General features: G+C 40.7%; 1 protein-coding gene across 1 annotated transcript; it reads left to right on the top strand.

The window, feature by feature from the left end:
• Nucleotides 1–16,961: 16,961 nt before the first annotated feature.
• LOC126412567 (uncharacterized) lies at nt 16,962–68,490 on the top strand. Its single transcript, XM_050082212.1, has 3 exons — nt 16,962–17,437; nt 45,180–45,350; nt 66,090–68,490. The coding sequence occupies exons 1-3, from the start codon at nt 17,278–17,280 to the stop codon at nt 68,183–68,185; spliced, it is 2,427 nt and encodes an 808-aa protein (XP_049938169.1). The 5' UTR covers nt 16,962–17,277; the 3' UTR covers nt 68,186–68,490.
• Nucleotides 68,491–72,089: the final 3,599 nt, after the last annotated feature.

The following is a 72,089-nucleotide window of genomic DNA, read 5'->3' as shown; positions in this document are numbered from 1 at the left end:
TAGAAAATGTAGTCCATCAACAAAGGAGGTGGCTTACAAAACACTCGTTCGACCTATACTTGAGTATTGCTCATCAGTGTGGGAACCGTACCAGATCGATCTGACGGAGGAGATAGAGAAGATCCAAAGAAGAGCGGCGCGTTTCGTCACAGGGTTATTTGGTAACCGTGATAGCGTTACGGAGATGTTTAATAAACTCAAGTGGCAGACTCTGCAAGAGAGGCGCTCTGCATCGCGGTGTAGCTTGCTCGCCAGGTTTCGAGAGGGTGCGTTTCTGGATGAGGTATCGAATATATTGCTTCCCCCTACTTATACCTCCCGAGGAGATCACGAATGTAAAATTAGAGAGATTAGAGCGCGCACGGAGGCTTTCAGACAGTCGTTCTTCCCGCGAACCATACGCGACTGGAACAGGAAAGGGAGGTAATGACAGTGGCACGTAAAGTGCCCTCCGCCACACACCGTCGGGTGGCTTGCGGAGTATAAATGTAGATGTAGATGTACAGCAGACTTTGCTAGCGATGGTTCACTGCCTACTTACGTTCTCATTAGCCGAGACGATAGTTTAGCATAGCCTTCAGCTACGTCATTTGCTACGACCTAGCAAGGCGCCATTATCAGTTGCTATTGATATTGTGAATCATGTACCGTCAAGACCGACGTTCATCATTAATGGATTAAAGTTAAGTATTCCACCAGCTACGTCCGTTTTTCTAAATTCTAATTTCCTTGTCCTGTTCCAGACCTCACGCCAGCCTGCGTGAGCTAAAACGCGTGCATTTCGGCCTTCTCTAGTAACACGGTGTTGGCTCTCCTGCCAACCAAAACAGACCTTAACCCTGACAATGCCTACAAAGACGTGGTAAGGGTGCATGAACGCATGTACTTCGATTACACCTAGAGCGGGCCGAAGTTCTTTGTTTTTGCTATATTTCCATAATGAAAGTCTTGCAGCTAAACTGTATGGGTAGCACCATGGTGGCCGCGGTACTTGGTAGGCTGGTGAACGTGGTATGCGCGTACGTATTGTGTCTGCAAGAACCGCACACACGAGACGGAAGAATTCCAGACCTTTCGAGGCAGTACATGCAAATCACAGGCACCAACAAGACCAAGGCTGCAATCATTGCAGTAAACAGCAACATTACAGTAACACAAATTACGCAGTTATGCACACAACATACGGTTAGAGTCGAAATAATTTTTGGCAGGGAAACGTGAATCATCTCGTCGATCTACGCTCAAGACATTGCTCGATTTGCAAATGCTAGACGACTACTTATCTTAACAGACATAAATGTTAGGTCAATCGCCTGGCACTATGACAGAACAGACCCCAGAATACAAAAATAGTCGACGTCATAAACGAATGTACCTTCTCGTTTTTAAACAAACCAGGCCAGCCACCAGTTTACCATGGAAATAGTGGACTAGACAGCAACACAGACTTTTCTCTGGCAAACAGCGCATCATTAATACAGACAGCGAACTGGCACGTGCTCGATAAGAGAATACTCAGTGATCGTAACGCAATAATTATATACACAAAAAAACACAGCCACAAACACAGACACTTTATAGCACCCAAGATTGCTACTACATAAAGCAAACTGGCAAAAACTAAGGCAAGTGATTGAAGATTATCCTCTATGCGGCACCCAAGAAAGCATAGATTACAGAGCACACGTTCTTACAGACGTTTCACAGAGAGCACAAGCTACAGCAGTACCTGCAGCACGCAACGCGCCCAAGCACGGAGCACTATGGTCAGCACTATTACTAGGACTGAGAAAAGACATTCGTGATAAAGGACGATATTATCAAAAATCAAAGACGGCACAGGAAAGAGAAATTACGCTTCAACACTACCGCGACGCTGAAACACGATACAAAAACGAACAACATAAGGTCAGGAAAGACCATTGGGGCAGGTATGTTAGGACAAACTGACAGAGCAACATCTGGGGCGAGCCGTTTGTACTGCAGACTGAACGTATAAAGAGCCCTACAGTATTATCAACACTGAAGAAACCGGATGGTACCACCGCCAGAGGCTGGAGATGCACAGCACAGTATCTCCTCGACAAACTGCTTCCTGACAATGACCACACTCAGGACAAACAACTTCGCACCATCCTTCGCAGACTACTTTATGACAAATACGAAAACCGAGGTATCATCATCGCCTTTTCTTACGAGGAAATTGTACTGGCAAAAAAAATTAAGAACAAAAAGGCTCTGGGCCCTGATGGAATCCGCCCTGAAACCGTCAAACAAACTGCTCCACTTATCGTACCATACCTGACAGACTTGCTGAACCATGCTCTACTAGAAGGACGAATACCGAATATAAGGGAGATGGAAAATGCAATTATAATCAAGAAAGCGGAGGACAAAGACCAGACTGACCCTGAGACATACAGACCAATGTGACTCATTAACATTCTGGCAAAGGTACAGGAGAGATTGCTGTGCAACAGACTTCAGTCGTACTGGCAGCTATTTGGCCGTGGACCACATCAGTTTGGTTTTCGACCACATAAATCCATCGACGACGCAGTAAATAGGACCATAGAAATGACACAAACAATACATGACAAACACATAGTAGCAATTCCAATTGACATGGCTGGTGCTTTCGACAATCTTTGGTGGCTGGCGCTATTTGCAAGAATGTTCCACTGGCTCTATACAACAGCCTTAGAGATTATTGTAGCAACAGGATAGTGGAATGGAAGAATGGTCGCCAGAAGGATATAAAGAGGGTAACAAAGGGTTGTGCGGACCAATTTTATGGGACATAACCATAGAATGAATTGAATGCACTAGAAGTCAACGACCTGGCTGACAGGGTGTTTGCGTACGCCAGTGACCCTATGGTCATGGTGTCTGCAAACTCCAGGTCCAAATTAGAGAGTAAAGCCATGCAGCTCCTCGCGTTCATCGGTGAATGGTGCACGAACAACAAACTCACAGCAGCAACAAACAAAACTGTTTCCTTACTTCTAAGAGGCAGACTGAAAAGAAATCCAATTATACAGTTAAACAACACATCTATAAAAAGCAAAACTGTGACCTGATACCTTGGCATTTGCGTTGATGTACGTTTACACTTTAACAAGTAACAAAGTGACAAAACTGGTGCATAAACTTGCAACACTGAACACTATAAGATACAGACTACCGCTTCAGACAGTGAGGACATACTACACAGCACTCTTTTAGTCAATGACTTGTTTTGCAGCTAGTGCTTCGGGGCATCGATTATGCTTAGGTACCCACAAAACCATTGTGAGGTGCGGCCAGAGGAGTGGGGACTTTCGGCACGACCTCGCTGAGGCACACTGCGTGGTACTGGGAGTTTTCCCCACAGACGTTACAATTCGACACAGATCAGCGGCATACTGGCTGAAGAAGGGAAGACGCGACAAAATAAGAGAAATAACTGGACAAGACATAACTGACAGACGGAAATTAAAGAGGTGGAGAATTGATACATGGCAGATAGAATGGGACACAACTAATAAGAGAAGACGAGTCCACCCTTTCCTTTCCAGTACACGAGAGCAGATGAATTTGAAGAATGTAAATCCAACACGCGGGATAGTGCACTTTCTCATGGACCCGTATCTTGCGCATCTCCACAGGTTTGGCCTAAAACAGTCTCACACTTGTGCCTGTGGTGAGAATGGAACACCTGAACGGTGCTCATCTGCGGTGCCCTAGGACACATAAGACCGAGTTTAGGAAACCACGACATGGGACACTTAATACGTAGACAAGATGACTGGAACTCTATAAACAACATCGTAGATGAAGTATCGCGAGCACTATATGCGACATACAAACAGGGAAGTCCATACGCTAGAATAAGACAGGTTCCACATCAGACAGATCAGCAGTACACAGTAAACGACACAGACACCAGCACAGATACGGAATCGGATGCTACATCACACACAGGAAGTGAAGACGAGACAAACTAACAACCATAGCAAAACTAAGCGAAGATTCTACAACACTACGGCGAATTAGTCTGAAAAAAAGCTCTCTGTGCTGCTCTTTGTTATAATACTTCATAGCATGTAACACTATCTGAAGATGTGACATTTCTTCTTCTTTCGTTGCATCAGGTGTGACAGACTGGAAGTTTTACCGAGCCCTCGCACCTGATGCAGCTAACTATGACGTTTAAATCAACTCCCAGTCTCCACTGTTACCTTAAGTTCGGAAACACATTATAAATTAATTAATCAATACATTAAATTAAGTATTACCATCGTCAAGACAACACATTTTTAACAGAAGTAGTCATACACGCAGAAGGTATAAAGAGAAGAACTGTCACATCATAGGTAAGTCGAATTTCCATCACTTGTTTCTTCCATTAAATACACTTTTACATTAAAATTAAAATACATCCACAATCTATTATATATCTCATTACTATCATTATCTATTTTAGCAACAAGTTTAAACAAAATTGCTTATATGTGCCTGTGTGTGTGTGTGTGTGTGTGTGTGTGTGTTTTATTTATCTTTATGTTAAGTTTTCAACAAAAAAAGAAATGTACTAGTAATAAAACTGAATTTGTGAGACAACATGTGAAATCACACAATATACGACCTGTTATATAATAACAAGCAGCAGGTGTTTACTTAAGAAATAAATAAATAAACTAGCAGAGTGTGTCAGACTGCTGCTGTACCGATCAGGAATCAAAAGGAAGTTTGCACCAAGTATGGGTTCATCAACACCAGCATCTATGAATGTCCAGGCGACAACGTCACCAAATCCGAAATCTAGTGTGCAGGTCTGAGATGTGCAGACTCGGATTATCATGTTGTTTGCTGTATAAAGCTGAATAGCTGATCTGGAAGGTGTTGCAGATGCAGAATAGAAGAGGCGGCAAAGTGCTGGCTTCGGAGCTGGAGTCTGCAAAGAAGCATTGGCTGCTGATACAATCGAGAACAAAGAGACTGTTACCATGAAGAGCGTGAGGTGGGAGAAAGCCAACACCATCATTCCGAGTGTCTAGGTGGCTTACATATCCTGCATGGTTCAGTATGCTTCCACCAAACTGTCTGTCGAGTTTGGAAAGTGACATGGTGGATGACAGTTGTTAGCAGAGTCACCGAATTATGCATGATACAAGTAGAAGTAGCTTGTGCAGCGCCGTTGCTGGATGCACATGGGGTTGTTCTGGCAGGTATAGGTCATCATCCAGCTGGCAGTTATGATGTTAGGGTCGGATGCGGTTTGCTGAGATCACCATGTCTCATGGTAGGCATAAGGGTTTGGGTTTGTTGTAGTAGTGTGTAGGTCGAAGCTTTGCCAGCCAGCGGTGATGTCAGGGTCGGCAGATATCAGGTAAGATCAGCGCTGTTCGTGGTAGATGAGAAGTCGGTTGTGCTTCCACTGCAGTTGTAAGCCACATCTGAAACCACTGTTGTTAGCGTTATTTGTATATTGCCGATGTTGAATGATGGAAAACGTTCTGTCGAAAAATTTGAGGCACATGTATAGTGGCTGTTGCTCAAGGAAAGCCACAGCCAGTTGAACTTACAGGAGGCAGCTGGATGACCCACAGTGTTCGTAGTGTATGACAGTGCATGAGGTGGAAATCAGTTTGAGTGTGTAGCCGACGCCATAGACGCGATAGAATCCTGATCTTCAAATCTTCTTTGTAGATTACGTAGTGTAATTGTTTTCCTGGGGAGTGGGTGAGGAAGTGGAGGAGTGGCGTTTTAGCAAACTTGTCTTGTTGTCTGAGGACAGGGCAACGATGATATTGCTGATTGTATCCGTGTGTTCAGCCAGGTGACAAGTAGTATGATGAATTTCGTGCTGTCACTGATGACATCACTTGAAGTGAAAGTGCTGTCCATAATGGCGAACCGAAGACTTGGTTGATGTGGTCAAAAAGGTGGCAGCTTAAGATGTGTCCCCAGTCTGGAAGATTGCCACGGCTACGTCTGTAGGGGATGAACGGCAGTGCAAATAGGCTTCATGTGTGGGACGACTTGTGCAGTAGGCGAATTGGAAGATAATGCAGCCTGGAGTGATTGAAATTGCTTGCGGTATGGGTGATATCTCAGTAAAAGCGAGTGCACGCGAATCTGACTCGCCAGATTGATGTCGCTCGGAAGCACCCTGGTTTGTGAGTAAAGCAGAGTCCATTCCGAAGTCATGGAGTACGCTGTGTAGTGCTCACCACCATTTTTTTCATCATCAGAGCACTGTTGTAAAGAATATCACTGTCACTTTTGATAATTTGACGTGTGTGGAGGGTGTTGTCAATAACTCCGGGTACTGTAGAAGAAGAACTGTTCTCTGAATGCATGAAATGCACAGGGGGGGAGGGGGGGGGGGCATTATCGCAGCACAAGGTGGCACACAAAAAACTGGCCCTGAGTACAGGCTGCTTGCCAGTTACGCACTAACTGTTATCTGCCATGAACAGATGCAATAACAAACACAGTGTGATGCAAAAAAACTTTTACAATCTGATAAGGCACATCGGGCATACAACAAGGATCAGTAATCACATAGGACGCAGGGGCTACAAACGCCACAAGAGGGCTCTACAGTCACGAGAGGGCATTGTTTTACAAATACGGATGGAAACACAGAGACCTTGGCTGTTCACACTGTGGAAGCATTGGGAGTAACTTGGATAGCTATATGTACCGCTGAATGACTGAGATGCATTTGATTCATGACGCAGCCAACTGTAATGGACGAGAAGCCATGCGACTGTATCGTGCAAAATATCCTGATAGAGAGGTGCCCTGCCACAGATTATTCACCACCCTGCATCGCTGATTGTGCAAAACTGTCTCATTGCCTGTGCACGAAACAGATGCTGGTCGCCAATGAACAACACAAACAGTTGCAGCGGAAGAAAGTGTTGTGTGCCATCAACAACAACACGAGGTGTATCCCACCCCATTGATATACCCAAACCCTCCATCTGGCGCATTTTACATGACGAAGGACACCATCCATTTCATTTCCAACAAATCCAGGCATTGCAATGGGAGGACTACAACAAATGCATGGGATTTGCAAAAGGAGGTTTCTGCAGGAATCTGCCGCAGACTGAGGCCTTACAGTAAGTGTTCTCTTTACTGATGAGGCTGCGTTCTCGCTCAAGGGTGTAATGAACGTTCACAACCCGCATATGTGACTGGATGTGAACCCACATGCTACATGAATGCATGCCACACAATGCAAGTTTACCCGTAACGTGTGGGCTGGACTCCTCGGAGACTGTTTAATTGGGCAGAACAGACTGACCTGATAGGTTCTTGTATCTCGTATTCCTGAGAGAGATTCTGCCACACAAGCTGAATGATGTTTCCATGCCTATTCATCGCCTCATTCGATTTCAGCATGATGGACACCCCACGCATTTCAGCAGACAATTGAGGGCACATCTGAAGTCAACCCCTCCTGGGCACTGGATCAGTCACAGTGGGCCAGTCACATTGCCACCACAATCAGCCTATCAATCCCCAACCGATTTTTTCCTGTGTGGGTGTTTGAAGGGCCTTGTGTATGAAACACCTGTTACATCGTCGGAGGACCTAGTTGGCAGGATTGTTGCAGCGGTAGTATGTATTCGAGATACACCAAGTACCTTTGAGAGGGTGCGCCATTCAATGCAGTGTCAAAGTTAGATGTGGCTCAATGCATCTGGACAAAACTTTGCCTGGTATTGGGCTCCGTAGAAGTTGAATGCCCGCTGGATCAAATGGAATCGATAGATGATAGAGGGCAGTGTGGCCACAGCATTATTCTCATCCAGTTAGTGCGCTATCGTCTCTCCAGGTGAATACACTGACCAATGGTGTCCTTCGTGGCTGGCATAAGTAACATCACACCTCGACAGTTCAGTCAGTCATGTATTTCGTATAATAGCATTCATTACTATCTCGACTGTCCCACTGTCTACTCGTCAACGACTTCACTTTGGTATTGGTCTTACTTTTAGTCTCAATGTGGACTGTGATTCGTACTTGACCTTTTGGCAGTGCTATGTCGAAAGTTTGTTGCACTACATTGTTGCACACGCCGCTATTGACTTGCTGTGCCGTATCGGATCCACAGTTCAGTCAGCCCTGTTGCTCGACTCTGGCGTGAGTTTGAGTCCCGTCCACAGATGGTCGTCCCATCTTGCGTCGTCATCATTTCTCTCCAGATTTTCTGACATGTGCACTCGTATCTGGCTACTCGCGTATGTAGGAATTTGCAACGAAGAAAAAGGAGTTGTTCCACAGTATGGAAGCTACACTGGTTAGCCTCATCGAGTAACAGCAACAGCTGATCAACAAGCGACAGACACAGATGGACTTGTTATTGTGGTGTCACCGCCAGACACCACACTTGCTAGGTGGTAGCCTTTAAATCGGCCGCGGTCCGTTAGTATACGTCGGACTCGCGTGTCGCCACTATCAGTGATTGCAGACCGAGCGCCGCCACACAGCAGGTCTAGAGACACTTCCTAGCACTCGCCCAGTTGTACAACCGACTTTGCTAGTGATGGTTCACTGACAAAATACGCTCTCATTTCCCGAGACCATAGTTAGCATAGCCTTCAGCTACGTTATTTGCTACGACCTAGCAAGGCGCCATTACCAGTTACTATTGATACTGTAATAATACCTCACGCCAGCCTGCGTAAGCTAAAACGCGTGCCTTTCGGCTTCCTCTTGTAACCCGGTGTTGGCTCTCCTGCCAACCCACAACACTTATAAAAGTAGCTTCAGCTCTTAGCGGACAAACTTCATGTGCAGGAGGCTCAGCGCTCGCTGCACTCGACACAACATTCTGTCCTCCATCATTTCCTCCCTTCACTGACGCTATGGAGGACTGGGACACATATTTGCATCGACTGAAGCTACATTTCACAGAATTTCAAGTCATAAACGATTCATTGCAGCCATCGATCATTCTGTCTTGGGCGTTGCCGGACACCTTTATTCTCCTCTGAAAATTGGCGCCTCTGTCTGAACCCGTTGCCCTCTCCTTTCAGAAGAAATGCGTTGTGCTGACTAATTTTATTCCCAGAGGTACCGTCTGGTTGCCTCTAGTCTAGTGCTTTCTCAATGCCATAAACATCAGGGACAATCATACCGCTCATGGATCACTGGACTACAAGGACTCGGGAGCAAATGTGATTTTATTTCGCCAATCAAGGCTGTAAGGTTTCCTACGCTTACTTCTTGATTCGTGATGTGATGTGATGGTTCAGCTGTAGCCTCACCCAGAGATTCGCATGGCGATGTTGAAACTGGGTAACCTGTCGTTAAAGGACATCTTCCACATCGCTCATTCGTTCGAAATTGCACAGGCAGCTAATGAATGACCCACAGCAAGGCTGCAAGTGGCGACAATTCACACACCAACACGTGGGCCACCTCAGTGTAGTAAGCGTAGGACGACAGCCAGGTTGCAACAACGTCTTGATTCGTCTTTGTCCACCTCTATGGCTTCTGAGCCTCCAGTCGCCTCTCAAAGACAGCTGCAGGAGTCCCCAGCTCGATCCCTTCACACAGAAACTGTTTCTCCGCTACGCATGTCTCACCAGAACATCTGTTTTCAGGTGAACACTGAGACCACTGTCTCTTTGATCAATCAGGCGACTTACGTCCAGCTGGGACACATGACTTGGCTTTTGACTTTCTTTGTCGGTCACCATCTGTCAGATATCAATATTTTTGGCTTCGATACCTTTGTGGGGTTTGGATTTTCTGCCTCAGATGAAGTCAAGCTGGTTTCCATAGCGGTCCCTTTCCAAGAACTGGACGACCTCTGCATGGCGTTTTCGCCTCTCTTTCAACTGGATTTTGGGTGTGCTTCAGACTTCCAGGCACACATCAGCCTTCAGCTGGATGCAACGCCTCGTTTTCGCTACACCAGACCTATTCAGATGACCTTACGGTCTGCTGTGAAGCAGGAACTCAGTCGCCTGTGGGCAGCTGGGGTTGTCAAACCTGTCAGATGTAGTACATGGGCCACAACCCTCGTCTTCATCTGGAAGCCGAATGGGTCTTTTTGCTTGTGTGGGAATTTCAAGGCGACCATCAATACTCAATCGCAGATAACAACTTATCCTACTCCCCAGCAAGAAGACCTCCTCACCAGGCTGGCTGGGGGGAATATTTTTCCAAGAGAGACCTTACTGATGCATACTTCCAGCTATACTTAGATAGAAAATTGTTGTCCTTAACACAATGTTTGGTTGTATAACTACAATGACTCTTCTTTGGCATTTCCTCAGCCCCTGCAATATTCCAGCGATTCCTGGAACAGTTGATAAAGCATATTCTGGCTTGTGTCAATTATTTGGATGACGTTATTGTCACTCGATCCTCCTGCCAGCAGCATTTGGAAAGCGTCCGCATCCTGTTCATGATCCTGCAGGCCAGGGTCCTGCATTGTCATTTGGAGAAGTGCAGTATTTTTCAGCCAGGAGTGGAGTACTGGGGGCATCGGCTCTCTAAAGAGGAAATCAGAACGCTGCCGCCATCTCTCCTTTACCTTGTCCAACCAACTTACCTGAATTACAGGCGTTTTTGGGCAAGCTCAACTATTAACCTAAATTCTTACCTCAGGCGCCCCTTGTTGTACAACCTCTCAATCAGTTGCATAAAAAGGAGGTCCCTTATACCTGGGCCCCTGACTGCGACCAGGCTTTTTTCAAATTGAAAACCATGCTGACATCCACATCCTGCTTCATGCTCTTCTCTTCCTATCACCCATTGATTGTGGCAGCTGATGTGTCCACCTACAGTTTCAGAGCAGTCTTGGCACACAGGAATGGGGATGGTTCCAAACAGCCTATAGGATACATCTCCAAGATCCTGACCCTGGCACAGCGCAACAATTCCCAGATCGAAAAGGAGGAACTGGCAATAGTGTTCGCAGTCAAAAAATTTCATGTCTACCATTTTAAGACGTGGATCTCTCTAATTAAGGTGACGGGCCATTCGTGACGTTATTCAGGCCATATTCCAACCACCCAGAACGAACAATGCAACGCCTCCAGTGATGGACGTTCCTTAGTGCCTACAGTTGTACTATCTGGTACAAGCCAACAGCCCAGCATTGTAATGCTGATGCATTGTCCCATCTAGCGGCTGGCCCAGACCCTGATTTCGATCAACAGGAGGTCCTCTGCTTACACATCGATGCCAATTGGCAACATACTTTGGACGGTTTTCCCCTTACAGCATAGTGTGTTGCGGCTGTAACATGCCAGGACCACACTGTGTGACAGGTTCTTCACTGTGTAATCTATGGCAACCCCATTACCTCACTCATCAGCTGACAGCAGGGCTCTGCCCTTGGAAACAGCTTTCTCACTCATTCTCAGTTGTTGAAGATGTCATCATTTTGGATACTGAGATGGATGCACATCGAGTGGTTATTCCAGTGGAACTGCATCATCAAATTTTGAGTTTGCTCCACAGGGATCATTGTGGCATGTCTTGCATGAAGACGTTGGCACATCGCCATGTGTACTGACCTGGGATCGATGGTAACATCAATAATATGGTCTGTAGTTATGTTCCATGCACCTGGTGCCAGATGGCGCCCCCTCAGTCCTTTGACTCTTGACCTACTCCTTGCCTCTCTTGGGGACAGCATCCATCTCGATTTTGCAGGTCCATCCTTGGGTTCTACATGGTTGCTCGTTATAGATGTTTACTCAAAGTAAACATGGCATCCACCATGGCCGAGGCCACCCTTACAGCCTTAGCCCAAGGTTTAGCCATTGAAGGGTTGGCTCACACATTGATCTCTGACAGTGGCCCACAATTCATGGCCTCTGCCTTCAAGGTCTTCTGCACCACGAACAGCAACAAACACATCTGAACTGTGCACGGCTCGTGTTCATGCCGTTTCTTGCTTGACAGCTTGTCTTTATGGAACTGTCGCCTCGTTTCTTATTCGACTTACTGGCATCACTAACTTGCTAGCTTGCCCGCCTGTGAGTGGCAGCAGCAGCGCGTATCGATAAGAGCTCTGTCGTATTATCTTTCAAGCAACCGCTAGCATTTCCGGCTCGTCATGTGTCGGGGGTTCAGTCGGGACGCAGCGCCAGTGAGGTCCGAACAGCCAGTACTCGCCAATCGCTGGGGACACACATGCACTGTCCAACGAAAGGAGACTGGAGTGGGAACGACCGTTGGTTGGTCGTTCGGTCGGTCGTCTCATCGGACGGCATATATTTGGTCGCCGACCACTTTGGGTTCTCTGTGTGTGTCGACTAGTCATTCGTCCTTGTTGTTCCACAGTGATTGCTTTTACGATTGTTCGAGTTCTTGTGGAAGTGTTTTCATGGAACTGTGTCTATCTTTCGACTGAGCAGTTGTGTCAATGCTCTCTGCATACTGGAGTAGACAGTCGGTCGGTTGGGACAGAGCAGCGAGGGATGAGGTTCAAATGGTTCTGAGCACTATGGGACTTAACATCTATGGTCATCAGTCCCCTAGAACTTAGAACTACTTAAACCTAACTAACCTAAGGACATCACACAACACCCAGCCATCACGAGGCAGAGAAAATCCCTGACCCCGCCGGGAATCGAACCCGGGAACCCGGGCGTGGGAAGCGAGAACGCTACCGCACGACCACGAGATGCGGGCTGGGATGAGGTTATTAGCGTATTCTTCCATGGTGTGTTTTTCCTCATCGTGTTGACGCTGTCCAGCATGGCCTCTAGTTCGACAGCCCTTGGAGTTTGTTCATATTTTTCAGTGGTTATTGTGCCTTGGCTCGCCGGAGTGGCTGAGCGGTTCTAGCCGCTACAGTCTGGAACTGCACGACCGCTACGGTCGCCGGTTCGAATCCTGCCTTGGGCAGGTTAGTTAGGTTTAAGTGGTTCTAAGTTCTAGGGGACTGATGACCTCAGCAGTTAAGTCCCATAGTGCCATTTGAACCATTTTATTGTGCCTTGGCTGTATTTAGACACCAATATTTGAAGACGTAGTGCTGCTGGTATCTTCGTCCTCTTTGACATTTTCGGTTGTCGTGCCTTTGGTCGGGCGGAAGGGAACTGATTAGGTCTGTGGTCGGTCCTTCAGCCGTCCCTGAGTCGGGTTGCCATCCGATTATATAGTCTTACCCTTGTCTGCCTGTCTCACCTAAACTTATGTTAGAGTTACCTCCTGAGGCCGACCCTTGGAACGCTTCTGAGCACCACTGTTCTGTTGTTTTTACATTGTGATCTTCGTTTAGTGTCAAGTACTGTGCAAGGCCTTCAGCCATCTATTAATTTAGTTTGTTTTAATGTTAAGATAAGGGCTTCAGCCACCTTAAATCAAAACTTTGAAGATTCTTGCTTAAACTAATTTTTTTTAAAAAAATAATGAAAGAGGGGGATTTTGCCCATTGGAAATCCATATTATCCAGGCTTTATGCCCCTCTGGCTCCCTTTGGATTAGTGATTCCCCTTTGGCATGCCCACATCCAACACTGTTCTGATGGACACTGCCGACCGCACTTGCTCCCCACAGCCTACAGTCGATGAGATTTCATCATAGCCTGTACATTCCTTCCACCTTTCACAGCATCTTCTGGGGCATTTTCATCTATATCCATCGGTTTATGATGGAGAAGGATATGGTATTAGGCTGTGCGGAAGTTGAAGGCCTGCCGGAGGGAATGGACCTCGACAGACAGGAGAGGACAGTTTGATCACAGTGCTGTACTCACCTACTGAGTCACCCACCACCTATCCAAGTGAATACATTGGCCAATAGTGTCCCTCATGGCCAGCATAAATACTGCTGCACCTCGATCATGCAGTCAGTCATGGACTTCACCCAACGGCATTCATTACTATGTTCACCGTACTACCGACTACTCATTGACGACTTTGCTTTGGGATTGGATTTGCTCTTTGTTGTCAATTTGGATTGTGGCTCATACTTGACCTGTTGACAGTGTTGTGTCGAATGTTATTGCTTGACTCTAGTGTGGGTTTGTGTCCCGTCTGCAGGCAGTCTTCCTGCCTTGTGTCATCATTGTCTCTCTCTAGGTTTTTTTTATGTGTGCTCTGGTATCCACGTAATTACAGATATAGCACTTTGAGCATCTCCTACAGTGGGCGCCTAGCTACAGCATGTGACTAAATAACTGCAACGCCATTATGTTGTCCTGGATGTCCTTTGCGACCCCCAGTTCCTAAGTGGTTACTGACTCTTGTTGCATGCCTGATGTGCCATGTAAGTTTGTAAACGTTCTTTTGAATCACCCCGCGGATAAACATATAATAATTAGATGATAAAGAAATAACAAATAAGCTGATGGAAATTCGTACTGGCAATACAAATGTAGTCACAACAGTGTCGAAACAATAGATGACAATTGGCAGGCGGCAGTGAACAGTCCTGTAAGGGCTGGTTTTCATGCGCCACCTTGTAGCTGTGTTTTAACCATAAATGTCCCAAATTAAATATGAATGCAGTCGCCATAGGTCACTAATATAGTGCTCCACTACAGATGAAATATAGGATGTACGGTAATACAACCCAAATCGAAATATGCCCGCACTTTATTAATGCTGAGTCGGTATAAAGGAAGATACATGTATGATGCCAGAAGCCACTAACAAAACTGGCAGTGAAAGAGTACTTCTGGTGGTCTCAGTCGACCACCAGCGTTATTTATTTATTCATTCATTCATTCATCCTTCAGTCGGGTTTTAGAGCAATATTGGATATCATATATATTTGCATTTAAAGCTACAGGATATATTATAATTTTAGCCCATATATTATTACTTCGCAATACATACACATATATGTTTATTTGTTGGGGCCATTTAGGACCACGTTAAGTCTTGTTGCATTTAGTACTGGACATCGCTTTTTTCTGAGCACAGATTTCCCTCATTTGTTGTGAGTGGATCTGCTTGCACTCTTCTGTCCAAAGGACACCATGTCTTCTTTTCAATTGCTCATCTTGGGTTATCCCATTTGTCACTATCTTCTTTCGGAAAAGAAATCTGTCAAAGGCATCTTCAGGTTTGATATGTAGCATCTGGAGGTCTTCTTTGGTGTTTTTAAACCATTGCACCGTAGTTTTAGGTTTTGAATCAAAAAAAGATAAATATATTTTTGATTAATCTATTTCCATCCATTCGTTTGAGGCGACCATAAAATCGTGCCCATCTTTTACAGACTGTGTCTGTAATTTTTTCTATTTTACTGTTTACTGCAGACTTCTTGTTGGATCTATTTTGATGGATGTCATTCTTGTACTTGGATCCTAGAGTTCTTCTAATGATTTTGCGCTTTTTTTCTCCAGTTCTTCGGTGAGTCTTCTACCAGCATTTAGGGATAAGGTTTCGACTGCATACAGAACTACTGGCTTCAAAACTGTTTTGTAGTGATATATGTTACTGTTCTGGGAAAGGCATTCCTTGGTGTGGATCATGTGGGATGTTTGGTAAGCTGTTTCTAGTTTGTGTACCTGCTCCCTAAGGGCTTCCTTGTTCAGTCCATTTTTCATGATATCTCACCCAGGTACTTAAATTTGTCTATCTGGGCGATGACCCCATATTTCGTACAGAGTTTTCGTGGGGCGTCTTTAATGTTAGTCATGACTTCTGTTTTTTCAAATGATATTTGCAGACCAGTTTGTTCAGCGATTTATTTTAACTGTTCGATTTGAACTCTAGCAGTGTCTATGTCGTTTGAAAGATTGGCAATGTCATCAGCTAAAGCCAAGGAGTCTACCTCGATCCCCATCGATTTGCTTGCAATTCGCACTGGGCTATAGTTGATTTCCATTAATCATTCACGCCAGGTCTTCATGATATTTTCACGATGCAGTTAAAAAGGCATTGGAGGCAGGCCATCATCTTGCCTGATCCCTGTTTTAGATCAAAGGAATCCGAGAGACACCCGAGGAATTTTACTTTGTATTTTGTATCTGTTAGGGTAGCTCTAATTAATGCCTGCAATTTAAGGTCAACTCCGAACTCATTTAGGATGTTCAGCAAGACCTCACGGTCTGTGGAGTTGTATGCCTTCCTCAAGTCCACAAAGACTAACACATAGTGTTTGGACCTTAGAGTACAATATCTGATTATTGTTTTGAGGTTGTAGATCTATTCAGCTGTTTAGCAACTTTTTATGAAGCCCCCTTGGTATTCACCTATTTGATGTGCGACTTGTTCCTCTCAACCCTCCAGAATGGCGAGTGAGAGAATTTTACAGATTCGCAGTAACAGGGGGATATATATATATATATATATATATATATATATATATATATATATATATATATATATGTGTGTGTGTGTGTGTGTGTGTGTGTGTGTGTGTGTGTGTCTATAAAATAATTGATGAAATCATAAGCAAAACAAAAATTTTACTATTTTTTAATATGCTCCATATGCCCGACCAGTTTCAGTTTTTGGTACAATGGATGAGACATAAGAAAAATTTTAAAGTTTACTCTTCATTGACACAGTACTCAAGCTACTGCTTTTATACTGCAAATATGCGTTCTTGTCGCGGAATTTGCACATATATATTTCGCCGCCCTTGCCCCACCTTTGATTAGTTTTTTTGCGGCAAACAGTCCACAACGACCTTTCTGTGTATTAACGTTTCCATAGTTGCTATCGAGTCAGTTGCGCCTATTTTCTTTATTAAAGATCTATAAGCAGCTGATTTCTTAACTTGATCGCTGTATTTCTTGCTCTTAATTTCCCACAAATATGTGTGTCTCAGAATAGTTCAATAAATTCAGCAAGAAATTCTCTAGCGCACTGACGCGTACCTTCTACTTTCGGATTCACTGTGAACACACAACTGACTCAAAAACAATTTTGCTGTCATTATCCGTCCACACTATACGTTTTGTCTGCGCATTTGTTTTTGCGCAGGTAAAATGTTTCATTTGGCCCTGCGTAGTGAAAATATAGTGTGAAGGAGCAAGGAATGTGTTTTTGCCATTATATACTTTACGAATCTTATTAATATGACGTGTAATTTAGGTATTACATATCAAATAATACTTAAAAATGAGATGAAGGTTAGTCATATAAGTTGCAGTTGCATATTTGAAATTGTTTGTGTATCTCTGATGCCAGTATTGACGAGTACCTAATTAATCTGACGTGTGTTGTGAAAGGGTGTGTTTGTATACAGAGTGAGTTTGGAAATTCCAGTCCTTTGTGATCAAGGAAATAATGAAAACAGTTTGCTAAACTCTTATCCCTAGTGATTGTGGATCATAGAGGGCATTATCAAATGGATGGAAGTGAGCAGGAGAGCACAAATTCCGAACTGTCGGACAGCTGGATGGTAATAAATGAAACTGCAACAAATAAGACTAAGGATAACGGAACACCTTCCGACGGAAGCGATGGTGAATCCGTGGAAGTCATCGACCAAGAAGAGTGTGATGAAGGTACGACGTTAGGAATATATTGTCATGCTTTGTTGTCAGAGTAGCAGTATGATTCCCATATTAACGTTGTTATCAGTCACCCGATAAGTAACAGTCAAATCATCCGTGTTATTGCTGTCATTCTGATCTTAAGCCCGAAGAATGGTTTGATGCAGCTCTATACATTAGTCTATCCTGTTCAAAACCATACGTTTGTGCATAACAACAGCAATTACATACATTTGTGCCTGAGTTCTGTATTCAAGCCCTGGTGTACCTCTACAAATTCCCCTCCTCCCTACTCTCTCTGTCTCTCTCATTCCCCTTCCCACATTACGTAGTTGCCGGTTCCTTGATGTCACGTTAGGCTTATGCCATAAATTTATTTTCTTCCCAGGCCAACTCGATACTTCTTCATTAATTACTATTAGCTATCTGACCATCAGCTATCCTATGTAAAGAACCACATTTCGAAAGCTTTGAGCCCTATTATTTTTTTCTTTTCTTTGCTGTTTATTGCCCACATTTCACTTTCATTCAAGGCCACACTCCGCACAAATACCTCCTAACTTCCTAACACCTAGGCCCTACATAGCAATTAAATTTGGAGTTAATGGATTTTACAGTACACTATAAATGTAGGTTTTCCTTTCTTTAGTGTTTGCTCTGTGATAAGTCATAGTGTCAGTATTGCTTCTTGTGCTCCTACATTTCACCGATACCCAAACTGCTTTTTTCATTTGGCCAGCTTCTATCGGTCTTGCCATTCTTGCATAAGTAATTGATGTTAATATTTTGTAACCAAGACAAAACTGATTGTTTGGTAGTGTTCACACCAGTCCACAGCTGCCATGTATTGAATTGGGATTATTATATACTTCTTGAAGTCTGATGGTATTTTTTCTATAGCTTGAACGTTGTATACCAGGTAGAACAATTTTGTCATAGTATGTTCTCTAGAGACCTCTGAGTGAATATCGTTCATTCCAGGTAGGGGTCATGTTTCAACTTAGGTCTTTCAGGGTTCCATCAAATTCCTCTCATAGCATAATTTTTCCTGTCCCATCTACTACATATCATTTTATAATATTGGCTTAGTCCTCCTGTATATTCCTATTATCTCTTCTTTGCTTAGTCCTGGATTGCTTTCTGAGCTCTAGTATTCACTTGTCTCCAAACAATTCTTTAATTTTCCTACAGATGGCATCTATCTTTCTGTTGGTGAAGTAGGCTTGTACAGCCTTGCATTTTTTCTTTGCCGTCCCTGGTTTGCCATTTTCCACTTTTTGTCAGTCTCATTTATTAAACCTTTTGAGAGAGCCAGAGTCTCGAAAATGATAAGACATATATGTAGGCCTATTCCCCTTTTGCGTGCAATTATATTTTCCCATATCATACATTCTATATCTTCTATATTATCCAAGGATTTGTAGTGAGCCTTGCCTTTTTACTTAAGTGAACCACTTCAGCCACCACCATTTCATATCTCAAATCTACCCGTTCATCCTCTGTTCTATCCCTTTTCTGATTTTCCACTCAGTTGTTGTTTAGTGCTCCCTCTGAAATTCTCCATAACTGCTGGTTCTTTCAATTTTTCCATCCTCCATCTCCTAAATTTCTTGTCTCTTAAGCAGTTTATTTAGTTTTAAGCATCAGTTAATATTCCATAAACTCTGGCCAGAGTGCACATCTGCTCCTGGAAATGTTTTGAAGTTTAAAATCTGCTTTTGAAATATCTGTCTTGCTATCATACCATCTATTTGATGTCTCTAAATCTGTACCATGTACTGTCTGTGCAAATTAAGTTGACACACTGCATGGTGGGTGATGGGAGTGACTTTAAAGTCATTTCCCATTTTTTTCTAGCAGATTATAACTGTATTGATTTTCATCATTAAGATAAAATATTCACACCAACATGTTGGTGACAAATGCCATTTTGACACCTCAATCTGATTATGTAATAAAGATAACATCCTCCATCCTATATTACAAATGTAAATAATTTAATAAAAAATTTCACAGAAATCAGCAAATAATATCATATACATCACCATTTGCTCTGGAACTAAATTGATCAAGTAATTAAATGAGCTTAGCTGAACTCTCACTGAATCACCATCTCCACTACACCTGTACAGGGTCTCTCAGGAAGATTGGTCAATATTCATTGATATAGCAGAAACACTCATTTGAAGCAAAAAAACTTTGTACATACATAGGCATTTGCCATATTCTGCATGGTTTCCAAGGTACAACACATTTAATGTACATTTGTTTTTGGACCAGTGGTGCATATCGTAATCGATGGATTAATCGTGGTAGTAGAGTTAACTGCCACTAAGATGTCCAGACATTACACTGTTAGAGTTTGGTTTATGAAGTTGTATGAAGTCTGAGGTTTACAAATGATAGGTGTATAAGTGAGGTGAATTGTATGTTCGCATATGGACGTTGCTGCCCTCATTGTGAAATGTGCAGAGGCACTCAGGCAAGCAACAAAACATGTTCTCCCAAGAGTATACTTATGCATTGATGTTGATGGTGGGATATTTGGACATTTATTGTGGGCAATACAGGAGCTGTAATATGCTATGTATGGTAATTCTTAGAAGTGGACGGGTTAAAAAAAATTTTTTTTCAGTTGATAATTTGTAAAACCCATGTTGTAATGTTTAATAACTGTTGTGCATGTGTAAACCTGACAATGAATTTAATAATACATAAAATAAATAACAATGTATGTAAAAGATGTTTGATCTCGAAACAGGGCATGTACCCATATGAAGTTTTTTGCTTCAAATGATCATCCCTGTCACATCCCCGAATATTGATCATTGCTCCTGTGACACTCTCTACAATACTAACATACAACACAATCCAGCCAATCCACAGTAGATTGTTATTTCCGCTAAACCTGGTTAAGGCTAGTAAACAACACAATCCAAGTCATCCAGCCATGACGAGTGCCATCAACACCTGGAACAAGCTCCATGACACCAGTAACTCTGAAAATATTTTACACACTATTATATAAGAAATGAACATGCATAAAAAAATAAATAATGACTCAACCACACACTCAAACAACTGTAATGGCATACAAAAAGCACTAAATGAATGTAGTAAACAGAACATAAATTACATCTGCCAGAGCAACATATGAAGAAAAGGCCATTTAATGTACTGAAATTATGGAAAGGATAGATAGCTACCCACCATAAAGATGACATGTTATGTTGCAAATAGGCATGACAGTAAGACTGACAATTAAGCTTTCACTGAAAGCCTTCATCAGTAAAGAAAACCACACAAACAAACTTGTCTAATACACCCGTGACCTCTACCTCAGGCCGCTCAGGCCAAACTGAAACTGAAGCACTTCAAATGAGAGCAACGATCCGTAGTAGAGTGGGCAAAGGGAATGAATAGCAGGAAACAGTGCTGCCTGGCGAAGTGTACAGGGACTAGAGGTGGCCGACAAGGCTACCTGGTGCAGCATTGGGAAGGTGTGGGGGAGGGAGGGAAGGGGAAAAAAATGGTGTGGAAAGAAGATGAGTAGAGAAGGGGAAAGATTGATGGGTGCATTGGCAGAGAGCATTGCACAGTGAGGATGATAAAATGTAAGTTGGGAGGAAGTTCTAACGGTCTTCGGATGACAGGAGAGACCGTGTGGTACTGGGGTGCAAGACTCACACCTCTCTTGCGGTTGACTCACTTATTGTGTGCAGCCAATCTTCTTCTCAGTTCAGAGAGCTGCGTCAATCTTCACAAACACTTCTTCTCCGAAGACTCTAGGTTGTTAAGGGAATTTCAAAATAGGCTTATTTTCTACTCTTGAAATGATTCTGTACTCTCAGGATACTTTTGTTCAACTCTGTTATATTTTCATCTCCACAATAAAACAACTTCACAAGATTCAAACAAGCATTCAACTCTCATGAGTCAGCTCCATCTTGGACCTTTAGAAACTAACAGATACAGTTATAATGTGTTTGGTTTAATAACCACTATAAAACCAATTCTTACTTCTCGCAAGTCCAACATCCGAAAGTCAAATGTAAGTGTCTTTAGTTCAATACATAATTCATTTGTTCACAATAATACAGTCGTTACACCGTCAAGGACTAGAGTGTGCTTGCTCTTGTGCTGGTCATGCAGCTTCTCAGGCATGCGCTGCAAACAGTTGTCCACGCCAATCCACCGTCACTATTGCCATATTCTCCCGATACATGTCCATCTTGCACACACAAAATTGGCATTGAGGTTGACTCTCCACTCTCTCACCCTCGTATTTAAAATATCGGGTGTTCAAGACGGGGGAAAGCCGAGTGTCTCTAGAATTTATACTGAAATGCTCGAGGCACTACATATCCCTCCCCTTAGTTCGAACATGCAATATTTTATACGTAGGATAATTCTTTACCTTTTAACGATGTCTCTCTTTCTATTAATAACCATTCATATTTTACTGTAATTATAATACATGACCCTTTCAATCCATATTGGAGTTAGCTCTGTTTTCTACTCCTCTTACAATCGAAAATTACAGGTGTTCATAACTCATGAATACTCTGCTGCATTGTTCATACTTCCCGTACTACTTTTTCTAAGTATGTACTTATTCATTATCTATTGTAATCTGGAGAAACTCTGGGTTGAATAAAAGTGTTCCCTTCTTGGATATTTGTAAACCCGAAACTTAATGAGGCTATTTATGCATAGAATTCAAACTTACCAGACTCATCCCGTTAAACGTGTGACTTCTATCATGGTACTGCCCTTTTTCCCTTTAGGAACAGTAGCTATATCTTACATAGGTTGGTCCTAGGAGTACCCTTTCTCCTTCTGTTTTGGTGGGTACACCCTGTCCTCATTCCTATCCTCCTATGGTATAGGTCAATCCCCTTTTTGGTGCCCCTGTCCACGCAGTATAGGTCAGCCCTTCACAGGCCTTCCTATCCACCATTCTTCTGACCCACTAAATGTCGAGTGCGCCCTCCATATCCTTCTTGAGTAGGCCTCCTGGTTCATTGCCCTAGCATACATCTTTATGTATACTATACTTAAATATTCTCTGGTAAAATTACAAATCTACTTTACACTCATATTCTGCTTTTTAATACTTCATCTTATACCCTAGAGTCCTCTTTCACTCCTCACTTTTACTGTATAAACAAATATGTCCACACATAGTAGGTGCTATGTCTGCCTGTATTTACCAACTCCCAGTAGATACTATGTCTTTTCTCAGAGGACTGGCACGGCACATGTAAATATACAGGGTGGTCCATTGATAGTGACTGGGCCAAATATCTCACGGAATAAGCATCAAACAAAAAAACTGCAAAGAACAAAACTCATCTAACTTGAAGGAGGAAACCAGATGGCACTATGGTTGGCCCACTAGATGGCGCTGCCATAGGTGAAACAAATATCAACTGCATTTTTTAAAATAGGAACCCCCATTTTTTTATTACATATTCGTTTAGTACTTAAAGAAATATGAACGTTTTAGGTGGACCACTTTTTTTGCTTTGTGATAGATGGCGCTGTAATAGTCGCAAATGTATAAGTACGTGGTATCGCGTAACATTCCGCCAGTGTGGACGGTATTTGCTTCATGATACATTACCTGTGTTAAAATGGACCGTTTACCAATTGCAGAAAAGGTTTATATTGTGTTGATGTATGGTTATTGTGATCAAAATGCCCAACGGGCGTGTGCTATGTATGCCGCTCAGTATCCTGGACAACATCATCCAAGTGTCCGGACCGTTCGCTGGATAGTTACGTTATTTAAGGAAACAAGGAGTGTTCAGCCACATGTGAAACGTCAACCACGACCTGCAACAAATGATGATTGCACCCATACCATATTTCTATGCACCAGGAATTGCATGGGGACGACTTTGAACGTCGTGTACAGTTCTGCCACTGGGCACAAGAGAAATTACGGGACGATGACAGATTTTTTTGCACGCGTTCTATTTAGCGATGAAGTGTCATTCACCAACAGCGGTAACATGTTGTTGTTGTGGTCTTCAGTCCTGAGACTGGTTTGATGCAGCTCGCCATGCTACTCTATCCTGTGCAAGCTTTTTCATCTCCCAGTACCTACTGCAACCTACATCCTTCTGAATCTGCTTAGTGTATTCATTTCTTGGTCTCCCTCTACGATTTTTACCCTCCACGCTGCCCTCCAATACTAAATTGGTGATCCCTTGATGCCTCAGAACATGTCCTACCAACCGATCCCTTCTTCTGGTCAAGTTGTGCCACAAACTTCTCTTCTCCCCAATCCTATTCAATACTTCCTCATTAGTTATGTGATCTACCCATCTAATCTTCAGCATTCTTCTGTAGCACCACATTTCGAAAGCTTCTATTCTCTTCTTGTCCAAACTATTTATCGTCCATGTTTCACTTCCATACATGGCTACACTCCATACAAATACTTTCAGAAATGACTTCCTGACACTTAAATCTATACTCGATGTTAACAAATTTCTCTTCCTTAGAAACACTTTCCTTGCCATAGCCAGTCTACATTTTATATCCTCTCTACTCCGACCATCATCAGTTATTTTGCTCCCCAAATAGCAAAACTCCTTTACTACTTTAAGTGTCTCATTTTCTAATCTAATTCCCTCAGCGTCACCCGACTTAATTTGACTACATTCCATTATCCTCATTTTGCTTTTGTTGATGATCATCTTATACCCTCCTTTCAAGACACTGTCCAGTCTGTTCAACTGCTCTTCCAAGTCCTTTGCTGTCTCTGACAGAATTGCAATGTCATCGGCGAACCTCAAAGTTTTTATTTCTTCTCCATGAATTTTAATACCTACTCCGAATTTTTCTTTTGTTTCCTTTACTGCTTGCTCAATATACAGATTGAACAACATCGGGGAGAGGCTACAACCCTGTCTTACTCCCTTCCCAACCACTGCTTCCCTTTCATGTCCCTCGACTCTTATAACTGCCATCTGGTTTCTGTACAAATTGTAAATAGCCTTTCGCTCCCTGTATTTTACCCCTGCCACCTTCAGAATTTGAAAGAGAGTATTCCAGTCAACATTGTCAAAAGCTTTCTCTAAGTCTACATATGCTAGAAACGTAGGTTTGCCTTTCCTTAATCTTTCTTCTAAGATTAGTCGTAAGGGGAGTATTGCCTCACGTGTTCCAGTGTTTCTACGGAATCCAAACTGATCTTCCCCGTGGTTGGCTTCTACTAGTTTTTCCATTCGTCTGTAAAGAATTTGTGTTAATATTTTGCAGCTGTGACTTATTAAACTGATCGTTCAGTAATTTTCACATCTGTCAACACCTGCTTTCTTTGGGATTGGAATTATTATATTCTTCTTGAAGTCTGAGGGTATTTCGCCTGTTTCATACATCTTGCTCACCAGATGGTAGAGTTTTGTCAGGACTGGCTCTCCCAAGGCCGTCAGTAGTTCCAATGGAATGTTGTCTACTCCGGGGGCCTTGTTTCGACTCAGGCCTTTCAGTGCTCTGTCAAACTCTTCACGCAGTATCATATCTCCCATTTCATCTTCATCTACATCCTCTTCCATTTCCATAATATTGTCCTCAAGTACATCACCCTTGTATAGACCATCTATATACTCCTTCCATCTTTCTGCTTTCCCTTCTTTGCTTAGAACTGGGTTTCCATCTGAGCTCTTGATATTCATACAAGTCGTTCTCTTATCTCCAAAGGTCTCTTTAATTTTCCTGTAGGCGGTATCTATCTTACCCCTAGTGAGATAGGCCTCTACATCCTTACATTTGTCCTCTAGCCATCCCTGCTTAGCCATTTTGCACTTCCTGTCAATCTCATTTTTGAGACGTTTGTATTTCTTTTTGCCTGCTTCATTTACTGCATTTTTATATTTTCTCCTTTCATCAATTAAATTCAATATTTCTTCTGTTACCCAAGGATTTCTACTACCCCTCGTCTTTTTTCCTACTTGATCCTCTGCTGCCTTCGCTACTTCATCCCTCAAAGCTACCCATTCTTCTTCTACTGTATTTCTTTCCCCCATTCCTGTCAATTGTTCCCTTATGCTCTCCCTGAAACTCTGTACAACCTCTGGTTTACTCAGTTTATCCAGGTCCCATCTCCTTAAATTCCCACCTTTTTGCAGTTTCTTCAGTTTTAATCTACAGGTCATAACCAATAGAATATGGTCAGAGTCCACATCTGCCCCTGGAAATGTCTTACAATTTAAAACCTGGTTCCTAAATCTCTGTCTTACCATTATATAATCTATCTGATACCTTTTAGTATCTCCAGGGTTCTTCCATGTATACAACCTTCTTTCATGATTCTTAAACCAAGTGTTAGCTATGATTATGTTGTGCTCTGTGCAAAATTCTACCAGGCGGCTTCCTCTTTCATTTCTTAGCCCCAATCCATATTCACCTACTATGTTTCCTTCTCTCCCTTTTCCTACACTCGAATTCCAGTCACCCATGACTATTAAATTTTTGTCTCCCTTCACAATCTGAATAATTTCTTTTATTTCATCATACATTTCTTCAATTTCTTCGTCATCTGCAGAGCTAGTTGGCATATAAACTTGTACTACTGTAGTAGGTGTAGGCTTCGTATCTATCTTGGCCACAATAATGCGTTCACTATGCTGTTTGTAGTACCTTACCCGCATTCCTATTTTCCTATTCATTATTAAACCTACTCCTGCATTACCCCTATTTGATTTTGTGTTTATGACCCTGTAGTCACCTGACCTGAAGTCTTGTTCCTCCTGTCACCGAACTTCACTAATTCCCACTGTATCTAACTTTAACCTATCCATTTCCCTTTTTAAATTTTCTAACCTACCTGCCCGATTAAGGGATCTGACATTCCACGCTGCGATCCGTAGAACGCCAGTTTTCTTTCTCCTGATAACGACATCCTCTTGAGTAGTCCTTGCCCGGAGATCCGAATGGGGGACTACTTTACCTCCGGAATATTTTACCCAAGAGGACGCCATCACCATTTAATCATACAGTAAAGCTGCATGCCCTCGGGAAAAATTACGGCTGTAGTTTCACCTTGCTTTCAGCCGTTCGCAGTACCAGCACAGCAAGGCCGTTTTGGTTATTGTTACAAGGCCAGATCAGTCAATCATCCACAGACTGTTGCCCTTGCAACTACTGAAAAGCCTGCTGCCCCTCTTCAGGAACCACACATTTGTCTGGCCTCTCAACAGATACCCCTCCGTTGTGGTTGCACCTACGGTACGGCTATCTGTATCGCTGAGGCACGCAAGCCTCCCCACCAACGGCAAGGTCCATGGTTCATGGGGGGGAGGAGCGGTGACATAAACCGGCATAATATGTACTAATGGGCAACGGAAAATCCACGATAGCTGCGACAAGTGGAACATCTGCAACCTTGGCGAGTTAATGTATGGTGCAGCATTATGGGATAATTGGCCCCCATTTTATCGATGGCAATCTAAATGGTGCAGTGTATGTTGATTTCCTACATAATGTTCGACCGATGTTACTACAAGATGTTTCACTGCATGACAGAATGGTGATGTACTTCCAACATGAAGGATGTCCGGCACGTAGCTCGCGTGTGGTTGAAGCGGTATTGAATAGCATATTTCATGACAGGTGCATTGGTCGTCGAAGCACCATACCATGGCCCGCACATTCACCAGATCTGATGTCCCCGGATTTCTTTCTGTGGGGAAAGTTGAAGGATATTTGCTATCGTGATCCATCGACAACGCCTGACAACATGCGTCAGCGCATTGTCAGTGCGTGTGTGAACGTTACGAAAGGCGAACTACTCACTGTTGAGAGGAATGTCGTTCCACATATTGCCAAATGCATTGAGGTTGACGGACATCATTTCGAGCATTTATTGCATTAATGTGGTATTTGCAGGTAATCGCGCTGTAACAGCATGCGCTAGACAAGTTTCGTTGTTTGTAGTTTTTTCGTTTGATGCTTATTTCATGAGGTATTTGGCCCGGTCACGATCAATCGACCACCCTGTATATTTGAGATCAACAAAATTAACGATGCAGAACCATCACCAATAAGAGCAATACTCATAATAGTTCTTACATGTCGGTACGTATGTATATGTGATGCAGAACTGTCACGGCAAACAGCAATGTATGCAAATTTTTGTGTGTGCAGATACTTTCCCCCTACAACACTTGACGGTTCTCACAACATTTCAATCTGTACTTTCCCTGTTTGCATCTTCGTGTTATGTTGTGTGTATGCTTAAGTGTGTTTGTGTATCCTGATTCTTCAGCTGACTTATGTGAAATAAGTTGAGGTTATAGTGAACCACAGAAATTGAGAAGGACTTCAGTGATAGAAGAGGGAAAGATTGATAGGTACTCAGTAGAGAAGTAAGAAAGGAAAAAGTAGAGACGGTTGCTAAGAAGACAGCCTCAAAGACAAGAAACCTTCCCCCCCCCTTCTCCAGGATCCATACTTCGCCTGTTATTGAGTGAGAAGCTGAAGGAGGTATGATGATGTTAAATGTATCCTACAGAACGGACAATTTCACTTTCACCTTTGAAGCCCCCAAAGAAAAATCTTAGCAACACCTATTGAATGGCAAATGGTGAAGAATCATTTACACTTGTCTGCGAGGGTGGTCTGAAAGTTGGGGTGTGTGGTTAGTGTTAGTCCTGCTTGTACTTACACTACCCACCCCTTCCAAAAGTGATACTAACCCTCCCCTTTACATTACATCTCACAAAAGGTATGAACTACTCTATAAAAATAGAAAATTATACACTACGATAATATAGTTGTTTAGTCATTCACTATATTTCATACACACATAAAGCACTCCATTCAGTTTCTGATGTTTAGAAGTTACTTAATTTGAATAGTACCCCGATATTACCTTTATACTAGTACTGTATTCTATTCATCTCATTTCATGTTTAGAGATCACTATTCATCTGTGATTCTCTTAAATTGGTCCTAATCTTGGAGTCGTATTCGGTTTCAAAAGTATGGGATAGTTTAAGAATTCAAGAATACATTACAGAATAGTTTAGAATTGAAGGGAATCCGGTGCAGGAAAACTAAGTTTGAAGAAACACTGAAAATAACTAGGGATCAGATGGCCGTCACTCCGTCCATTAACACAGAACGTTAACATCCGTGGGGGATATACAACTTTATGTCTTCTACATTGTTTTCCTTTTTGTGATCCCGTTAGAGGATCCACTAAAACTAAGGTTTTGGGATGTACCACCGTTTGCAGTTGGTAAGGTCCCTCATACTTTAAAAAAAAAAAAAAAAAAAAAAAAAAAAAAAAAAAAAGTGTTTCTTTCTTCAGGGCAGATCTCTGGAGATGCTGCCTTACTAAGACTAGGTCATTAACATTATACTTAGGTTCAACAGCCTTCTTGTTATATTTACTCACCCGTTGTTCAACTAAGTTCTTAGAAACTATTATTTGGTTAAGTTGGTAATCAACACTAGGTTGTTCCGGCCAAGTAAAATATTTAATAAGGGGTTCTCTCACAAAGGGTTTACCTATTACTTCCTAAGGAGTTAATCCAGTTGATAAATATGGTAATTCATTTAAAAGAAGCTCAAAGTCTTTAACTTTCGTTACCCATGACGTATGTTTTTCATGGCAGTATATACAGCATAATTTCCCAATTTCTGTCATAACCCTTTCACGCGGGTTAGAAGACGGATTGTAGTTGGAGATTAATACCTGACGAATATCTTTCCACGCTAAGAATTCTTTAAAGTCGTTACTAACAAATTGTGGTCCATTATCAGAGAGGAATCGTTTTGGTTTGCCCACCTCGAGAAAGTATTGTTGCAGACAGTGTATCACTGTTGGTGTATTTGCTTTCTTAATAGGATACAACATCACATACTTAGAATAACATTCAGAGAGAACAAAAATGTATGCAACTCCTCCTTTACCTTTTGGAATTGGTCCAAAGAAGTCCGCTACTGTAAGAGCGTGTAATGCCTTACGTATGATTGGATACATTTTGTATCTAACGTGAGTGTTACTCTCTTTCACTTTTTAACAGGTTTCACAAGTTCTAATTAAAGATGCTACCTTATGCCCCAACTTTTTAAAATAATAGAACTTGTTCATGTGGGCTATACACTTTTTTCTTACGAAGTGTCCATACCCTGTGTGGACATACCGCACAATTTGATCCTCCATCAACTTTGGGATGCATAAACGCCACTGTTGAGAGGTTATACTATCTCTCCAAAATAAATTATTCCCTATAACTTTCCATTTCTCTGCTTGATTAGGAGACTTTCTAAAGTAAAGACTTTCTAATACACTTGGCATATATCTCTGTAAAATAGGTATCATGATGGATGTTATTCTTTGAGCCATTTCTTGTACCCTGTTGTGTGGGTATTATATTGTCATACAATTAATCACAAAAATTATGCTGGGTCCTTCTATAAGTTTTAAGTCTTTCATATCTACAGGTAATCTAGACAAAGCGTCAGGTACAATATTTTCAGAACCTTTTATGTACTGTATCCTAATGTCATACTCCTGTAAGAATAACATCCGTTGCATTAATCTACTATGCAACAATCGACTGTTCATTAAAAAGGATAGTGCTTGATGATCTGTATATACATGGATTTCTGAACCCCAAATTAGTGTTTGGAATTTTTGTATACTCCGTACTATAGCCAATAGTTCTTTTTCTGTTGCTGTGTAGTTTAACTCATGTTTGTTGAGACTCCAGCTAGCAAAAGCTATAGATCTGTGACCGGTGCTTTCCAGACCCCACTCTCCTTGAAAAAGTTCTGCTGCTATACCGTAGTCAGAAGCACCTGTTGCAAGTTTAAACGGTTCACCCATAACCAGATGGTGTAATATAGGTGATTCTGCTAATGCTTTTTTCACATTCTCAAACACATCATTGACCTCTTGGTCCCAAATCCATGGTATTACCTTCCATAATAAATGCAAAAGTCTCGGGTCGTTCAGTTCCTGACTTCGTATATACTGTGTATAATACCTGGCCATTCCAATAAATCCCTTCAATTGTCTTATGTTTCTAGGAGATCGACATTACTTAATAGCCTTTATACGTTCTAAATCTGGTCTAATTCCCTGCACTTCGATGATATGCCCTAAAAACTTAAGCTCTTGTCTCGCAAAGTGTGACTTGGATAGTTTTACTGTAATACCTTTTTCTTTAAACGTACTCAGGGTTTTCCTTAGGGTTATACAATGTTCTTCCCATGTAGCAGATATAATAAGGATATCGTCCACATATATTATTAAGTCCCTTAACAATTCCCTTCCTAACTCCTCATCCAGTGTGCGTATAAAAACGGATACCGAGATATGTAGTCCAAACCATTGTTGTTGTTCTGGTCTTCAGTCCAGAGACTGGTTTGATGCAGCTCTCCATGCTACTCTATCCTGTGCAAGCTTCTTCCTCTTCTAGTACCTACTGCAACGTACATCCTTCTGAATCTGCTTAGTGTATTCATCTCTTGGTCTCCCTCTACTACAATTTTTACTCTCCACGCTGCCCTCCAATACTAAATTGGTGATCCCTTGATGCCTCAGAATATGCCCTACCAACTGATCCCTTCTTCTAGTAAAGTTGTGCCACAAATTTCTCCTCTCTCCAATTCTATTCAATACCTTCTCATTAGTTATGTGATGTACCCACTTAATCTTCAGCATTCTTCTGTAGCACCACATTTTGAAAGCGTCTATTCTTTTCTTGTCTAAACTACTTATTGTCCAAGTTTCACTTCCATACATGGCTACACTACATAACAAAACTTCCAGAAACAACTTCCTGATGCTTAAATCTATACTTGATGTTAACAAATTTCTCTTCTTGAGAAACGCTTTCCTTGCCATTGCCGGTCTACATTTTATATCCTCTCTACTTCGACCATCATCAGTTATTTTGCTCCCCAAATAGCAAAACTCATTTACTACTTTAAAGATCTCATTTCCTAATCTAATTCCTGCAGTATCACTCGATTTAATTTGACTACATTCCATTATCCTCGTTTTGCTTTTGTTGATGTTCATCTAATATCCTCCTTTCAAGACACTGTCCATTCCGTTCAGCTGCTCTTCCAGGTTCCTTGCTGTCTCTGACGGAATTACAATGTCATCGGCAAATTTCAAAGTTTTTATTTCTTCTCCATGGATTTTAATTCCTACTCTGAATTTTTCTTTTGTTTCCTTTACTGCTTGCTCAATATACAGATTGAATAACATCGGGGATAGGCTACGACCCTGTCTCACTCCCTTCCCAACCACTGCTTCCCTTTCATGCCCCTCGACTCTTATAACTACCATCTGGGTTCTGCACAAATTGTAAATAGCATTTCACTCCCTGTATTTTACCCCTGCCACCTTCAGAATTTGAAAGAGAGTATTCCAGTCAACATTGTCAAAAGCTTTCTCTAAGTCTACAAATGCTAGAAACGTAGGTTTGCCTTTCCTTAATCTTTCTTCTAAGATTAGTCGTAAGGTGAGTATTGCCTCACGTGTTCCAGTGTTTCTACGGAATCCAAACTGATCTTCCCCGAGGTTGGTTCTACTAGTTTTTCCATTCGTCTGTAAAGAATTTGTGTTAATATTTTGCAGCTGTGACTTATTAAACTGATCGTTCAGTAATTTTCACATCTGTCAACACCTGCTTTCTTTGGGATTGGAATTATTATATTCTTCTTGAAGTCTGAGGGTATTTCGCCTGTTTCATACATCTTGCTCACCAGATGGTAGAGTTTTGTCAGGACTGGCTCTCCCAAGGCCGTCAGTAGTTCCAATGGAATGTTGTCTACTCCGGGGGCCTTGTTTCGACTCAGGCCTTTCAGTGCTCTGTCAAACTCGTCACGCAGTATCATATCTCTCATTTCATCTTCATCCTCTTCCATTTCCATAATATTGTCCTCAAGTACATCACCCTTGTATAGACCCTCTATATACTCCTTCTACCTTTCTGCTTTCCCTTCTTTGCTTAGAACTGGGTTTCCATCTGAGCTCTTGATATTCATACAAGTCGTTCTCTTATCTCCAAAGGTCTCTTTAATTTTCCTGTAGGCAGTATCTATCTTACCCCTAGTGAGATAGGCCTCTACATCCTTACATTTGTCCTCTAGCCATCCCTGCTTAGCCATTTTGCACTTCCTGTCGATCTCATTTTTGAGACGTTTGTATTCCTTTTTGCGTGCTTCATTTACTGCATTTTTATATTTTCTCCTTTCATCAGTTAAATTCAATATTTCTTCTGTTACCCAAGGGTTCCTACTACCCCTCGTCTTTTTACCTACTTGATCCTCTGCTGCCTTCACTATTTCACCCCTCAAAGCTACCCATTCTTCTTCTACTGTATTTCTTTCCTCCATTCCTGTCAATTGTTCCCTTATGCTCTCCCTGAAACTCTGTACAAGCCCTGGTTTAGTCAATTTATCCAGGTCCCATCTCATTAAGTTCCCACCTTTTTGCAGTTTCTTCAGTTGTAATCTACAGTTCATAACCAGTAGAGTGTGGTCAGAGTCCACATCTACCCCTGGAAATGTCTTACAGTTTAAAACCTGGTTCCTGAATCTGTGAATCTCTGTCCTACAATTATATAGTCTATCTGAGACCTTCCAGTATCTCCAGGCTTGTTCCATGTATACAACCTTCTTTCATGATTCTTGGACCAATTGTTAGCTATGATTAAGTTATGCTCTATGCAAAATTCTACCAGGCGGCTTCCTCTTTCATTCCTTACTCCCATTCCATATTCACCTACTACGTTTCCTTCCCTTCCTTTTCCTACTATTGAATTCCAGTCACCCATGACTATTAAATTTTTTTCTCCCTTCACTAGCTGAATAATTTCTTTTATCCCATCATATATTTCATCAATCTCTTTGTCATCTGTGGAGCTAGTTGGCATATAAACTTGTACTGCTGTAGTAGGGGTGGGCTTCGTGTCTGTCATGGCCACAATAATGCGTTCACTATGCTGTTTGTAGTAGCTTACCCACATTCCTATTTTCCTATTCATTATTGAACCTACTCTTGCATTACCCCTATTTGATTTCGTATTTATAATCCTTTATTCACCTGACCAGAAGTCTTGTTCCTCCTGCCACCGACTTCACTAATTCCCACCATATCTAACTTTAACCGATCCATTTCCCATTTTAAATTTTCGAACCTAACTGCCCGATTAAGGGATCTGACATTCCACCCTCCGATCCATAGAATGCCAGTTTCCTTTCTCCTGATAACAACGTCCTCCTGAGTAGTCCCCGCCCGGAGATCTGAATGGGGAACTATTTTACCTCTGGAATATTTTAACCAAGAGGACGCCATCATCATTCAACCATACAGTAAAGCTGCATGCCCTGGGGAAAATTATGGCTATAGTTTCCCCTTGCTTTCAACCAATCGCAGTACCAGCACAATAATACCGCTTTGATTAGTGTTACAAGGCCAGATCAGTCAATCATCCAGACTGTTGCCCCTGCAACTACTGAAAAGGCTTTTGCCCCTCTTGAGGAACCACACATTTTTCTGACCTGTCAACATATATCCCTTTGTTGTGGTTGCACCTACGGTACGGCTATCTGTATCGCTGGGGCATGCAAGCCTGCCCACCAACGGCAAGGTCCATGGTTCAAGGGGGGGTGGGGGGTCCAAACCGTAACACATTAAAATGATATGATTTCCCATCAAATAGAAATGCTGTAGTACACTTCTTTGAATCAAGATGCAACCAAATTTGCCAATACCCAGCAGTCAGGTCCATTGTGCTAAAATACCGTGATTTTTCAAATTTGGACAGTAATTCCTCAATATTAATTGGTCTGTCTCGTTCTGTCTCTGTGTTATTCAAAGTGCGTGCATCTAGCACTAACCGCACATCCCCTGTAGCCTTTTTTTACCACTACTAAAGGGTTATTCATGACACTCGTACTATGTGCTATTATTTTGCTGTCATTCATTTTATCTATTTCTTCTTTAACCGCCTCACTGGTATTGGTTACGGTTTACAGAAAAATGGAGTTTTATCTTTGATCTTCAATTTACATACGTAGTCACTAATACTACACGGACTATCAGAAAATACCATTTCGTATTCCAATAGAATTTTAGCTAAATCCAATTTCTGGTTGTTGGTTAAAATTGAGGATTCACTTACTTTATTTTGTATGTCAGCTTGGTGTGATGCATGACTTAAGTTTTCAATCTCTGGTGACAATTGTGCTGTCACTGTTGTCATAAAAGCTGATTCTCAGTTATTTGTTTACTATTATAGGGGTCAGTGACAAACTTTACACAATATTTATCGTCACCTAGTCCAAAATAAAGACAATTGTCCTCAAAATTCAATTTGACGTTAAACTCTGATAGTCAGCCTAGACCAAACAACACATCCCTCTTGATATTTTCTTCTACTAAAAGTCTCTGACGAAATGGGACAGTCCCAATGATGCAGTTTACCTGGGTTTCGTGTTTTACAACCTTACTTTTGGTCCCAATAATACCTACTATGTACACTCCTGTTACCGGTAATAGCGGTAAGTTATGTTTAGTTCCTAATGTATTAAAGAAATAATTAGAAATAAGTGACACTTCACTACCAGAATCAGTAAATATGTTAACTTTGAAATCTTCTACCCTTCCAACTATAATTGGTTGTGGATTAACGGTAGTTAAGCTAGGTTCTACTAGCAACAACCATTCTTGGGTCAGTACTTTATGCATAAAGCTAACATATTTATTATGAGCTAGGCTTCCTAATATATTTCTACGACTTGGGCCCCGGCCCTGGATCCAGATCGCATAACGTTTTTCTCATTGTTTGTAAGTACCGGCTGGTTGCCAAATCAGGATATTGCGTTTTCATTTTGTACTCCACTGCCACTAGGAGCAAATTCCTGCGACATTACTGGGCGATGTACGTTCTCATTTCGGTCTTTATTCAAGGCATCCACTGTGTCTACAAAGGATAACAATTCTTCTTCTGTCTTCCACCCACTACATAATATATCCTTCCTAGCATAGATAGGTAACCATCTTATTAAGATTCTAACTAAGCCCTCTTCATCCATTGGTTTATCCAAGTACTTAGCTCATGTCAGATGCCAGTCAAAATATCTTCTCCTTAAACTTTTTCTAGAAGTCGGCCCAAGACGAAAAATTCTCAGTGTTCACAGTGCCCCATTCTGAAGCTTCCCCTAAAAGGTACCCTACCGTGAACTCTATCTTTTTTGAGTCTTCCCAGTTTTTTGGCAAGGCTTGGTTAAATCGTTTCAGAAAATATGTTGGGTGTACATCCCCGTCTGGCATAAATTTTGGAAACTGCCTGGATAGTCCTGAATTTGCTCCCCATTGTAGGTCGGTTATTGCCACACTGGTTAACACCACGTTAGAAGAAGTCACTTTTTTGTTTACCTTGTCCTGGATAAGTTTGAATTCTTTCCATAAACTGTCTATGCCTTTTTTCGTATCAGTAAGTTCCAAAGCTAAATCTGAAGAAATGTTGTTAGGGGTTACCCTCTCGGCCACTTTTCTGTCTATTAACTCTTCTACTTGTTCCTCCAGATTGTATATATTTAAGGTAGCGGATGTCGCTAGTTTCTCTTTAAAATCCCTTTCCATGGTATCAACTCGAGTGTTGACGCTTGCAATTTGTGATTGGACAAAAGGAGTTAGCTTATCTTGTTTCTCAATACTATCCTTCAGGGCGTGCAACCTCTGCTTTACAGCATCGTAGTTAACATTGCATACGCTTTGAAATGATCCTAATTTTTCAATAAGTTCCTTTTCTACATAATTACATTTATCTTCAATGTCAAATTCTAATTTTTTAGTTAAATCTTGAAGTTGCTCATCCTTTCTCTGGTTAAATTGAATAAATAGTTGATTAATGTGAGTATTCAAAGATCTAGTGAGTCCACTCTTTAAATCTAACTTCAGATTTTCTACCTTATTATTAAGAGGGTCAAATTCAGTCTTTATTAAAACTATATTTGCAGCTTGACTATTCAAGGTTTCATGTTGATTACATAAAATTTCACTCTGAGCATCTAATTTACTATTTAATTGGGTATTCACTGAATCTAACTTAAGGCTTAAATTCGCAATCAGTTCATCTCTCAATGAAGCGTTTTGAGCATTCAGTTCATCTCCAAACGAAGCATTTTGAGAATTTAATTTTTCACTTAAAGTTACACTTTGTGCTTCTAGTTTTTCACTTCAAATGGCACTCATTAACTTTACTAACTCCGTCCAGTCTGGCACTCCCCTGTCGACTTCCCCAGCCCTGGCTGGCTCTAAAGTTGTTCCACGTTGTTGTTCCTGATCCATAGTTTTATTGATCTTAGATCTAGTGATCATCTAAAGAAAATTCACCACTGAATACAATAACTATAATAACAGTTTAACGTGCAATCGTCCCCTCAACTCTACCAAAAAATGGTTGTTTTTTCACTCACCCAGCATAGAGTTCAAGCTGCATTGGTACGAAGATGTGCAATCAGCGCCGGTGGACAGCACTGGCGCCGGCAGCGCCGGACGTTGGTGTCAGCGTCGTCATCAGCGAGTGGACACGGAGTCAGCACTGGTGAGCAGCAGCTGGTGCAGTCGGCATCGGTGGCTGCTTACGGCGACGGCAGCGGCGTGATGTATGTGTGTGAAGACTGCTTACTCTCCACACCCGACCTTCTTAGTCAAAATGTTGAGGTCATCTCTCCAGTTCTCTCCGCTATTACTTTCTCATGTCTTTTACAGCATTGCACTCGCAAATTTCTTCCATTTGTTCATTGGACTCTGCACAATTACTAGAAACAGTTCTCGTATGTTGTTAGACTTGGTTGCTATGGCAGCACCTAATATCTTTTTTCCGTTTCTGTCTTTAAATTCCAGCTTTCTTCGGGTCCTGTCACATAGGTCGCCACGTTCTAACAGTCTTCGGAGGACAGGAAAGACGGCGTGGTACTGGGGTGCAAGACTCGCACGTCTCTCGCAGTTGACTTACATATTGTGGGCAGCAAATCTTCTTCTCAGGTCAGACGGCTGTGTCAATCTTCACAAACTCTTCTTCTCCGAAGACTCTAGCTGGTTAAGGGAATTTCAAAATAGACCTTTTTTTCCACTCTTGAAATGATTCTGTACTCTCAGGATACTTTTGTTCAACTTTGTTATATTTTCATCTCCACAATAAAACAACTTCACAAGATTCACACAAGCATTCAACTCTCACGAGTCAACTCCGTCTTGGACCTTTAGATACTAACAGATACAATTATAATGTGTTTGGTTTAATAACCACTATAAAACCAGTTCTTGCTTCTCACAAGTCCAACATCTGAAGGTCAAATGTAAGTGTCTTTAGTTCAATACATAATTCATTTCTTCACAACAATATAGTCATTACACTGTCAAGGAATAGAGTGTGCTTGCTCTTGTACTGGACATGCAGCTTCTCAGGCATGCGCTGCAAACACTTGTTTGTGCTGATCGACCGTCACTATTGCCATATTCTACCGATACATGTCCATCCTGCACACACAGAAACCGGCGCCAAGGTAGACACATCTCCACTCTCTCACCCTCGTACTTAAAATATCGAGTGTTCAAGATGGTGGAAGGCCAAGTTTCTCTAGAATTTACACTGAAATTCTCGAGGTACTACAAAGTGATGGGGGCAGAGTGGGCAGAAATTGTTGGGTGGAGGGTGTGGGGACAGTAGCTTACCATAGGTTGAGACCGGGATGATTTCAGGAGTGGAGAATGTGTTGTAAGGATATATTTCATGTGCGCAGTTCAGAAAAGCTGATGGTGGAGGGAAGGATCCATATCGCCCATGTTGTGAAGCAGTCCTTGAAATCAGGCATGTTATGTTCAGCTGTATGTTGTGCAACAGGGGGTTCCACTTTGCTGCTGGCCACAGTTTGGCAGCGGCCATTCATCCTGGTGGATAGCTGATTAGTATATACCAATATAAAAAGCTGAGGAGTGATTGCAGCAAAGCTAGTACACAACATGGATGCTTTCACAGGTGGACTGGTCTCTGAGGGTGTAGGATAAGCCTTTGATAGGACTAGAATAGGAAGTTCTGCATGGGTGGATTGGGTGGGTCTGCACCATTGTAGTATGCTGAAACTTCCTGGCAGATTAAAACTGTGTGCCTGACCGAGACTTGAACTCGGGACCTTTGCCTTTCGCGGGCAAGTGCTCTACCATCTGAGCTACCGAAGCACGACTCACGCCCGGTACTCACAGCTTTACTTCTGCCAGTATCTCGTCTCCTACCTTCCAAACTGGCAGAATTAAAGCTGTGAGTACCGGGCGTGAGTCGTGCTTCGGTATCTCAGATGGTAGAGCACTTGCCCGTGAAAGGCAAAGGTCCCGAGTTCGAGTCTCGGTCGGGCACACAGTTTTAATCTGCCAGGAAGTTTCATATCAGCACACACTCCGCTGCAGAGTGAAAATCTCATTGTAGTATGCTGTTCATTTTCAACACATTGACAAACACCTTAAACATATTGTAAATTAACAACATACTGCCTCAGCTCAGTACCATATGTCTTAACACAAGAAGTTGACATGTAACAGTAATTTTTCAGAAAGAAAATAAACCAACAAGTCCACTGAAGATAGTGCATAAAGTCCTGAAACGTGTTTAGGTGAAATGAAAATATAAACCAGTGTCTTGCATAAGGTGAAATTCTTCTTCAGTCTTTTCGTCAAAAGCGTGGCCATAAGAAGACCTGCAACATCCAAAAGATGACTAAAAACCATAAAGAACTGTGCAGTTCTTTTTTGTATTTTTCGTGATAAATAACTCCATTTTGTTTGTACTTGACAAATCCTTTATTTGGATAAAATCATACACATGACCCAGGTTAGAACATGTAAGTTCCATCTTCAGACATTCCAAAAAAAAAAAAAAAAACAAGGAAACCTAAGAGGGATTCTTCAAAAAATTAATTAACATTTAAATGACCCATACAGATGTGAAAATCGGTGTCATACCTTGATTGTGTACCGTACTAGAAAGTGGTACCAGTTATTTAAAAAATCCAGAAAATTGATCAGGTTGCATTTGAGATCCTGTGTGGGTGAGGTATGAAAAGGTTCTCTGAATCAATCACTACACACTGGTAAATGGGGCCTAACTGAAAAATCTTGAATGTATCAGCAAATAAGGAGATATTGCCAGCCTAATGTAACCTATGAACCAACTGTGAATGACTAGATGTGTGATGTGGATGTAAGAAATGTAGGCATAACAACCATAAGATACCAATTTATGAACCTCAAAAGTAGCTTACCATACAAGTGCCCAGTCCGCCGCATGTTGTGGATGCTCAGAAAGACCGGTCAACAGACTGCCTCATGAACTGCAGTGAGACACCTGTGTACACATACATCAAAGATAAGCTGCCACCAGAACTAATACTGAGGGCGGGAGGGACCACGAAAGAAATCATAGCTAGTAACATGGTTGCACCCCTATGTTTTCTCATAAATGCCACCAGCTGTGAACAAAAACCACTTTACTTATGCATGGCATTATCTAAGATATGCCTGGTAACAACAAAAGTGAGACATGCAGTGCATAATGCAATTGTCAAGAAATAAAAATGTCAATAAAATTGTCAAGAAGTGAAATTAATAAAACCACAGTACAAAATATAAAATGAATAAAATCATTCTTTGAATGTCCTCAAGGTGCTTAGTTATTTTAAAAGGTAAGAATTCCAGACAGCAAGCAATACTCAGCGATCAATAATGTTGTTGCATCTCACTGTGCAGTCCTCGTGTAAAAGCCAAAGTTCTGTTTGTAGTCATTCTATCTTGACTGATGTCACTTTTGCTGGTATGTATGAGCTTATCATTTATTTTTGCACATACTGTAATGTCACCCTGGCCATCAGTTACTATGTACAGCTACTAATATTTGATACTAGTGGCTGCTAAGAGTTTGAATAAAAATAATGAGACATGATGGCAAAAGGCTTCTGGTCAAGGAAGTCATTCTCTGCCTCAGAGGATGTTGATGGCTCTCAGATTGTTGATGGAGTGGTAGACAGAGATTCCAAGTCCGTGCCCAACATTCTTCTACAGAAACTGTTCTAGGGCAAGGTTGCAGAAGAGGATAGAAAGTACTGAATTAAAGGCAGACTCAGTGTATCCACAGAAAATGCAGTGGTGATTAACTCCATTTTTGCAGTATAATCCCAAGTGTATCTGATTTCGTGCTTTTGTTTGGGTCTGTACAGGGTGGGTTTTCAGAAGTAGGATGAACGAAGATAACAATCTGAAAATGTGAACATATAATGTTAGAAATTATAGATGTCATGGAGAAACTGGTATGATAGTGAAATATTTACTAAGACTTCAGAGAAGAGTTAATTTGTTATTGGAAACAGTAGAAATGGGGGAGAAGGCGGGAGTGTTGCAGTAGCAAACAGATTACAATTTTGTAACAGAAAGTGTGCTACTGAATAGTAACCATGACTTAAGAGTGGCCAAATGCAATTAAAATATTCACTGTCTGGCCAAATAGTGTCTTTCTTTCTGATCATCTCCAGACACGAAAGTCATGCTCCTCTCCTCACTTAATTGTTTACTGTAGAGGAAGGAACTATCACACCAGCTTCCAGTTCATTCTGATTGTATCTGATTTATTAAGTCAGTCTCATATTTCAGCAACATGGAGTGAAAATAATTTTCATCTGAACATAATGCAAAAGTTGATTGAGCTACAATGATGTGGAATTGTGTGAACTTTCTCAAGATAACACCACACTAAGCCTTTCAACAGAATCTACATCTATACCATCTTCAAGCCACCGTATTGCTTGTGGTGTCGGGTGTTTCCCGCTATCATTTCTTCCTTTCTGCATTCTGATATTGAGTTGCATGAACAAGTTAGTGTCTTTGACACCTATCATGATGAGATTACAGGAAAAGTTTCCATGTTGCTGTGCATTCTGATGATGTACGTTAAGTATTGTCGTACTGCATATTCAGTCTATAGATGACATATTTTGCGGAGAGCTTATAGTTTGTGAGTGTGGCCAGATTCATTGAAATAAGAGATAAGTATATGTCTATTGCAAGGAGATACATGTACTCATTTTTTGGATCAAATCCATTTTCTGTTGTTTAGGGTCATAAATGTAGGCACATATGGGATTTCACAGTGCATACATTGTTTCTAGTATATTTTGCATAGAATATACTAGTCTGATAGGACTTCCTGCTTAATCGCTTAAGAACAATGCAGAAGCTTCCCAATTGTTTATTTGTAATCTATAAAGATACTGCCATGCCTAAACAGCACTGATCTTACCTGTTTGTGGAAAAAATATACTGCAATTTTTCCTTATCTTTCATTTAATTATTCATTCACATGTGGTGCCCAGCAAGTCCTATCATGAAGGAGAACACTCAACTTTCAAAAAGTTTATTAAAAACAAATTGTGACTAGTGCTATTCTACCAACATTGGTAAACATGGTAATCACTTCTAGATTCCTATTTTTTATTTTATTTTTGTGTGTTAGGAGAAGAACGGGTACTTTTGAGAGAAGCCACTGCTGCTCCTGCTATGCTACTCTGCTGCTGTTGTCAGAGATCATTGTAGTTCTCTATACATCGGAAAACTTAAAAACCTGTTTAAAGTGAACTTTAGTGTTAGTTGGAGTTCAAATATTCTGATATTTCCTACACTTCCCCCATCCTCTTAGTCTTTTGGCTTGTTTGATGTGGTTTAGCTTGACTTCTTCCCTGTGCCAACATCTTTGTCTCAGAATAATGTTCACACCCAATGTCCTCAAATAGTTGTTGGATGTATTTCAATCTTCGTTTTCTCCTGTAGTTTTTACACTCTGTTCCCTAATTCTTAACACTTTTCCTATCATCCTGTTCTGTCCATCAGATCCTTTTCCACACTGATTCTACATAGAACCTCTTCATTCCATATCTAACCAGTTCACTTAATTTTCAGCATACTCTAACATCTAACCCAAAATGCTTTGACTCTTTTCTGTTCCACTTTTCCCCCAGTCCACAATTCACTTCTGCATTGTGCTTTGCTCCAGATGTACTTTCTCAAGAATTTCTTCCTTTTAGTGAAGAATTAGTTCGTTGCCTTTCCTAGTCTGTTTACTATAACCTCCATGTAATGTTATATATTGCTTCCAAAGTAATAGAAATCCAACATTTAGTCTATTATGTTGCTCTCAATTCTGATTTCAAGTTTATCGTTATTGTTATTTTCACTACTCTTCATTACTTTCTTCTTTCTTTGTTCACTCTGTCTATAATCTGTGCTCAGTAGACATTTTGTTCCATTCAACAGGTTCCATAATTCTTTTGCATTTTCACTGATAATAGCTGTGCCATGAGCAAATCTTATCACTGATATCCTTTCACATTGAATTTTAGTCCTACTCTTGAACTTTTATTTTATTTCTGTCATAGCTTCTTTGATGTACAGTTTGAACAGTAACAGAGAAAGACTGCACCTCTGCCTTACACCCCTTTTTTTTTACTGAGCCCTTGTCTCTATGGTCTTGTGTTCTTACTGCGTCCTCTTTATTCTTATATGTATTGTATGTAATCAATTTTTATCTCTAAGTTATCCTTATTTTTCTGAAAATTTCAAACGTCTAACTCCATTGCTTCTTCTACGTCAATAAATCTTAAGTAGGTATCCTGATTTTTCAAAAGTCTTGCCCCCATGATCAAATCTAGCATCAGAACTCCCTCCCTGGCGTGTTTACCTTATTCTTGTCAGCAACTTTGATGCATCAGCTGTTAAGCTGATATGTCTCCAGCCTCATAGATTCTATATGCTAACTAAAACAGTCATTTGTTTGCCACATCTCTCAATAATTTTAGATATTGTAAAGGAAAGTCATCTATGCCTTTTCCTTTATTTGATTGCAGACCTTTGAAAGTGCTTTCAAACTGTGGCTAATAGTAAATCCTCTACATCTTCCAAATCAACACCTATTTCTGCTTCTATCTTGTAAGTAGACTGTTCCTCCCTTTCATAAATTCTCCAATGTATTTTTTCCATCCTGCTGTCTTCTCTGTGTTCAGCAGTGGGATTTCTTTTGCACCCTTAATGTTGACAGATTTTCTTGTAATTTCACAGAAAGTTGCTTTGACTGATCTATGTACTGGGTCTGCACTTCCAGTGACCTTTTTTTCCCCGTTGTCTTCACATTTTTGCTCCAGCCACTTGGCTTTTCCTGTTAATTTCATTCCTAAGTGTCTTATATTGCCCTATTCCTTTTTACCCTGAACATTTTTGTATTTCCTACTTTTACCAATAAAGTGAAGTGTTTCTTCCATCATCAAATTTTTCGTTGCAGTTATCTAAATCTACATCTACATGATTACTCTGCAATTCACATTTAAGTGCTTGGCAGAGTGTTCATCGAACCACAATCATACTATCTCTCTACCATTCCACTCCCGAACAGCGCGCGGGAAAAACGAACACCTAAACCTTTCTGTTCGAACTCTGATTTCTCTTATTTTATTTTGATGATCATTCCTACCTATGTAGGTTGGGCTCAACAAAATATTTTCGCATTCGGAAGAGAAAGTTGGTGGCTGAAATTTCGTAAATAGATCTCGCCGCGACGAAAAACATCTTTGCTTTAATGACTTCCATCCCAACTCGCGTATCATATCTGCCACACTCTCTCCCCTATTACGTGATAATACAAAACGAGCTGCCCTTTTTTGCACCCTTTCGATGTCCTCCGTCAATCCCACCTGGTAAGGATCTCACACTGCGCAGCAATATTCTAACAGAGGACGAACGAGTGTAGTGTATCTTGTACCCATATTTGACTGTTCAGCATTTGTGGGTGCCCATTTTAATGATACCCATTCCACTTCACCAGGGCCACTTGCTGTATTCATTACTGTAGTTTATACAGCTTCAGAGAACTTCAAACGTATCTCATATTCCTTAGTACTTACTGTCCTACTGACTTACGCATTGCTTCTTCTTATCAGTTCTCTTACTCCTCAGTGTACTCTTTATTATTACAAAAGTGTGATCTGTGTCTATATGAGCTTCTCAGTATACCTTACTAGCTAATATGGTTATAATAAAGGGAAACATTCCACGTAGGAAAAATATATCTAAAAACAAAGATGATGTGACTTACCAAATGAAAGTGCTGGCAGGTCGACAGACACACAAACAAACACAAACATACACACAAAATTCAAGCTTTCGCAAAAAACTGTTGCCTCATCAGGAAAGAGGGAAGGAGAGGGAAAGACGAAAGTGTGAGTGTATACTGTCCTTTTTTCCCCCCTAAGGTAAGTCTTTCCGCTCTCGGGATTGGAATGACTCCTTACCCTCTCCCTTAAAACCCACATCCTTTCGTCTTTCCCTCTCCTTCCCTCTTTCCTGATGAGGCAACAGTCTGTTGCGAAAGCTTGAATTTTGTGTGTATGTTTGTGATGTTTGTGTGTCTGTCGACCTGCCAGCACTTTCATTTGGTAAGTCACATCAACTTTGTTTTTACTAGCTAATATCATATACCTTATTCCTTATACTTGAATATCTTATTTTTGAATCTCTTTCTCACTATGATACAATTCTGTTGATATATTCCTATGTCTCCCGGCCTTTTCCAAGGATACCTCCTTTTCTTGTGTACATTAAAGAGTGAATTTGCTATACTTAATTTTAAAAATGATGTGAACAAGAAACCAGTTTCACTGTGAACAATCTTTTCAGTTCTCTTTGGAGAGATGGACTACGATGTTGCACAGACAGATGAAGAGGTGAATGGACCGAAGAACAAAAAATATGTTCATCATCCCAACAAAGATGTTAATACAGCTCTCAACATACTGATGGTAATTGCAGCTTCAGTTGTTGTAGGACTTGCTGTAGGACATTACCTTGGTAAGATACCATACATTATAATCAGCTGTACGTGTTGCCCTCTTTGTGTCTTTTTTCTGACATCATGATTATACAGGTTATGGCAGTTAATAACATCTTTTATGACTGTAATAAGGGTATTATTAAGACCAAATGTGATTTGCTTTATTTTAAAGCATTTTCAGTGGTCACTTTAACTTTTTTTTTCACTAGAATCACAAACAGTTCTGAAGCCTCAACTTACAATTATTGTTACGTATAGTTTTTTGGTTACAGAATTCCTAACATTCTTCTGCACATACATCGTCAATTTTTGCGCACAGCACTTTCACTGATAACAAATATATTAATATTTTTATGTTGTGCAAGTCCACTGCCATCAGCTTAGATAGCACTTGGTTACTAGTGAACCATGGACCTTGCCGTTGGTGGGGAGGCTTGCGTGCCTCAGCGGTACAGATAGCCGTACCGTACGTGCAACCACAATGGAGGGGTATCTGTTGAGAGGCCAGACAAACGTGTGGTTCCTGAAGAGGGGCAGCAGCCTTTTCAGTAGTTGCAAGGGCAACAGTCTGGATGATTGACTGATCTGGCCTTGTAAGAATAACCAAAACGGCCTTGCTGTGCTGGTACTGCGAACAGCTGAAAGCAAGGGGAAACTACAGCCGTAATTTTTCCCGAAGGCATGCGGCATTACTGTATGGCTAATGATGATGGCGTCCTCTTGGGTAAAATATTCCAGAAGTACAATAGTCCCCCATTCGGATCTCCGGGCGGGGACTACTCAAGAGGACATCGTTATCAGGAGAAAGAAAACTGGCGTTCTACGGATCGGAGCGTGGAATGTCAGATCCCTTAATCAAGCAGGTAGGTTAGAAAATTTAAAAAGGGAAATGGATAAGTTAAAGTTAGATATAGTGGGAATTAGTGAAGTTCGGTGGCAGGAGGAACAAGACTTCTGGTCAGGTGACTACAGGGTTATAAACACAAAATCAAATAGGGGTAATGCAGGAGTAGGTTTAATAATGAATAACAAAATAGGAGTGCGGGTAAGCTACTACAAACAGCATAGGGAACGCATTATTGTGGCCAATATAGATACGAAGCCCAACCCTACTACAGTAGTACAAGTTTATATGCCAACTAGCTCTGCAGATGATGAAGAAATTGAAGAAATGTATGATGAAATAAAAGAAATTATTCAGATAGTGAAGGGAGACGAAAATTTAATAGTCATGGGTGACTGGAATTCGGTAGTAGGAAAAAGGAGAGAAGGAAACGTAGTAGGTGAATGTGGATTGGGGCTAAGAAATGAAAGAGGAAGCTGCCTGGTAGAATTTTGCACAGAGCACAACTTAATCATAGCTAACACTTGGTTCAAGAATAATAAAAGAAGGTTGTATACATGGAAGAAGCCTGGAGATACTGACAGATTTCAGATAGATTATATAATGGTAAGACAGAGATTTAGGAACCAGGTTTTAAATTGTAAGACATTTCCAGATGTGGATTCTGACCACAATCTATTGGTTATGAACTGTAGATTGAAACTGAAGAACCTGCAAAAAGGTGGGAATTTAAGGAGATGGGACCTGGATAAACTGAGTAAACCAGAGATTGTACAGAGTTTCAGGGAGAGCATAAGGGAACAATTGACAAGAATGGGGGAAAGAAATACAGTAGAAGAAGAATGGGTAACTTTGAGGGATGAAGTAGTGAAGGCAGCAGAGGATCAAGTAGGTAATAAGACGAGGGCTAGTAGAAACCCATGGGTAACAGAAGAAATATTGAATTTAATTGATGAAAGGAGAAAATATAAGAATACAGTAAATGAAGCAGGCAAAAAGGAGTACAAACGTTTCAAAAATGAGATCGACAGGAAGTGCAAAATGGCTGAGCAGGGATGGCTAGAGGACAAATGTAAAGATGTAGAGGCTTATCTTACTAGGGGTAAGATGGATACTGCCTACAGGAAAATTAGACAGACCTTTGGAGAAAAGAGAACCACTTGTATGAATATCAAGAGCTCAGATGGAAACCAAGTTCTAAGCAAAGAAGGGAAAGCAGAAAGATGGAAGGAGTATATAGAGGGTCTATACAAGGGTGACGTACTTGAGGACAATATTATGGAAATGGAAGAGGATATAGACGAAGATGAAATGGGAGATACGATACTGCGTGAAGAGTTTGACAGAGCACTGAAAGACCTGAGTCAAACAAGGCCCCTAGAGTAGACAGCATTCCATTAGAACTACTGACGGCCTTGGGAGAGCCGGTCGTGACAAAACTCTACAATCTGATGAGCAAGATGTATGAGACAGGCGAAATTCCCTCAGATTTCAAGAAGAATATAATAATTCCAATCCCAAAGAAAGCAGATGTGACAGATGTGAAAGTTACCGAACAATCAGTTTAATAAGTCACAGCTGCAAAATACTAACACGAATTCTTTACAGACGAATGGAGAAACTGGTAGAAGCTGACCTCAGGGAAGATCAGTTTGGATTCCGTAGAAATATTGGAACACGTGAGGCAATACTGACCCTACGACTTATCTTAGAAGAAAGATTAAGGAAAGGCAAACCTACGTTTCTAGCATTTGTAGACTTAGAGAAAGCTTTTGACAATGTTGACTGGAATACTCTCTTTCAAATTCTGAAGGCGGCAGGGGTAAAATACAGGGAACGAAAGGCTGTTTATAATTTGTACGGAAACCAGATGGCAGTGATAAGAGTCGAGGGACATGAAAGAGAAGCAGTGATTGGGAAGGGAGTGAGACAGGGTTGTAGCTTCTCCCCGATGTTATTCAATCTGTATATTGAGCAAGCAGTGAAGGAAACAAAAGAAAAATTTGGAGTAGGTATTAAAATCCATGGAGAAGAAATAAAAACTTTGAGGTTTGCCGATGACATTGTAATTCTGTCAGAGACAGCAAAGGACTTGGAAGAGCAGTTGAACGGAATGGATAATGTCTTGAAAGGAGGATATAAGATGAACATCAACAAAAGCAAAACGAGGATAATGGAATGTAGTCGAATTAAGTCGGGTGATGCTGAGGGAATTAGATTAGGAAATGAGACACTTAAAGTAGTAAAGGAGTTTTGCTATTTGGGGAGCAAAATAACTGATGATGGTGGAAGTAGAGATAATATAAAATGTAGACTTGCAATGGCAAGGAAAGCGTTTCTGAAGAAGAGAAATTTGTTAACATCGAGTATAGATTTAAGTGTCAAGAAGTCGTTTCTGAAAGTGTCTGTATGGAATGCAGCCATGTATGGAAGTGAAACATGGATGATCAATAGTTTGGACAAGAAGAGAATAGAAGCTTTCGAAATTTGGTGCTACAGAAGAATGCTGAAGATTAGATGGTTAGATCATATAACTAATGAGGAGGTATTGAATAGAACTGGGGAGAAGAGGAGTTTGTAGCACAACTTGACTAGACGAAGGAATCGGTTGGTAGGACATGTTCTGAGGCATCAAGGGATCACCAGTTTAGTATTGGAGGGAAGCGTGGAGGGTAAAAATTGTAGAGGGAGACCAAGAGATGAATACATTAAGCAGATTCAGAAGGATGTAGGTTGCAGTAGGTACTGGGAGATGAAGGAGCTTGCACAGGATAGAGTAGCATGGAGAGCTGCATCAAACCAGTCTCAGGACTGAAGACCACAACACACTAATGTTTGTATTTTCATTTGTTATGTGTTTTGGAAGTTCTCTTATACGGTTAAAAAATGTTTCTTGCTACTGAATCTGACTATTTTCATGTCTGTTTTTGTTGTGGTAGGGCAGTGGGTGTTTTCTTGGAAGTGTTCTGCAAATGTTGAATGCTGTAACCTGCTGGTTACTACACCTTCTGCTAACAGCAGATGTAAGTGGGGCCACGGCGGCAAGATTAGTGTGTACTGAAATTCAAACTGTGTGGCCACAACTACCTGAGATGGTCACCAGGAGCAGCCTGGTCACCAACTACCATTATCAGATGCTTTGTGCACGTGCAGCACTACACTATTGACACATGACATGTATAGTGTCTTTATAAAGGCATGAACGGGCCTCCATGCCCTTGGTTGGTAAATGGGTTTGAGACATGTAGACTACTTCTGTTGTACTCTTCTTGATGCCATTCCCTGACCCAATAAATTGTATCTCTTTTACAGCCATGTATTTACTTGTGTTCCTAATCAGAACACAAATGGCAACATCGAGGGTCAAATTTTTGTGTGTTTCGGATTCTGTGGTTTTTCTGGCATCAGCTCCTCCATGGAGGCTTTATCCCCATAACTTCTGCAACAACAGCAGGTGCATATGGCTATGTTGGAATGTTTGTTCGCCACGTTTACCCAGGCTCAGGCACCTACCACCGTTCGTCCCCCGTGATGAATTCCCGAAGGGCTGGGACATGTATGAGAAGAGACATTGTCAACATTTCATGGCATTTCAGGTGGTCAGCACAGAGGTCGATAAGGCTCTTTTTTAATGGTGCATACCTTGTGTGCCAGTTAGCTTCTCTGCAGAAACAAGCATCACTTTCTTTTGACAATATGCATAGTTTGCTGTCTTCCTTTCACCAGAAGTGCGTGCAAGTGGTTGCTGCATGTGTTGAATTCTACCAGTGTCACAAACAGCCACAGCAATCATATTGAGCTTGGACGGCCAAGCTTCACAGCCTCACTCATTAAGTGTTGGTTCGTCCCGGATATCTTATGCCGACAACATTGTCAGAGACAGTCATTTGTTTGGTCCCAAATAAGGAGTTGAATCAATGTGCCCTTCAGCTTGAAGATGGTACATTAGAGGAGATTTTGATGGCATTGTTGACAGTGTGAAGCCCTGGTGCATGGAGCCTGGCTCACTGGGGGAAGAGGAGGGAGCCGCAATACAAAGAAGCCAACTGGGCTGACGTAGTAAAACATGTTATAAGCAGCAGGGAAAATGAACAACACTTCCTTCATGCTCCTTTTCTTTTGCACAGTACCAGCAGGCGGCCTGCCCCAAGCAGTGGGCTTCTTAAATGTAAAAGAAAGGGCACGTGGCAGGGGTATTTCGATCTCCATCCCAACCTTCCACCCCAGGAGTCATTACAGGAATCAGTGAACATTGATATTCATGCTGTTTCATCATCGTTTATTATTGTCTGCAAGCCAGAACAAACTGTTCATTGAAGTGCGGGTGATAGCTAAACCATTAATCCTATAAGTTGACACGGTGGCCGCTGTGTTGCCACTCAGCACATAGATGTAAGACAGGCTTGGGTTCCCACTGTTGGCACACATTGAATGTTGATTGGTAAGCTATAGCAAACAGCAGATTGCTGTTCCTGGTGAATTTACAGCCAAAACAGTTTACAAGTCAGTTCCATTACGTACTTGTTGGTTAACAATGCAAATACTGAAAATCTGTTTTAGTTAGATGCCTTTGCTACTTTTGGTTTTTCTATTGCAGATGCAGTGTACCTGGTGTCAGGCCAATTAACATGTAACAAATTGGATATTTTGTGTTCTGAGCTTTTGGTTCTCTTTGCCCCAGGGTTAGGTTTTGCAAACAATTTCACGGGACCCCTCGACCTCAAACCCTCTGCCTGCCCTCCCTTTTTTTGGATGTATCTGGTGCCAGTAGCTTCATGTGACCAGGTTAAGATGGAGCTGGATTGCTTAACATCATTGGGAATGATTAGACCAATTTCCTCAAGTGAGTGCGTTATGCTCTTAGTGATCGTATAGAAGCCGTCCAGTAGGCTTTGGCTCTGTGGTGACTTCGAGGTCACTGTTAATGCACAGTCAGTTGTAGATAGACCTTTGCAAAGTGGGCGGGGGGGGGTCAGTTCTTTTCGAAAATCAGCTTGAGTGAAGCCTACCTTCAGATCCTGTTGGATGAATCATCAAAACAGTTGCTTGTCGTTAATATGCCTTTTGGCCACTGTGAGTATCAACAGCTTATGTTTGGAGTTGCTAGTGCACCTGCCATCTTTCAACATCTTTTAGAAATTTTATTACTGTTGTCCCTCATCGCATTAACTCTCTTGATGATATTGTCATGACAGGTGCTATCATGGAGGGTCACCTATGTAACCTCCATTCTTTGTTACTATTTTGCAGACCACATGCCTTAAATGTAACCTAGCTAAATCCAACTTCTCCAAACCTTCCATTGTTTATTTGGGCCATGTAATTCCCCAGCAGGAAGTGTGCCACTTTGAAGAATATGTTGCTGCCATTATGGCTATGAGAACTTCAGGCACTCCTTGGCAAAGTGGGATACTGTCACAAGCTCATTCGCAGAGTGGGTACTATCACCCAGCCCTTGCACCTGTTGGTTTGTGAAAGTGCTCCATTTGTTTGGTCTGCAGTCTGTTAGCATGCTTTTGTGCAGCTTAGTCTTCACTAAGTGCCGTGTTTGGTCATATTTCAACCCGGCAAGCATCCAGTCCTGGCGATAGATGTGTTCCAGTATGTCCTGGTACATCAACATTCAGATGGCTCCGAAGAGCCCATTGCCTTTGTATCAGAAACACTCAACTCGGCTCAGCAACATTATTTTTTGATGGAGAAATATACTTTTACTATTGTCTGGGCCTTAAAAAATTCATGTGTGCGAAACTTCATTTAATTTCTAACCACAAGCCCTTACTTTCACTGTTTAGGCCATGAGTGCCTTACCGGACAAAGCCACTCATTGTCTGCAGCGTTGGGCTCTGTTCTTGTCCTGGTACAATTATTAGATCCATTGTCATCCCATGTCTCAATTATGCGAATGCTGGTTCTTTTTCCCAACTCACGTGACTCCTTGTTCAAGCAGGAGGAAGTACTTTGTTTCCAACTGGATATGGAGGCAATGCACACAGTGGATGGCTTTCTCTTTATCAGTTCTGGTATTGCCTCTGCTTTGGCAGTGGATCCAGTGCTCCAGCATGTCGTATGCACGATACAAGACGGATGGCCCAATTTCTGCTGGGCCGGGCAGATCTGCTTCAGAATTTTTATGTGATCAGCCATTGCCTCTCCTTCTTGAATGTGTTATTCACCTTTCGATGGAAGGGTTTACTCCCCATGTTGTGGTTCATGCAGCTCAGAGATGGGAGGCTCCTCGCTTATTACATCAGGATGACTGGGGAATCTTTCACACAAAATTGTTGACACACTGTGATGTTTATTGATTGGCGACTCCATAGTGTCCTGTGCTCTACGACCAGATAATGGGTATACTTGAAAGGAGAGACAGCATTGGTCGTATATTTTTGTTTATTATCACAAAATCGATTTTCTGTCACTTAGTGACCATCTTCAGTGCTGTAATATATAACTTAAATTAGTAAGCACTGGTGTCAATAAGCTTACGGCGATCACATAGACTATGTGATCGCTGCAAGCTTATTGACACCAGTGCTTACTAATTTAAGTTATATATTACAGCACTGAAGATGGTCACTAAGTGACAGAAAATCGATTTTGCGATAATAAACAAAACTATACGACCAATGCTGTCTCTCCTTTCAAGTATACACTGTGATGTGTCATCGATCAGGAGGAGGAACGCCTCGTTGTGGCCTGCCCCAGTGTTCGGGTTGGGAAGCAGCGCTACACCCTATTTTTTCACCATGGCTGACCCCTATGCAGCCCCTCAAATATCTCCACTCATATGATTCTCTCTATTTCTTATATTTTCAGCCACTTTAATTCTATTTAGTTAAATAAATTCTTTTTCTCCTTTAAACCTAATCTTATTAAAAAAGCAGAAAAAAGAACAATTGAGATAAAAAAATCTAATCTGAAAATAATAACAAATTTATTTTCAACATTTGACCCATCTACTAACATCTTTAGCTTATCGTTAAATTGAACTAGAACATTTCTAGGACTATTATTAATCCCATCAATATTTTGACTTACACCACCACGAATTAATATTATCTGAAATAAGCTAAACTTAACCTTACATAATGAATTAAAAACATTATTAGGACCAAAATCATTTAATGGAACAACATTCATCTTTATTTCAGTTTTCATTATAATATTATTCAATAATTTCATAGGATTATTCCCTTATATTTTTACTAGAACAAGACATTTAGCATTAAGATTCGCAATCGCTTTACCTATATGATTAAGATTTATTCTGTTTGGATGAATCAATCACACTAATCATATATTTACACACCTTGTTCCTCAAGGAACCCCCTTGTACTAATATCATTTATAGTACTAATTGAAGCAATTAGGAATGTTACCTGACCAGTTACACTAGCACTATGACTACCAGCAAATATAATTGCTGGACACCTATTATTAACCTTATTAGGAAATACAGGGCCATCTATAGCAATAAATTTATTTCATTTCATTCCTAATTATTGGACAAATACTTCTATTTATTCTAGAATCAGCAGTAGCTTTAATTCATGTTTTCTCAATTTTAAGAATTTTATAATCTAGAGAAGTTACTGAACTTATGTTAACAACTCCCTCAAACCACCGATGCCACTTAGTAGATTACAGACCTTGACCATTAACAGGAGCAATTGGAGCAATAGCTCTATATCAGGATTAGCAAAATGAGTCCACCTATTCAATATTAACCAATTCATTATTGGATTTGGAATTACATTATTAACTATAAATTAAGGATTATGTACAGGATTTGTATTCATTGGATTACGATGAGGAATAATTTTATTTATTGCATCAGAAGTTTTATTCTTTGTATCATTCTTCTGAGCTTTCTTTAGCAGAAGACTGGCACCAACAGTTGAATGAGGAATACTATGCCCCAAATAGAAATTCAACCTTTTTATCCTATACAAATTCCATTACTTAATACAGCTGTTCTTTAAGCCTCAGGGGCAACCGTAACATGAGCACACCACAGTCTTATAGAATCTATTCATACTCGAGCACTACGAGGTTTATTCTTTGCAGTACTATTAGGACCAGATTTCACAACACTTCTCATCAAAAGAAAATCTTGAGTAAAAATTATTATCCCCAGATATTGAATAATAAAATAAATGAAAAGAATAAGAAGCAGAAGAATAAGTCCACATTGATTCTGCTGGTCCTTCTTTAGAAATTTTCGGGTTATTAGTAACTGATGCTTTGTCTTGTTTTCTGTATGTCACTCTGTGGCGGCAGATGGAAAAGTCAAGGCCCTTTTGAAGATATTCTCCATAGGAGACATGCCTTGCACCTTGGTTTTGGACAGTGTTTCTCAGTTTGTGGTGCAGTCTTTTAAGGATTTTTGTACACAGTGGTGTTTGCCATTTCCATGTGAAGACAAATGGCGAATTGGAATACCTTGTCCAAACATTTGAAATGAAGTTGCACAATTATGTGGAAGATTTCCTGGTTGAGTAGGCTCTCACATTTTTTTTAATTTTTAATTTTTTTTAATGCTCTTACAGAATGACAGCAATTGCGACCTAGAGTCCCACTGAGTTCGTACACTGCTGTCAGCTGGATTCCACCTGTCATCCACAGCCAGCACAGTTGCCATATCTTTATGGTTTGCAGCGAAGATCAAGTCAAAGTATGCCACCAGAATCAGCTGTGTTCTAGGATGAGCACAGGGCCCCCTCCTCAAGCTGTGGGCGCACCTCATTCTTCATCGGCCCTGGCTGTTCCAAGGGTTGAGCAGGCCAATAGTCAGGGTTTCATCAGCACTGATGGCAAGTTTGCTTTCTGCAGCAGGTGCTGACACCTCCCACTGCACTGAGTTGGCACTGCCTTCAGTGGTGACAGAAGCCAGGCCTCTATCAATAGTGCCTCTCCTTTCCATTCCGCCATCATCGCTGTCCATTCTGGTGCCCCTTGTTGTGGCTCCAAGATCTAAACTCCCCCCCCCCCCCCTTCCCCCTCCCCCCTCCACTGTCGCCAGTCCTGGGGTTTGCAGGTGGTGGCATTATTCTACACAGATCAGGAACTTCTCATGCCTTCGACGACCATCCCCAGCACCGCCATGGATGAGTCTTTGTGCACAGTGCACAGCATCATGGATGGCGACACCTGCTCCCCCACTGTCCCTTCCACCCACCCACCTACACACACACACACACACACACACACACACACACACACACACACACACACACACAAGGAAGGAGGAGTGTAGTAACTTGCTGTTTACTGCACCTACCGCCCACAGTGAACAAAGGCAGGCTACTTTGGCAAATGTACTGCACATCACCGTCAAACAGTGTGCCTGCAAATACCCGAGGCCACCATGAGGGACAGCCCGGTCAGTGACTGTCATCACCAGTTCCACCGTGCACGTGCAGCACTACACGAACAACACTTTGCATTTTTGTTGATGTCACTCTGTGACCCAGTAAATTGTTTCTCTTTTACAGCTGTGTGTTTCTTTGTGTTCCTACATAGAAGATTAAATGGTCGGTGCCATATTTCCATGTTCTTGCTTCAAATGTTCTATTGGTCTGCCCTAAATACAGATCAACACAACCATTACACTGGAGTTGGTACATATAAGATTTTTTAATATCAGTCAGTGTTATCTCCCTTCTTTATGATCCTAGCAAACAAAATTGTAAGAAAAACCATATTGTTACATTCACCATTGAACATACATTAAAATAAAGCAAAATACATTCAGTCTTAATATGACATTTATGACACTCAAAAAAGAAGGTATTAACCTATGTGACCAATATGAAGTCGCCTGGCAAAGACAAATAATTTTGACTATTGGAAATATCAGTTTCAACTTTCTTCTCTTTCATGCATGTAATATATCTTATGTATTTATCTTGCACCAGTGTCCGCCCCTGGTAGCTGAGTGGTCAGCATGACGGAATGTTATACCTAACAGCCCGGGTTCGATTCCCAGCTGGGTCGGAGACGTTCAGGGACTGGGTGTCGTGTTGTCCTTATCATCGTCATTTCCTTCCCATTGACATGCAAGTCACTGAAGTGGCGTCAACTTGAAAGACTTGCACCAGACGATCAGTCTACCCGACACGGCATTTTCCATCCTGTACCAGTACCTTTCCCACTTTTTTCCTACAATTGACAAATTCATTTCATAACCTATTCTTGTTTCTCAACTTTCTTTATGAGTTGCATCTACCATATATTGTGTTACTGTTGAGATACAAGTGAGTGATGTGAAATATGACACAGCCCACACATAAATATCACAGATGGCTCACTTTAACTTACCTGTCTCTTACCGGTGAAAGTTGACTGGTTTTTTGCTGCTTCAGAATGTTTTTGCTCATTGCCAGTCTCAGCTCTGTAACAGTATTGAATGCCATAGCAGTAAGTAGCCACTGTGTATCTTGTGTGGATTTGTGTGCAGTGTTGTTCATAGTGATTGATAATATTATTTACAAAAATAAGCAAAGTGTCTATACCTGGCCCTTCTAGCAACTTGCTATCAACTTTCATGCCACTCTGAGATGTATTCATCTATTAGATTTTCGTTTTTTCTGAAAGCGAAAAGCTGGCTGCTCTGTGAGAGGGAGGTGGGATTGACCTAACAGCCAATGCACCATGAGCCGATCACATGCTTTCACACCAAGCATCCTCTGCTCTAGGGCCAAGTTTAAGTGTGCAATCTGTACAGCAGTTGTAGGTGTCAGGTATACAACTAATTTTGTGTTTGTTAAAATTGTTGTTGTTGTTGTTGCCTTTAGTCTGAAGACTGGTTCTTTTTAGCTGTCGGTGCTAGTCTATCCTGTACAAGCTTTTTCATTGCTGCATGATTATTGCAACTTATATCAGTTCATCCGTGCATACTGTATTTAAGCCTTGGTCTCTGTCTACAATTTGTACAATCCCCCCCCCCCCCCCCCCCCCACACACACACACTTCCTTTCATAGTCAAATAGACAATTCCTTGATGCCTGAGGATATGTCCTATCAAGTGATGCCATCTTTTAGTCAACTTGCGTTATGAATTTCTTTTTGTCCCCAATTTGAATCAGTACCTTGTCATTTCTTAATCGATATACCCATCAAATCTTGAACATTTTCCCATAGCACCATATTTCAAAAGATTCTGTTCTCTTCTTGCAGTTAGTCCGCATATAAACTTGTACTGTGGTGGTATTAGCTTTGTGTCTGTCTTGACTGCAATAATGTGTTCACTGTGCTTTTCATAGTATCTTACCCACATTTCTATTTTCTTATTCATGATTGGGCCTACTATTGTATTACCTCTATTTGATTTTGTTTTGATAGCTCTGTATGTACCTGACAAGGGGCCCCGTTCTTCTTGCCACTCCAATTCACTAATTCCCATTATATCTAACTTCAACCTATCCACTTCCCTTTTTAAATTCTCTAACTCCCCCCCCCATGAACCATGGACCTTGCCGTTGGTGGGGAGGCTTGCGTGCCTCAGCGATACAGATAGCCGTACCGTAGGTGCAACCACAACGGAGGGGTATCTGTTGAGAGGCCAGACAAACGTGTGGTTCCTGAAGAGGGGCAGCAGCCTTTTCAGTAGTTGCAAGGGCAACAGTCTAGATGATTGACTGATCTGGCCTTGTAACAATAACCAAAATGGCATTGCCGTGCCGGTACTGCGGCGAACGGCTGAAAGCAAGGGGAAACTACAGCCGTAATTTTTCCCGAGGGCATGCAGCTTTACTGTATGATTACATGATGATGGCGTCCTCTTGGGTAAAATATTCCGGAGGTAAAATAGTCCCCCATTCGGATCTCCGGGCGGGGACTACTCAAGAGGATGTCGTTATCAGGAGAAAGAAAACTGGCGTTCTACGGATCGGAGGGTGGAATGTCAGATCCCTTAATCGGGCAGGTAGGTTAGAAAATTTAAAAAGGGAAATGGATAGGTTGAAGTTAGATATAGTGGGAATTAGTGAAGTTCGGTGGCAGGAGGAACAAGACTTCTGGTCAGGTGACTACAGGGTTATAAACACAAAATCAAATAGGGGTAATGCAGGAGTAGGTTTAATAATGAATAGGAAAATAGGAATGCGGGTAAGCTACTACAAACAGCATAGTGAACGCATTATTGTGGCCAAGATAGATACGAAGCCCACACCTACTACAGTAGTACAAGTTTATATGCCAACTAGCTCTGCAGATGACGAAGAAATTGAAGAAATGTATGATGAAATAAAAGAAATTATTCAGATTGTGAAGGGAGACGAAAATTTAATAGTCATGGGTGACTGGAATTCGAGTGTAGGAAAAGGGAGAGAAGGAAACATAGTAGGTGAATATGGATTGGGGGACAGAAATGAAAGAGGAAGCCGCCTGGTAGAATTTTGCACAGAGCACAACATAATCATAACTAACACTTGGTTTAAGAATCATGAAAGAAGGTTGTATACATGGAAGAACCCTGGAGATACTAAAAGGTATCAGATAGATTATATAATGGTAAGACAGAGATTTAGGAACCAGGTTTTAAATTGTAAGACATTTCCAGGGGCAGATGTGGACTCTGACCACAATCTATTGGTTATGACCTGTAGATTAAAACTGAAGAAACTGCAAAAAGGTGGGAATTTAAGGAGATGGGACCTGGATAAACTAAAAGAACCAGAGGTTGTACAGAGATTCAGGGACAGCATAAGGGAGCAATTGACAGGAATGGGGGAAATAAATACAATAGAAGAAGAATGGGTAGCTTTGAGGGATGAAGTAGTGAAGGCAGCAGAGGATCAAGTAGGTAAAAAGACGAGGGCTAGTAGAAATCCTTGGGTAACAGAAGAAATATTGAATTTAATTGATGAAAGGAGAAAATATAAAAATGCAATAAGTGAAACAGGCAAAAAGGAATACAAACGTCTCAAAAATGAGATCGACAGGAAGTGCAAAATGGCTAAGCAGGGATGGCTAGAGGACAAATGTAAGGATGTAGAGGCCTATCTCACTAGGGGTAAGATAGATACCGCGTACAGGAAAATTAAAGAGACCTTTGGAGATAAGAGAACGACTTGTATGAATATCAAGAGCTCAGATGGAAACCCAGTTCTAAGCAAAGAAGGGAAAGCAGAAAGGTGGAAGGAGTATATAGAGGGTCTATACAAGGGCGATGTACTTGAGGACAATATTATGGAAATGGAAGACGATGTAGATGAAGATGAAATGGGAGATATGATACTGCGTGAAGAGTTTGACAGAGCACTGAAAGACCTGAGTCGAAACAAAGCCCCCGGAGTAGACAATATTCCATTGGAACTACTGACGGCTGTGGGAGAGCCAGTCCTGACAAAACTCTACCATCTGGTGAGGAAGATGTATGAGACAGGCGAAATACCCTCAGACTTCAAGAAGAATATAATAATTCCAATCCCAAAGAAAGCAGGTGTTGACAGATGTGAAAATTACCGAACTATCAGCTTAATAAGTCACAGCTGCAAAATACTAACACGAATTCTTTACAGACGAATGGAAAAACTAGTAGAAGCCAACCTCGGGGAAGATCAGTTTGGATTCCGTAGAAACACTGGAACACGTGAGGCAATACTGACCTTACGACTTATCTTAGAAGAAAGATTAAGGAAAGGCAAACCTACGTTTCTAGCATTTGTAGACTTAGAGAAAGCTTTTGACAATGTTGACTGCAATACTCTCTTTCAAATTCTGAAGGTGGCAGGGGTAAAATACAGGGAGCGAAAGGCTATTTACAATTTGTACAGAAAAGAGTCGAGGGACATGAAAGGGAGGCAGTGGTTGGGAAGGGAGTAAGACAGGGTTGTAGCCTCTCCCCGATGTTGTTCAATCTGTATATTGAGCAAGCAGTAAAGGAAACAAAAGAAAAATTCGGAGTAGGTATTAAAATTCATGGAGAAGAAATAAAAACTTTGAGGTTTGCCGATGACATTCTAATTCTGTCAGAGACAGCAAAGGACTTGGAAGAGCAGTTGAATGGAATGGACAGTGTCTTGAAAGGAGGATATAAGATGAACATCAACAAAAGCAAAACAAGGATAATGGAATGTAGTCTAATTAAGTCGGGTGATGCTGAGGGAATTAGATTAGGAAATGAGGCACTTAAATTAGGAAAGGAGTTTTGCTATTTGGGGAGCAAAATAACTGATGATGGTCGAAGTAGAGAGGATATAAAATGTAGGCTGGCAATGGCAAGGAAAGCGTTTCTGAAGAAGAGAAATTTGTTAACATCCAGTATTGATTTAAGTGTCAGGAAGTAATTTCTGAAAGTATTTGTATGGAGTGTAGCCATGTATGGAAGTGAAACATGGACGATAAATAGTTTGGACAAGAAGAGAATAGAAGCTTTCGAAATGTGGTGCTACAGAAGAATGCTGAAGATTAGATGGGTAGATCACATAACTAATGAGGAAGTATTGAATAGGATTGGGGAGAAGAGAAGTTTGTGGCGCAACTTGACCAGAAGAAGGGATCGGTTGGTAGGACATGTTCTGAGGCATCAAGGGATCACCAATTTAGTATTGGAGGGGAGCGTGGAGGGTAAAAATCGTAGAGGGAGACCAAGAGATGAATACACAAAGCAGATTCAGAAGGATGTAGGTTGCAGTAGGTACTGGGAGATGAAAAAGCTTGCACAGGATAGAGTAGCATGGAGAGCTGCATCAAACCAGTCTCAGGACTGAAGACCACAACAACAACAACAACCTACTTACCCAATAAAGGTATCTAACATTTCACACTTCAGCCTGTAGAAAACCTAATTTGTTTTTAAAATGACTGAATCGAAATTAAGAAAATAGCTTGTTTTTTACAGGTTAAATATCATAATGGGTGCTAAAACTTCATGATAGGATGTTTATCACTGTGCTTGCCGGTTACTAAAATATGAAATTAATATAGAATTGTGTAAATAATTAACAACAGAGTTTGGTTGCCATGAGATAGAATCATGGGGAATGCCACACATATACTTCAGAGTCACACAAGTCCTGCCAGTTTTGTAGGAATACAACAGACATTGTTTGCAGACGTGGCTAACAGTTAATATTACAGCATTGGGAGGAAAAGGGGGGGGGGGGGGCGGAGGCAATGGAAGATGGGAGCAACAATTGCATGCATGAAAATGTTACTATTGTGATGTGTTGCCACACTCTGACTGCCTTGAGTAAACTCATTATGCTAACCTAAGTTTAAGAAATGGTTCCAGAAATCCAAAGTACCTTGTTAAGTTTTATCACTCATAGTATTGTCAGGATGCATAGCTCACTTCACTATGTCTTTGAAACAAAATACTATCATTTTTGTTCCGGGTTCCTGGAAGGAAAGTACCATATCTTTTTGTTGTTACTATTCATCCAGTAGTGCTTCTCAAGATCTTTTCCTTTTTCCTTTTGTTTCATCTCTATCGTATTATTTGATTGTATATCATCTTTTTCTGTAAAATTTCATGTGTTCAATTTGTATCTTACCTTCAGATTTGAAATGATACGCCAGTATTCGTGAATGATTTGACTTCATTGAGCGCGCGCGTGCGCGCACACACACACACACACACACACACACACACACACACACACACACACATACAAAAAGAGAGAGAGAGAGAGAGAGAGAGAGAGAGAATTGTTCTTGATGTGTGAATAAAATAATTTTATTTAGAGTCCATTTCGTTTAAATGATACTTGAATATCTGTTTCCACAATTCTATGTGTAGAGGATGTCATAGCTTTGCATAACACAGATTAGATTGTTTCACATTTGAGCCATAATATTTCTCAACAACCTTGGCCGCAAATCAGCCCTACACATGTATATGCGTGCCTGACATTAATATCACTGCTGATGTACAACAAATTACAGTTTAGTTCACTTTTAATTGGTCTAGTTGTAAGTACTCTGACCATAAATGTTGACATGATTTTATCTAATTGCTGCCATACATTTCCCACAAGTAATACAACAATGACAAAGTTTTAGTTATTTGTCCTAATGTTTTGCTCTCTGCACTTGCGTTAAAAGTCTGCAGTCACGTACCAGTATCTTTTACTTTTAGTAATTAGGTAATGATTTATTTTTTTTTCCCATGAGGATGATTCATCGAATTGAGAAACGAGTGATTTCATGTCAAAACGGGTCAAGAGTAAATGTGTCACATCACTATTTCAAACGTTGCTGAAAAAATATGTATTGAAGTTCCACGTGATACCTCTCCAAAACAACAATTTTTTAGTTTTTCTGATGATTTGTTAAAATGTTACAGACTTCTCTAAATGAGAGTATTTGTGGAAATGGAACAAAAAGGAAAATTGTAATAAAGAAACCTTTTTTTAAATAAACTGTGAAAATTTGTAACTTTTTTGTGAATTTCAAAATTATATTTTGAAAATATGAATAGTCACAGGATGTTAACTGTCTTGCGAAATGATAAAGTGGAAGAACTGCATACTGTCAGTTATGGCATTAATGCATGAAATGCTTAACCTGTCAAAAGATAAAAGAATCTGATTTTTTTTTATTTAGAAATTATTTTCTCCAAAAACCCCAGTGTAAATATTCTAAAAATTTCATGGTACGTTAGTTGGTCATTGTACTGAGGGAATGTACGATAAGAGTGGACAATCCTTGTTTGTACAAAATGTGAGAAATTTTTTAGGTAGACCTAGCTCTACTCTCAGATTGATTGCTGAGTTTAAGTAAATATCATGCAAAACTAATATTTCTGAGTCAAAATCATTACTGTACAACATTATAAATGAGTGGGAAAACAATTCATAGTTTTGTACGAGAGCATTTTATAACAAAAATGTGATACAGAATATTTATACCCATTTTTCTTTTTATGATATTATTCACAAATTATTGTGATCTTCTGTCATGATTTCACTACTTCATGACTTTCCATACTTTGCCTACAATGTAACAATCAACACTGCATTGTTGAAAAGAGTTCATTTGTTTTTTCATAAGGTTATCATTGAACCTTTGTAGCCAAGCTGAATTTGCATGTGGACAGGGATGATCCAACAACAGCAGTCCTTGGGAAATGGAAACTACACATTGATTTTTTGATGATGGCCATTTTAAAACATTAGCAGGATCATGAGGTGTCATAAAGGAGACGGTTATATCTTGCAGCTCATGAGAGACACTTATTATCTGTCCCACCCACCACTGATTGTCATACACACAAGAAGTGAAGTAGCTCATTACAAAGTCTTCTAATGTATATTATGATCTCTGCATTTCACATACAATAATATGCTGCATTTCGTGGAGAAATGTTCCTGCAATGTATGTGCTACTCCGGCATGCAACCCAGTAGTGACTTGATTGAATTCGTACCACAGGCTTCGTAAGAGACCACTCTTCTCTCTCTCTCTCTCTCTCTCTCTCTCTCTCTCTCTCTCTTTATTTTTTATTTGAACAGAATTCCCTTAATGTACTTTATTTAGAATTAAGAGTTACATCTTTGTTACTAACTTCAGTAGCATTTCTTATAGCATTAACAGCTTTGTGCTGTAGATTAATTCTTGTTGCAAGTTTGCAAGATGTTTACAGAGACCTCCTACCTCATCACATGCACTTGTTCCATGACCTGTTCCTGAAAATATTCATCTCTTTTGTCATAGTTCGTGTACTACAGTGTTGACCAAGCTTATAAAGCTGAAAACAGTTTTTAAAATGAGATGTTGTACCATCAGTCACAAGCACATGTTTAGGAAATGCACGGCCTTGAGATGCTATGTCATCAATTATCATGCTGACAGTATAGCATGCATGTGCACTGTCATGAATGAGATTATCACTGACAATAGCAGAACAGTGTGATTTGTCAAGGAAGTGAGCAACACATGTGAATATTGAATACTGGAACCTGTGACATGTGCTAGTGGAGACTTTGAATTTTACTCTGCAAAGCAACAGACCAGTTCTCAGCAAAGTGAAAATGAGGAACTAACGTGTCAGTATTCTGGGATGTGGCTGAGTTTGCTTCTGCTGTGTCCTGTCTCTGAAACCTCTGGATGTGATGGTGAGCTATTCCTTTCATGACCCAGTGACTAACCTCTGTAACAAACTTCTCTGGCTCTTCTGTCTTCTTCACCATCTCTCCCCCTCCCATAATGCATAGGTTACATCATTGTCAATATCCTAAAGGTGTAATGCTTCAACAGTCATCATTTCGGCACCAGGACACATTGCACACTTCTGCAGCCAGCATTTATCTTGCAGCTCATGACGTATACACAAACACATCAGGTCCATCTCTCTGTACTTCTTTCCTGTGACACTGTTTATGGCATAACAGACAAGTTGGAAGTTAGTGCAGTAAATACATGTGCATGCTTCCTTCACTGGCTGGCATTTTACCTATTTTGGTTTTGCCTGCAATAGGAATGTGGGCATGCCCAAATACCTTTTTCGTTCTTTATTTTATGAGCTTGTGAAATCAAATAATGTGAGGCGGTGGGCATGTATTTCTGTATCTACTGGTTAAGGCAGCTACCTGGCGTCAGTGTCAGTAACTGTACCTTCTCAGTATAGGTGGCTGCTGGGATATCAATATTTAGGTTTTGAAACCACACATCACATTTCGTGTACATATCACTATCTTCAGGTTCTGCACCACGTGCATCTGCAGTATGCACTTCACAAAGTTTTGAAGGTGTTGCTTGTGCAAAACTTATTTCAATTTCTTCCACTTTTCTTTTTACATACTGTTATCTTCTTGTGCTTCTTAGCTTCCCTGGACATTTAAGGGGGGACATAGAAGAAGCTATAGCAGAAGTGCTAACATTCAACGCATCAACAACTTCACATCCAGGAATATAAATGTCTGCACTGTCTTCTTCAGTTACACATTCAGGTGATGGTGATCATTCAGATGGGGTGTCACTAAATTTCTTCTTGTAGTGATTGTAACAATTCCTGCACAATGGATGTGATGCTAATACCATTACTTGAGGACCAATATATTTCTGCAATACCTCTGACAGATTTCCAACATTTGTGAAGTGTTTTCACTTTTCTTAAGCACCTTCTTTTGTCTATTTTTCATAGTACACACACTTCACTCTTTCACTGCTGTATTTCCTGACTGATATTGTATCTAACAGAAAGTTCAAACCAAACACAAAACTTGATGCAGAATGGTTTATGTGCAAGTTCTCATTCATTTGTGATTAACAGAAGAATGCTGGAAACAGTGGTGCCAATATGCGTATTTTACTCTAGAAATTCAGCGACGTGAAGTATGCAGAATGTTAAAAATATTTTTACACAGAAAAATATTTCCCACATTTTCAGTAATAAATATTTATATAATACAGGAATCTGGTGTAGAGAAGATACTATTTATAATTACTACAGTAGTGTCTGGTAATATGACAAGGTAGCATTCTGTGGCTTTCCAAATTAGAAAAACAGTGGAAAAATTAACTTAAATTTCGTATTTTCATCTTAAATTTGTAAGTTAAAGGAGTCCCATAAGAGCGCAGGTGTCAAATAAATTTCAACACACTATGAGGGAGCTTTAATGCAAAACATGTGCCAGGTCTCTAGTACTTTTGGTCTACTAGGTATATATTTTTTTAATCTCAACTGTTTTAAGAGTTCTTTACAAAATATGCATTTTTCAAAGGACTGTATCATTTACAAAAATTAAGATAAATGAAAATACTTTATTTCTTAACACTTATGATATAGAGGTCTAATACATATTTTTTCCAGAAAAATTCATGACCACGGGTTGACATCACCTGTATGATTTGACATGAAACCACCCATGTGCTAATTGCTACTGCCTTTGCTGCAATTTGATGCAGTTATATTCTATGCCTTTGAAGATCTATTTATTTCAATTATTAGTATTTTGTTTTAGGTTACTCAGAGGAGGTGAACGACATGGGCTCAAGAGTGAAGAAATTGCAAGCTGAGAACTTCAAACTAAAGAATCACATTTGCCTGACACTGAAAAACTATGACAATCATGTAATGCATATTACAGGTAATGCTTATACAGAACTGAAACATTTTAATGAAAATTATGGTGTGTTCCTCACAGTTTTGCTAAATCTTACCTGTCCACATACTGAAGCTAAGGTGTCAGGCTTTGAAACATCTTTGGATGACTTACGGCAGGATATTCTGAATGGTCACATTTCTGATGATGAGCTTCATGACAGAATTGGTAATCTATTACGGAATCGCTCCAAGGGAGATGAAGTTATTGACTACATGAACTCTCCAGAGAAAGCACTTCAAACTGAGGGAGGAACTATTACTACACAAGGAAAGGGACAGACTGCCACAGCCTCGCAAACAACAGAAACTGTCACAGTCAAAGGATGTTCTTCACAAATTAATGCGTACACTGAAAGTGTAATAGTAAAAACACAAGAGGAAAGCACTTCTAAGAAGAAAATACATGAACACATGACAAGGACAAGTATTCCAGAAAGTGCACAAGTGAGGGTGGGAGGCCAAGCAGAAACAAGAAAAAGTGCATTGTCAGAGGAGCTGATCGGTTCACTAGCTAAGTCACCATCTAAAATTTCTATATCTACATCTACACACATTTCTGAAAGATGCCAAGCTGCCACTGATTCCAAGGACTCACCTGTTAGTACAGAAGATCCAAACAAAAGTATGTTAAAACATATTGTGAAAGATGTTGTCCAGGAAATCACTGAATCTGTACTTGCATTGCATCACGATGACATAAGGGATATAAGAAACGAAGCAAAGAAATTGATGCAAAGCTTTCCAATTTTTAAGTCAGCACTATTACTAAACATGGAAGCTACCACAAAACTTAAATCACATCTGCAGTATATTAAAGACATGCTTTATTCAGTCCTGGAAAACAGTCCTCATATGACCGACAAAAGAAAAATTGATGAAATTTTTAGCAGTGTTAACCTCCATGCACTGCACTTAGAAAAAGCTATGGATTCCCTGCAGGTAATTGAAGTTACCTTAAATCCAAAAGGAAGTGCTGTGTTAAATGTTGAGAGAAGTAATGTTTGCACTGTTTCTGATTTCATTAATGAGGTTTTTATTAATTATCACCACAATACACACCCCATGGAGCACTGTAGAAAACATCCTAACAGCCCTCATGAGGAAAACAATATGTATACTGCAACTGAAACACCATCACGTAAAAAAGTCATAGATGATCCTACTGTGGAAGTTTTATCGCAGAGGAGTGCTATAGAAAGACATGGAAAGATTTCTAATTTCGAAAATTTGCCGAAGATAGAAACTGATGATAAATTTGTTACTCGGCACCACCTCCATTCAAAACTAAGTAAATATGACAAAAGACTGACACGTGAAATCAAAAAAGAGAAAAAGAAGAAAAAACAAGATCATGATAAGAAAAAGTACAAAAAATCTAAGCAAGAGTCTGCTGAAACCAGAAGAAACAATGGAAAGGATGAATGGAAACATAAGGATTTTAAAAAAATGAAGGAAAAGTATCGTGACCAAGGAAGAAATTTAAAGAAGCAATATCATTATAAAGAAGAAAAACATTTTAAAAGCAAACTGTATGACACAAGAAAGAAAAATACTCATAATATATACAAATGGAATAAAGATGAAGACTACAGGCATAGCAACATGTCTGGGGATTGGGTAATTGACATGAATAGAGCACGAGCAGAATCTAGAGAGAATGAACACAAAAGTGATTGGCTCTTTGAAAGAGCATATGCAAGGAAAGCTAAAAGAAATGGGAAGTGGGATATGAATAACTGGAATAACTGGTATTTTCAAAGAGCTGAAGATAGAAAGTCATGTCGTCAGAAATCTGGCAGTGAATACAGCAAAATTCCAGATCCTCCACCAAATGAGTCTGAAAAAGAATACCATGACAATAATAGCAAACAGCATCAAAAACAAAGGAAGTATTTTAAACCAAAGAGATGGATATCCAAAGCCTATATGACTGTTTCAAAATTCAGATTTTAAATATTTTTTTTGTAGCAGTAACACACTGTTAACATATATATTGACATGTTAATGATGGTTAACATAGTCTGATTTTTATATTGTCTTACATGACATGAATGGCTGTGTTAGTATGTAAACAGGCACCATGAAACCTTTGACTGTTTTCACATACCTGAATGTAACATGTTTATACTTCTGTGATAATGCACAAACAGTATTGTTTCAAATACATTTTACTTTTTTGCTTTATATTACTTCACTAATATAATTTCTGTTATTGATATGTAAATATTGTACATGTTAAAAATAAATCTTTGATTAAATCCCCTGTGTAGAACACTTAATCAGATCCAGAATCTTAATTGTCATTGACATTTCCTGTCTCATCTTTAAAAGATCAACTTTAGTTCATATCTTTTCAGAAAGAGATTTTCACTCTGTAGTGGAGTGTGCGCTGGTATGAAACTTCCTGGCAAATCAAAACTGTGTGCTGGAGTGAGACTCAAACTCTGGATCTTTGCCTTTCATGGGCAAGTGCTCTACCAGCTGAGCTACCCAAGCACAACTCAAGACCCGTCCTCACAGTGGAAGTAAAGCTGTAAGGACTAGTCACAAATCGTGCTTTGGTAGCTCAGTTGGTAGAGCACATTCTCCCGAGTTCGCATCTCTGTCCAACACACAGCTCTGATCTGTCAGGAAGTTTCATTTTGTTCATATGTGGTAATTCCTCAGCACTAGATCTCCTCTTGTGCAATCAGCTGAGCTCTCCTTGTGCTGCCTCCTGAGATGGAAAGAGACTTAGAGCAATAAGTGTGACAAAAGCCAAAGTTGAAATTCTTCCCTTGATCTGTTTTCTTTCTGTACCTTGTAATTTCATTTCACTGAAGTAATAATGAGAGTGGTGTTATGGATGTTGTTGCTTTGTGGATGATTTTTACTGGCCATTCACAGATGTGCAAACACACTTGGCATAGTGCTGTACGTCTGGTGTGAATGTCAAACAGCACCACTCTGTGCAACAGTGAACAAGATCTGTGCAGTGTCAATACATCAAAGAAAATGGTTCACTCGTATGCACTGTGTTTCGATGTCATTTCTTGTTTCCCAATTTTATTGACAAGTACACACTGGAATATTGTTGTGCACTTACCAACACTGCTCCATTCTCTACTGGTCTGTGCTATTTTGTGATGCTCTAACATGTTTGTGTGCTGTGTGGCTCGTCCGGTGTGAACATTTTTTCAGCATGCAGTCACTGCAGCACGTACCACAACTCAGTTGTATTACATTTACCCAAGTTAGCAGCAGATCTATTGGATGAAGTCTTGGTTTTCCTTGTATACAATGGCTATGTTTATACACGCTGTACATTCTGTTCCTCATTTAATAACTTTCAGCAGATGCATCTTCTGAGGTCACTGTGTACAGTATATACATAAGACTTACTGAAGAGTTTGCTCCAGAAACTCTTTCATTACTTTTCAGAAATAGTTGGCTTAACCATTAGACTATCCAAGCACACCTCGTGAACTGACTTAAATTATTTTAACTTATGAATTTTAATGGTCAGAGAGTCTTCTGTTACAGTCACTGCCATAAGTAGTGAGATTCATGTCCCACTTAAGCATTTCAATGCAGATATCTCTGGAGCCACAATAGATTCTGAAAATTGATTTTTAGTGGTATGAATGTAAGGAGGGGCTCATGTATATAAATACTATGAGACATTCTAAAATGTAAGCAAATATTATTTTCAACACAGACTTATGCTTTTTAAATGGATGTTGTTGTTGTTGTTGTTGTGGTCTTCAGTCCTGAGACTGGTTTGATGCAGCTCTCCATGCTACTCTATCCTGTACAAGCTTCTTAATCTCCCAGTACCTACTGCAGCCTACATCCTTCTGAATCTACTTAGTGTACTCATCTCTTGGTCTCCCTCTACAATTTTTACCCTCCACACTGCCCTCCAGTACTAAATTGGTGATCCCTTGATGCCTCAGAACATGTCCTACCAACCGATCCCTTCTTCTAGTCAAGTTGTGCCACAAACTCCTCTTCTCCCCAATTCTATTTAATACCTCCTTATTAGTTATGTGATCTACCCATCTAATCTTCTGCATTCTTCTGTAGCACCACATTTCGAATGCTTCTATTCTCTTCTTGTCTAAACTATTTATCATCCACGTTTCACTTCCATACATGGCTACACTCGATACAAATACTTTCAGAAACCACTTCCTAACACACAAATCAATACTCGATGTTAACAAACTTCTCTTCTTCAAAAATGCTTTCCTTCCCATTGCCGGTCTACATTTTATATCCTCTCTACTTCAACCATCAAAAGTTATTTTGCTCCCCAAATAGCAAAACTCCTTTACTACTTTGTCTCATTTCCTAATCTAATTCTGTCAGCATTACCCGACTTAATTCGACAACATTCCATTATCCTTGTTTTGCTTTTGTTGATGTTCATCTTATATCCTCCTTTCAAGACACTGTTCATTCCGTTCAACTGCTCTTCCAAGTCCTTTGCTGTGTCTGACAGAATTACAATGTCATCGGCGAACCTCAAAGTTTTTATTTCTTCTCCATGGATTTTAATACCTACTCCGAACTTTTCTTTTGTTTCCTTTACCGCTGGCTCAGTATACAGATTGAATAGCATCGGGGAGAGGCTACAACCCTGTCTCACTCCCTTTCCAACCACTGCTTCCCTTTTATGTCCCTCGACTCTTGTAACTGCCATCTGGTTTCTGTACAAATTGTAAATAGCCTTTCGCTCTCTGTATTTTACCCCTGCCGCCTTCAGAATTTGAAAGAGAGTAGTCCAGTCAACATTGTCAAAAGCTTTCTCTAAGTCTACAAATGCTAGAAACATAGGTTTGCCTTTCCTTAATCTTACTTCTAAGATAAGTCGTAGGGTCAGTATTGCCTCACATGTTCCAACATTTCTAAGGAGTCCTAACTGATCTTCCCTGAGGTCGGCTTCTACCAGTTTTTCCATTCGTCTGTAAAGAATTCGCGTTAGTATTTTGCAGCTGTGACTTATTAAACTGATAGTTCGGTAATTTTCACACCTGTCAACACCTGCTTTCTTTGGGATTGGAATTATTATATTCTTCTTGAAGTCTGAGGGAATTTCGCCTGTCTCATACATCTTGCTCACCAGATGGTACAGTTTTGTCAGGACTGGCTCTCCCAAGGCTGTCAGTAGTTCTAATAGAATGTTGTCTACTGCCGGGGCCTTGTTTCGACATAGGTCTTTCATTGCTCTGTCAAACTCTTCACGCAGTATCATATCTCCCATTTTATCTTCATTTACATCCTCTTCCATTTCCATGATATTATCCTCAAGAACATCGCCCCTGTATAGACCCTCTATATACTCCTTCCACCTTTCTGCTATCCCTTCTTTGCTTAGAACTGGGTTTACATCTGAGCTCTTGATATTCATACAAGTGGTTCTCTTTTCTCCAAAGGTCTGTCTAATTTTCCTGTAGGCAGTATCCATCTTACCCCTAGTGAGATAAGCCTCTACATCTTTACATTTGTCCTCTAGCCATCCCTGCTCAGCCATTTTGCAATTCCTGTCGATCTCATTTTTGAAACGTTTGTACTCCTTTTTGCCTGCTTCATTTACTGTATTCTTATATTTTCTCCTTTCATCAATTAAATTCAATATTTCTTCTGTTACCCATGGGTTTCTACTAGCCCTCGTCTTTTTACCTACTTGATCCTCTGCTGCCTTCACTACTTCATCCCTCAGAGCTGCCCATTCTTCTTATACTGAATTTCTTTCCCCCATTCCTGTCAATTGTTCCCTTATGCTCTTCCTGAAACTCTGTACAACCTCTGGTTCTTTCAGTTTATTCAGGTCCCATCTCCTTCAATTCCCACCTTTTTGCAATTTCTTCAGTTT

This window comes from Schistocerca serialis, chromosome 7 (assembly GCF_023864345.2).
Source record: "Schistocerca serialis cubense isolate TAMUIC-IGC-003099 chromosome 7, iqSchSeri2.2, whole genome shotgun sequence".
In the NCBI taxonomy this organism is placed as follows: Eukaryota; Metazoa; Arthropoda; class Insecta; order Orthoptera; family Acrididae; genus Schistocerca; species Schistocerca serialis.
The sequence above is the reverse complement of the archived record's forward strand: the minus strand, read 5'-3'. Positions and strand labels throughout refer to the sequence as shown.

Excerpts from the sequence above, each read along its gene's own strand:
- LOC126412567 (XM_050082212.1), top strand. The coding sequence starts at position 17,278 with ATGGATGGAAGTGAGCAGGAGAGCACAAATTCCGAACTGTCGGACAGC. Across the intron at positions 17,438-45,179 it reads CCAAGAAGAGTGTGATGAAG|TTCTCTTTGGAGAGATGGAC; the intron begins GTACGACGTTAG and ends CAATCTTTTCAG. Across the intron at positions 45,351-66,089 it reads TGCTGTAGGACATTACCTTG|GTTACTCAGAGGAGGTGAAC; the intron begins GTAAGATACCAT and ends ATTTTGTTTTAG.